At 41.5% G+C, this 72,089-nt stretch overlaps 1 protein-coding gene across 1 annotated transcript; it reads left to right on the plus strand.

Annotated features, from left to right (window-relative positions):
• The first annotated feature begins 3,848 nt into the window (after window positions 1–3,848).
• Window positions 3,849–49,117, plus strand: col5a3a (collagen, type V, alpha 3a). The gene is made up of 67 exons (XM_080511964.1): window positions 3,849–4,091; window positions 12,643–12,807; window positions 13,224–13,437; window positions 13,937–14,099; window positions 19,063–19,182; window positions 20,471–20,887; window positions 21,514–21,633; window positions 21,744–21,854; window positions 21,963–22,016; window positions 22,127–22,168; window positions 22,792–22,854; window positions 24,133–24,207; window positions 24,338–24,421; window positions 25,353–25,409; window positions 25,720–25,773; window positions 25,912–25,965; window positions 26,087–26,140; window positions 26,735–26,788; window positions 26,984–27,037; window positions 27,594–27,638; window positions 28,865–28,918; window positions 29,097–29,141; window positions 29,292–29,345; window positions 29,849–29,893; window positions 30,249–30,302; window positions 31,067–31,111; window positions 31,489–31,542; window positions 32,156–32,200; window positions 32,334–32,387; window positions 32,499–32,606; window positions 32,964–33,017; window positions 33,361–33,414; window positions 33,540–33,584; window positions 33,774–33,827; window positions 34,144–34,188; window positions 34,286–34,339; window positions 34,451–34,504; window positions 34,699–34,752; window positions 34,861–34,968; window positions 35,286–35,375; window positions 35,554–35,607; window positions 35,802–35,909; window positions 36,219–36,326; window positions 36,514–36,567; window positions 36,781–36,834; window positions 36,932–37,039; window positions 37,158–37,211; window positions 39,918–39,971; window positions 41,424–41,477; window positions 41,608–41,661; window positions 41,761–41,868; window positions 41,969–42,022; window positions 42,112–42,165; window positions 42,410–42,463; window positions 42,592–42,645; window positions 42,746–42,853; window positions 42,945–42,998; window positions 43,112–43,165; window positions 43,239–43,346; window positions 43,442–43,495; window positions 44,184–44,219; window positions 44,639–44,692; window positions 44,799–45,099; window positions 45,388–45,500; window positions 45,647–45,715; window positions 46,382–46,615; window positions 46,813–49,117. Exons 1-67 carry the CDS (start codon window positions 4,007–4,009, stop codon window positions 46,957–46,959), a joined length of 5,613 nt encoding a protein of 1,870 aa, XP_080368090.1. The 5' UTR covers window positions 3,849–4,006; the 3' UTR covers window positions 46,960–49,117.
• The last annotated feature ends 22,972 nt before the right edge of the window (window positions 49,118–72,089 follow it).

The following is a 72,089-nucleotide window of genomic DNA, read 5'->3' on the forward strand; positions in this document are numbered from 1 at the left end:
ACCCTTGGTTGGTAACTTCTTTACAGAAACATTTACTATCCGACTGTGCAGAGTATTAGATGTTAATGCCAGAAAGTTGCTTGTGAGTGCATGCTCTGGCGATGATCATGTTGCTTTAAACCAAGTTTAAGTGCACAAAATGCTAAATGGCAATCATGTGCAGCAAGTGCAGGCATGATGAAACACCATGCAGCCCGTCTTGTCCTGTCCTATGTGCTCACTCAGCTTTGTTATTGCCCTCCTTGGTGGCTAGAGTGGTTGCAAGATAGTGGTTTACTGTAGTGTGAGGTGGTGTCGTTTGGCGAGAGCTCATATATATGAACGTATGCTGAATGATACTACCAGTGGTCAGTGCTTTGACAACATATGATGAACAAACAAACAAACAAACAAACAAACAAACAAACAAACAAATAAATAAATAAATAAATAAATAAACAAACAAACACACATAAATAAATAAATAAATCTACTATTTTAAACTTAAAATGTGATTTTGCTAATTACAGTTTTAGTCGGTTTGTCAGCTTTGCGTTATGAAAAACTTAAATTTAAAGTCTTAAAGGCATAAAAGTGCTCCGAGACCACAGAGCTTCTCTTTCATGTAATATGTACTGAAGAAAGATGGCAGCTTGAAGTCATGTGCAGGAAAAAGAAAAGGCCAATGCTCTTCTAAAGCTGATTCATAATTCTGCTGTAAATGGTGAAGTTAATTGACAGTGGACTAGTTGCCACACTGTAGAATACACATGGCTAATAGAAAGACATCCATCATGCATGAAGTATGACATAAGGTATTATATATATTTTTTTTTAAAGAATCTAAATAAATGAGACAACATCATTTATTCACGCTAGAAAATAGGACTTGAAATGATTAGCCGGTAGCTTTTTGATATCATTATCCTATTTGATAGCTTGAACAACAGCAACAAAAAAAATAAAAAAATAAATACAGTTCTGTCTTTAATCATACTTAAATCAAACATGGAGAGTTGAATAGGGGAGCTGCCTCTTGCCTAATCATTAGCCTGTTATCCTGTTCTGGCATGTTCAGCAACACAAGAAGCTGATTGTCGGGAGACTAAATTAAAAACACATTTTATGCTCTCTATTCCTCACTGTTCATCTGCTTCTCACTGCACTTCAATCTCCCTGTATTTAATCACAAAAAAACATCAGTTATCAGCATAGAAAAATATGGAAGAAAAAATTATTTCATTTTGTGACAAAATCACATGTCAATCATTCTCAGAATTTTTTTTGAAATATTAAATTAAATTTACATGTGAACAGATATAAAACAGAAGATACAAAAACTTTATTTCTTCCCCGATGTCTGGTAGAGATACATATTTACCAATTTATCTGCAAGTACATGCAAAAAAAGTAAAAACTGAGTATTTTGGTGGATTCTTGTTTGAAGTTTTTAAGATTGTGTTGATTGATCATTTGGATAAATGAACTGACCTGGAACAAAAAAGGCCATTCAGCTTCCAGATCAGTTTTTTTGCAATATGTATAAGGTTATTTTTGTTGAAAAATGGTGTCTCTCTAATGTATTCTGTGTCAGGCTGAGTCATCAGACCCTCCAGAGTAATTAAGTTGACAAACCACTGGTCTGAGACAAATGAATTGATTTAATCTTAATTAGATTTTTATATATATATATATATATATATATATATATATATATATATATATATATATACACCTCATCACAGTGTCTTAACATTTGAATGTATGTGTTGGCACGTTCTGGCACACTCAGTGCATGTTTGGTGCACACCATGTGGAAAACTGACGTCTGGAAGTTGTTAATGTCAAATTTACTTCCGTGATAAGGAAATTATTGTATAATGGAAGTATGAGTGGCCGTGGTGTGTGCGTGTGTGCGTGTCTGTGTGTGTCTGTGTGTGTGTGTCTGTAGGCTGTCCAGGTTCAGTGGTTGGACATTTGTACATAGGACACGCTCTGGAAATATTTCTCACCCAGAGCTCAGACTACTCACTGGACTCTTAGTAACTATCTGCTAAAAGCTGCTCGGAATGTGGCCCTGACTCAGGCTGGCTAAGCTGGCACTGAGACGGGAGACGGTGGGAGGTCAGGGGGTCCATTGTTTACCGACCACATCAACTTCACTCTGTCCAGTCATCTTCATGTTCCCATCAAACCTCTTTCGGTCTCCGACTGTCTGTGTTATGTCTCTTCCGAAAGTGTTTTTTTCCTCTCTCTGTGTGGTTATAGACACTTCTCCCTGCAGACATTACGGGTTGGCTCATTTTCTTCAAATATTCTGTGGGATTTAATCTCACAGTTACTTTACAAAAGCCTTCATGGCTTGGACTCCAGAAAAATTATCTTTGGTACTTTTCCAATTAGACAACATCTTCACATGTCTTATCTCCCAGCATGTCTGAACTGAATCCACTTGTCTTAGAGTTAATTAGACTTCTGGTCGACTAAATTCAGCATCCTCGGGTTATCAAAATTACACAGGTTTGAGCTTTGGCAGATCACTGGAACAGATGTTACCTGCAGTATTAAGTGTAGATTACATCACCAAATCATTTATGCAACCACATCCACATCATAAAAACCTCCTGATGTTTTTAGAAAATCTCATTATTATCATATATAGAAATGTGTTGAAATTAAACAATACTCCATGTTTCTCCGCTACTTTCTAGATACCCGTGCATTCCAAACGAATTTTGATCATTTGAGAAGGTGACATCGGGATTAAAAGCACAACCAGCAGGTCAATGGACATTTTTACCTGTTAAACAGTCTGGTTGTAGTTTATATTATTGGCCACATTAGGATATGCGCAACAATAAATTCTAATAGTTTTAAGTCTTGGTCATACTGCCAGCTGTAACTTCCCTTGAACTCACCAAGCTGACCAGTCCCACATTGTCAGCAATTGATAACCTCTGAACGGAAGTCATTCGGCCTCCAGCTTCAGTGTTCAAGCTTCAGCCTGAACTAACATTACAAAAACTCTGCTGCAGATGTTTACAATAACTTGCTAGGGGGGGAAAAACCCACATAATCATTTAACTACTCAGAAGTGTTGCAATGTATTTAGTCAACTCATCACCATGAACTTCTGTCTGGAAACCTCCCCCAACCTTAGACGATTTAACCAGTGAACTGCGAATTTGTTGGAAACAATAGCTAAATAGTAACATATCACATCATAAAATCCATTCTTATTAAGCGTAAAGCCATAATAACAGGCACCCTGTGTCTTGTATTCTTCTTTCTAATCAGATGCTGAAATCGGTACCCTACAATTATGTAATTTCAGAAAACTACATACTTTCAAACTTTATAATCACAGACGATGAAAGCACTTGTGCCAATAACATAAAATTATGCTCTTGTAAAAATGCATAATTCCCATGGATCAAGTTTCCACCAGCCTTCATAATGATTCGTTGGAGGACCCCCCAAACAATATGAGAACTATTAAAAAGGCCCGACCGACACTTGCATGACATTTTCCACCTTGCATGCTACTTTTGTTTCACCTCAGCTTGTTAATACAAGTGGTCTCAATCGGCAAGAACTACAAAAGTCGAGGTTTTGACAGGTTACGAGGTAAGAACTTTGTCCTCTACATCACATCTGCGGGTAACGACAACCCCAAAGAAGCGAGACCTGACAAATTACCGCTGGTAATAAAGGTGATTTACGATGGAGTTTAGACGCACCGCTCATCCGTGCGCCCCAGGACAACAACATCCCGGGGGAGGGAAGGGGCGGAGGAGGAGAACCGAGAGGGAGGGAGTGATGTTGAGAGGGAGAAATTGAATGAGAGGGACAGAGGCGAAAGGCGAGAGGAGTCACCCGGACAAAACTTCTCCAACAATCAAGCAAGTGGAACTACAGAGCGGCGTCTCCCCTCGCCTTTACGCATGGCTGCCTAGTTGCACCGAATTGAAAGTTGCGCAGAGTAAAGTTGTGAGTCCGGGAGCAGACGGGGTGTCCGCTTTGGAAGATGGACCAGTTAATATGGACCTGTTGGCTCAGGACAATATCGCTGTTTGTTTTTCTTCTTCTCCACTTAACGACGGCGCAAGCTGGTAAAGTATTAAAATGAACACCTGCAGATAAATAATAAAGATGGTCACGTGCGGGAGATGACTGAGTGTTGCCTATAGAAAGGACACAGCAGTGCTTTCTATTTGAGACACAAAGTCCCCTTCGTTTTAATACTTAACAGCTTGAACTTTAAGGTACCTTAATTCAACTCTTGGCTCTCAGCCAACGAGAAGCCACGAGCGCTTGGGTGTAATTTTTTTTTTTTTTTCCTGCAGTGGATTTTAAGGTTCATTTTGTGTAACGCTGACATCAAAGCGTTGAATCCGTCTGAGTGTTTTGGTGATGCTGCTCCCTGCCCAAAGGAATCACTCAAGGCTGCGATTAAAATTACGAGCTGCTTCAGATTACTTTGAGAAGTTGTCGGGACGATTCAAGTCTGTACCAGTGATTGCAGTTAAATTTTATTTTATTTTTTTAGTTTGTATAAAGAATTTTAACAAATGCACCCTTCATGAGTTATTCCAGTCAGTTCGCCAAAAGTAAACTTTTGAAGTTTCTTCTCTGAGTCAGGTGAGCTGCAGGACAGGACAGCTATCGAGAATGAATGATGTCATGTTTGAGTTTGCTTGTGACCGGCGTCGGTTTACTGTGAAAAGGTTTAACGTTGGCTTGAGAACGCGGTGAATGGCTGAACACTGAAAGAACTCAGTAGATTAAAATTCCTGTCATGGATCTGTTTAATGTGCCCTCTGCTCACATAGGTCTTAAGTGAAGGCGCTTAGTACTAACACTCTTACTGCCTTGGCCATGATTATTCTGCCACACTTAAATATTTTACTTGTTTTGATGTAAGAAACTGCAAGAATCTCTCATGTCAAATACTGGCTTGTCTGGCTCTGTGTCACCATTTGTATAGATATTACAACTGGACTAATTCTTTCAATGATCCAGCCAAAAATAACACGTCCAGTTTCAATCACAGCTGAATCTGCTTTTATCGGTCTCATGCAATCGACATTTAGTTGACCAGCACGTGCAGCTGGGATTTTGAGACTTAACTCCTGCATACACACTCCATGTCATTTGGTAGCTGTCACCCACACAGGTATCCTTGCCCAGAGGACACGTTGTAGTCTATCTAGCTGGTGCAGACTGCCTCCTTGAAGGTGCTGCAGTTAAGTGACTCCCTGATGGAGTGCACTGCCTCAACGACTGGGGCGAACCCTATGGTCATCGCAAGTACTCAGAGATATTTCCTCCGCTGATGCCTTTCCACACCCATCAACTTTATAGCTGGCAGGATTTCTTGGAGTTCACTTACTGGAGTAAAGTGATGGCAGGAGGAAGTGAGCCAGCCGACCTAATCGCATTCTAGTGGCACAGTGGCTGCGGCGTACGCTGCTCTCTAATGAGGGCCTGTGAAGTGAGAGGCTGAGATGATTCAAAAGTGCATGGGACATATGGTGGTGCCGATATGGCAGCCTCTGACTTGTGCATGTGGTTGATAATGTGTTTGGGTCTCAGTGACTGTGAATGTTTGTGTGCGCGTGTGTGGGTGTGCGTACTACAGTAAAAGAATGTTTTCCCATATGCTTTCTGTGTGTGTTCAAGTGAGATGAGAGAGTACTTTGTAGTCCTGTTTGCTGACAGGAAGTGAGGCATTCTTGCACACGTTCTCATTTAGTTTCTGTTGGAAATCTCTGCTGCCTTGCCTCCCCACATTTTGTTTCATTTTTCTCTCCCTTCTTTTCTTTTTGTGTTCTCATTCATCCATTCTAAGTCTGGGAATGGTGACTGTTTGTTTTTATTTTACATGGTTTATCTCTTCGTTTACATCACCCCTCCCTTCTCCTGCTTATACCCTGCCTCGTCCTTAACTGGTTCTCTGACAGGGGGGAAATTGTGCATAGAGCCCTCTCACTGTGTCCCGTTTGATCCAGTCGTCTTGCCAATCCTACAGCAGACTCCCAAAGGAAAGCAGCAAGCCTTGCTCGCCTTTGATCCAGCAACAAATTAGTGGCAAATGAAAACAAATGGAAAAGGCAGCTGAATTTAGCAGGATGGAGAATAGAGAGTGAGCACTTTTATGAATGTCACAGCTCTGCCGTTTTCGTTTATGCAGGATGGTGTTAGTTTAATGGAAGGTTTAAACATTAGAAGTGCCAGATATGCTGATGTGCGGCCCGAGCTGCTTATACTATTAGATTAGGCAAACTGTCTAGAATACCTTCAAGTCTTTAAGTCGAAACGATGCTTACACAATTTGTGGCACCAGATTACAATCTAGAGTGCTCAACACACATCTGGCTTCCAGAAACTTTGATTCCTTCAGGGTTCTATTGCTTATTGTATCTGATCACAGGATGCTTTAAGCAGGGATGGGCTGGTTGGAGACACATCCTGATACACCCAACTGTAAAGAGCACGCATCATGAACACATCATGTCCACCAGCAGGTTGTCTTTCCTCTTGTTCCACTTTATGAGTCTCAGACCAGTCTCAGCATCCATCACATTCACATCTCAGTAAAAGTCCTGCCAAAGTCACCTGTGGTCACCTTTAAAACAATATGCTACCTAAACTAACAATGTGGCCTGTCTCTGAATATACGTTACACTAATCTCGGTCTGAGATTTACACTCACCCCAGAGATCATTGAGCAACTCCTTAAGTGTCCCTCAGAAGCACAAGTAAAATGACCACACAATCAAACCTGTATGGTGTGTTTTCATATTGTATAATTCCCAGATTTTGGCCACTATGGTTATACGTCATAATAGCTGCCTTAATGTTATGTCTGAGAAAGTAAATGATGGCTTGGGGTTGAATCTTAATTGAACCTGGTCAAGTGTGTCTTTGCATGTTTGTTTTTAGGTTGTTGTCTGTGCATGATGGATGCATGCTGTATGTATTTTCCTACATAACCGTGACTTTACGCTTGTCCATGTATTTACTTTGGCCATACTTATGGTGCATATTTGTGATTACTACTTATTGCACAAGTTCTTCAATGGAGTTGTGTGATTAGAAACCAGGTCAGGCGAGGTTCGGGCCAATGCTCGACAGCAGGGGGACACTATTGTTTTGGACTGGATTTACTGCAACGAAAGTTCTCATAAATATAGAAATACAAATGTGAATATGATTTGTGTGTTTGCCTGAAGCGGCTGTCCAGTCAAGGGCTTGAGGGGCAGGTGTTTTCTCCATGGGCCAAGCAGCTTCTGGCATATTACACTGTGAGCAAACATGAGCAGAGCAAACTGTGGAGATTGGAGAATGTGGTGGTAATGTCAATTGGAAAGAAATGTGGAACCAGATTCCACCAAAATCCTTTGGCTTCAAGACCAGAAAGTGCAACTGATGTCAACAGCATGTAGTTATTGACCCACATTTCAAGAAGAACTCTGGGAAAGCCAGGTCTTTTTCGACTGTTGTTGAAGTCATGACTTTTGATATTCAACGCTCATATGAATATGAATATGAATGTTGCAGAATCACTGTTTATCAAAGGCTCCAGTCTCATGGCCCTCATTTTGAAAAGTGGGTATTGAAGATGGATGGATAGATGTGTTACTTTTTAGAATTACATATTAAATATTTTGACTGGATAAAAGTCTTAATATTTCACCTTATGGTCATCCCTTTGATAACTTTCATCATCTCTTTTGAATATTAATACAACCTCTTAATCCCATCACTCCTAACTGTTAGTGATAACTGAAAGCAGTCGATAATATCTCTGCCTCTCACTTGCTCACTCCACCTGCTGACCAACAAATGCTTCATCTTAAATGTATGATATAAAATATATACTGTGTAATCTAATAAATGTCAATGATATTTCCACCCTGCTTTCCCACATTTGAATAAGATCTATTCAAATGCACGCGTCAAATTGTATGCCACATAAAATAATATAGAGATTCAGAGAGAAATTTAAACTAAGACCAAAGGTCCAAAGTGCTGTTTTTTTTCTTTTCTGATTGCTATAATTGAGCCACACTTAAACCGTTGTTTATTCATTGTGGTGTGGCTACGTGTGAAGAGTCAGTCTATCAATCTTACTTGCCTGCACGTGCTTAAACTTTCATCTGTTCAGCACGTAATAGCAATCCTCAACTCATAGTGTTTTTATCCTTGCACACCACGACCTAAACAACAGGTCACACCCAATCCTAATTGGATTATAGGCTACTCTTCTTCAAGCCTGGGAGAAAATGTGTCTGGATTCAGTCAATTTTCCACTGGATCTGTTATTATTTTTTCAATACAATACTAATCAAAATCTATCCCAGGTTGTCATTCTTTTAGGGGTTGTCTGAAAAAAATGCTCTTTTTGTAGAGTATGGCATTTCACTGCACTGGATTTAAAAGGGGAAAGAGCTATTTAAATAAAATAATATTGCTGGATCTGCACATACTCAACACATGGTCATATATCACCATTTGAATGATTATTTGGTATATGCACGCACACACGCACGCATGCACGCACGCACGTACGCATGCACACACACACACACACACACACACACACACACACACACACACACACACACACACACACACACACACACACACACACACACACACACACACACACACACACACACACACACACACACACACACACACACAAATTTAAAGTTCAGATGTCACTTTATTTCCTTCACTCATCTCAGGGTGTGGTCCAAGATACCATGGGAAGTTGTCAGTTCTTGCTTTTTTGGCTTCATTTCTTGTTAAAATTCCCCAGTTCCCAGATGCAATAGTGTTTGACAGTGTAGTATTGTGTGTGTGTGTGTGAGAGAAAGAGGGGTATTTTCTGGCGGAGCTGTGAGTGTAGGTGGTGTGAGTCATAAAGAATGTCTTCAGAGACATTTTTGCTTTAGAAACACAGAGAAGACCATCCATTATGTCCATGACTGAAATGGTGCTGAGTTGTGTGTGGCCGCAGGGTATGGAGAGACTTTCTCAAGTGTCACACATTCAGAGATGATACACAGATCGAGATTGTTTGGTGGCATTTCCAGGCAATAGAGCCCGATTTGTGAGTTGGAGGACTCAACCCGTTTCTGTCAAGAAGACTGTCTATCACTGTTGCTAGGCAGACATAGTTGTCTTAGATCTGAGAACAGGACATCTGACCTCTGTGTTTATGTACATTATTATGTTGTTAGGTCCTACTTACAAGCTGTTAAGTGCATATTGGTTGTGGAGAAGGCAAATGTAATTGCCGGATGTCTGTGAAATAGCTCCATGTTTCACCTCCCTCCCAAGTACTCTGACCTTTTACTGAGATTGGAAAAATTATTCTGAGTCATCAGTCTTCGGATGTTTTTTTTAATGCTAATTCCAACATGTTGAGACATGTTTGCTAGTGGTGGGGTTAGTTATGTTTGTTAGTAGCCACACTGAGACCTTCCTAAAGGTGCTGTTCTCATTTAAGCTCGTCCACTCTGAGGTTCTCTTGACATAAAACAGTTTGACAGGCGAGCTAAGGACATGCCAACAACAAAGCCAAATGAAATGCAAGCAAAACCTGTTCAGACAGTCAGTGCTGCAGGATAGGCAAAGGGCCTGCAAGAGTAATTGGCATTACTGAAAGTTACATAAAAGAATCCCAAGCAGGGAATAGGTAACATTCTTTCATCGATTGGAGCATGGATCGAGCCTTTGTATGGCAGGTTTCCAAAAATGTGAGCTATCGGGCTTAATGCCAGATCAGGGTGTCGAAACTGTGAAATAGTGAATAAATTCTACAGAAGTGTGATTGTGTTTTATTTGGAACACTTCCGTATCTTGTGTATAGTGTAAAAACTGCACTGTAAAAACCCAATTCGAGGTTTTCTCATTGAATCACCTTACCAAAAACTTATTCTGCAGAATCTTACTTTGCTCACTTGGGTGTGGGATAGCTATTATTGTATGCAAGTTTAACTGCCAGATAATTGTGAAAGCAGTTTCTTTTTTTTTCTTTTTTCTTTTTTTAAGTGTTGCTGCTACCTGACTCAAATTTCTCCCTGTGGCATTGTTTTTGGATTTCGCTCTGTTGGCCTGGGAGGGTCAGAGGTCAAAAGACTCCTGTCAGACGGTTCCTCGGCTATGTTAAAAATTAAGGAGCAGCATGGTAATTGAGGCCAAATAACTTTTTTAAGTGATTCACGTGATACACATGATGCTCATGAAAATGTCGTTGTGGTCAAAAGTTATTTAACGTAACTGATACTAAAGACACCGAACAATACTTTTCTTCATCTTTTAACATTCTGCCTGTTTCAAACAGAGTGGGCGAGTATGTGCGTGTGTGTGTGTGGTTGTATTAGATGCTGACATTTGACCACAAATATACTTTCAACTTTGCTATCCCAGAGGAAATTGATGTGCTGGAACCAAACATGGCCAAAGCAGAGCTCCACAGAGCTCACTTGGGATCGGTCAAAGACTGACATTCCCACTGAAAAATTCACCGAAATGCAAATATTAAAGATTAGATCCCAGATATGCTGTAAAGAGCAAAGTCAACTTTTTCTTAAGAATAAAGCCTTCAGACAGAAATACAGATGCTTCCATGTTGCATTAACTGACCTTCAGCTGCAAAAACAAAGAAGATCCCTGCTCTGCAATTTCCTTAAAAATAATATTAGCCTGTTAACTCATTGTAACTTTAGCCAGCATTTGTTTATCCAGTTTATCTGTCTTCTAGCACAGTGGTGTAGTGGTAAGCACTCTGGTTTGGTGCCAAGATAGTTCCCAGTTTGAGCCCGAGTCTGGCTTTTGCTTTCTCTGTGTGTTTGCCTTCTCTGGACTGGTAGCCAATTTGATTTTGGGCTCCAGCGACCCATGCATTGAAATTGAATTGATAGAAATAGTTGCTTTTCTTGGTTTAATTTTAAACTAAAATATTGGAAATATTATTTCTCCAAAAGAATTTCAAGAATTTGTGCATTTCTGAGTTATTACAGCTTTGAAAACTGAAAATAAAATCAGCACTGATGTCCATATTCCTGATCTGGGTATGCAAGTTTGTCTTTTGAGGATGATCTATGCCTCAGTCCTTCCTACTCAGTTCTTAATCTGCTGTCTAACCTTTAATGAAATAATACAAATGACTATGTGCGGGGACATTTTAAAGGCAGTCTTCATACTTTTAGTACCATTCACACTGTATGACTTCTTTGTTGCTTAGTGAAACTTAGTAACTCGCACTGCATGTTCCTGAATGCTTTTATATATGTGCCTTATATTTTTAGTTGTCGAATTGTGTCGGTAATAAAATGTTTAACCTATTTATAACTCAGTTGCCATGCAGTAGGACTGAGAGGGCTATTGCTCAAAGCTGCTTTGAATAAACGATGCCTGCTTTGCAAATAAATAATGCCATAAAATGTAACATGGGGTTTTTCTTCAAGCAATGTCTGGGTAACTGTAAACTCTCTCCACATGTTTAATTAACAAGGAGAATAAAAGGCGAGCGCTGTATGAGCTGCAAGAGCTACAGGAGGCAATTTGGGTTTAGGATCCTCATTTCGGATGCTTGGAATGCTAAGTGCTGAGTGGCTCTCTCTAGCAGCTGGTGGGAGACCGGCCATGCACAAAGCTCTGATCCTGACTAATGCTCACGGCAGCATTTTATCAGCAGAACATCTAATAACATGAACAGTGGACTGCAAATAAAGCATGGGTTCATTGTAATGAGAAAAAAAAACAAAAAAACTTTACAGTCGGAAAAAAAACCCTCATATCAAGAGGGGCAAAAGCTGCTGTGACATAATTTGACATTGTGTTTGTGCTACCAAAACGCATCAATTTGCTGGATTAGTGAAACTGATTGTGGTTTTCAAAGTTAAGTATTTTCTCCAAAATCAGAAATGATAGGTCGTGTTGTGGCCATGTCTGAAACAAGGGGAATACGCATGGAGATAAAATCGTCTTCAGTTTTGAGCCTGAAAATTGTTTTGATTATTTTATAATAAGCTGACTCACATGTTATGGCTTATTTCATCAGTGGGTATCACAGTCATTCATGCCCGTGTTTTCAGACTGTGACTGTGTAGTTACTGCCTGGTGCAGGGTGAGCGGTGTGCAGGTGTCAGCTGTCAGGTGTGCTGCAGCAGGATTATGGGTTAGGCTGTGCACCACCCCTATCCTCTAATAACACCCACAGAGACCTGGCCACCTGCCGCCACATCTCAGAGGAGCTCGCCTCTTCCGACTCCGAGGAAACAGGAAGACTCTGCACTTTAAAACCAGCTTCCAGTCACACTAAACCCAGCTCTTCAGCTCGCAAACAACCAGCACTTAATAGAGCCGGGTGAAAAAAGAGCACGGCTTGAATTGAAGTGTTAAAATGACACGACCAGAACATGTTTCGACCATCTGCACAAAACGTCCCTTTTTTATACACTACTACAAACAGGAACAAACAGAAAGTAAAAAAGAAGACGCTTAAAGCTTCTTTTACTTTTTATAACACTATCTCTTTAAAGTTATTGAATTAGCTACTATTAGGATGAAAACATATTTTCTTGATATCCTCTTCCGCTAACCAGATGGTTCATTGTCTCTCTCTCTCTTTCATTCTATTGCCAGCTGATCCCGTTGATGTTCTCCGAGTACTGAAGCTTTCAGAGGACATGGAGGGGGTGTCCTTGGAGGCTGGCCTCTGCAGCGACAGGAGGGGCATGAAGGAGGCAGACCTGGCCTATAAGATCAAAAAGATTCAGCTCAGCATTCCCACAAAACAGCTCATCCCTGGTACTGGACTGTCTCCCCTAAACATGACCATGTAAAGAATAGCATCTGAGGAACTTGAAGATTTCCAAAACAGGCAGAAATCTCTATTTTTGTGTGTGAAACATTAAGAAATATGTCTGAAGACCTTTTGTTTTCACATTCTTCAACTCGCAGGTCCCGACTATTTTAATGGGCAATATTTTTCACCATTATTAGCTTTACTCAGGTTTCACTGACAGCAGTTGGTGCCTGGATGTTATAAAAATGTCTGGTCCCTGCTGTGTTTGCTGTTGTACATCTCTCCTCTCCTCTCCTCTCCTCTCCTCTCCTCTCCTCTCCTCTCCTCTCCTCTCCTCTCCTCTCCTCTCCTCTCCTCTCCTCTCCTCTCCTCTCCTCTCCTCTCCTCTCCTCTCCTCTCCTCTCCTCTCCTCTCCTAGCTTCCAGATTTCCAGAGAGTTTCTCCTTGATGGCCACCATGCGAGCGAAGGAGGGCTCTCAGTTCTTCCTGCTTTCATTATATGACGATCAGGGGGTGCAGCAGCTAGGGCTTGAAGTGGGCCAGTCTCCTGTCTTTTTGTATGAAGACCAGCATGGGAAGCCACCTCCAGAATTGTACCCCATCTTCGAGAAGATCAACCTCGCTGATGGAAAGTGGGTGATTTAAAGGCCTTTCCCATCAACACCAGCTATTAATAAAATATCTATCCTTGATTTGATTTGTGTGTAGTCAAGAGATCATATCCCCCATATGTCATTTTTCGATAACATTGGATGAAATAATTTCCCCCAAATCTTCTCAAATATTTCAGCTGTCTGATTTATGGAGATTACTGTTAGTGCGCTTGGCTTCGAGTGTCCTAAAAAGGAATAAGATGGTTGTGTGACACTTTATGCAATGCTTTGACTGATCTGAGAAGTCAAGGAAATCAATGCTGCCTAGTTTCTTGGATTCAAAGGCCCCTCTGCTCTGCTTGACTTGGAAAAGGAATGAAAAACTTTAGTTATTTGCAATTCTATTTCTACTGACACACATATCTTAAAATATATATTAAAAAAAATACATTCATATCCATTGGATTTCCATATATTTCCCTCACAAAGATATACCAACTGTTTTTTTTTTTTTTATTAACACCCATTGTTCTTTCAGATGGCACAGAATAGCCTACAGTGTACAGGACAAGACTGTGACCCTTTACTTGGATTGTCTCAAAGTTGAGACCTTGGATCTGCTACGAGGGGACAATGCTGTTCTCAGCACTGAGGGTGTGACTGTGTTTGGGACACGCCTCCTGGATAAAGATGTTTTCGAGGTACCGTATTTCGTTTCACCTGCTTTCAATTCTCCGTTCTTCCGCATTTTGTCTTGAGCATTTCCGGTTACTGAAAATTACATTGTGGTGGATAGCAGCACAGTGTTTTTATCTGGTCTATAAAACTACCAAAAAACATAAACAATGCTGCTATCAAGATATTAAAGTGGAAACACGTGAAAACTGGCATCATGTGGCTTCATCCTTTCTTAATTTTGACCTGGGAGGAGGACATGAGAAAGTGGACTGTGGTAACTTACGGGGACATCTTCCTTCTGTCATTAGCGGCTCATAGAGCAGTGATGACAAATTTATTATATGTTCTCCATTTTCTTTGTTGTTCTAATTTTCCACACTTAAAAGGTGTTTGTACAAGGTTAAAAAGAGTTTGGATTACCTGTCTCTGAATACCTGATGCAGGATACTGTGGTGGAACTATGCAGTTTATATGAAGCTTGTGGTTTTGCTGACAAAGTAAATGTGAGTATGTATCTTGTGAGCGTTGCGTTAATACATTTATAATTATATAAGTGAGACCGAGTTTCACAGGGGTAATATACAATACATATTAGCTGAATCATCCGACAAGGCTCAGTAGGGGTTATTTCAATGACCCTGTTTTCTCAATATAGCTTTTTGTTTATTATTGTATTTGTCAGCAAAGATTTCTCTCATTTAATGAGAAGACTTGCATTTTACTGACACTTCTGCTGACCTGAACAATTCCACAGTCACATGAGTAAAGCGATTATGATTGAGGCAGGTTTTTGATGTACGATGTACACGCTGACCTAATGGTGATCCAATTATACAGTTATACCTCTATGGAGTTTTAAAATTCAAAGTGTGAAACCAAACCAGGCAGACCTAATTTTACAGACATTTGCAAAAATGTATCTGCAAAGAAATTTAGGATTCTCATTCAACTCCACTGCATTTCTATTGAAGTCAAACTGTTATGTGCATTATTTAATACCACACAGATTAGAAGTGAAAACCTACCATATAGAAAGACTGAAATCTATTTAATATTCTTAATTCGTTTCCTTTGGCTCTAGAACTTTTATGAAGAAATGGCAGAATTACAAAGGTTATAAGTTGACAAGGGTCACTTGTCAATCACAAGCTGCGGGAACAAGGCAGGAGGTGTTTCGGAGAGAGTTGGGCGGAGAGGGCAAGCTGTTAAGACATGTCCAAAAATAACACAATCTCTTTGCTTTTTGGATTTGTCAGTATATATCTGTTGGCTGAAGCTATAGATGTTCAGCTTGGGTGGCCATCTGTGAGTCTCAACAAAAAGGAACATGCCTGACAGTACATGTTTGTATTTCACAGCTTCTTTCTTTCTTTGCAGAAAATGCCTGCTTTCATATGTGGCCTTAAAGAGTAGCGAAGGACATGTGTCACATATTAGAAGGTTCAACTTTTTCAGAAAAATAAAGAAAGTAATATTATATTGAAATCCTTTATTATTGCTATAGTATAATGAAAACAACAGAGTATGCATCCAACTGCAAAAGAAAAAACTAAAAGCAAAAAAGGATTCCAACAAAACTGCAGAAGTGATTCCATTTCCCTTTCTTTTTCACTGTGGTAACCTTTATTCTCATAAGTCATTCTCTGTGCTTTGGAAGACAATGCGCTGCCACTGCTGTATTGTCATTCCCAATGAGGCTCCACTCTAAATCTCTCACCCACAGCATGAAATAAAGTTCAACCCCTTCTGCTTGCAATGTCTTTCAGGCTGTGTTACTGATCAGGAGCAAGAAATGAGAAAAATATCACCGAAATCTGGACACAGGCATAAGATATTTGGGCTTGTGGGGGTAGTAGGTGACACTTAAGTTCAGTGTAATCACCATGTTCTCATCCCCCTGTCTCCTGATACCAACAAAACCCCACAATCTGTAAAATAGGAACACAATGTGTTGAAATGTAAGAAATTATATCTCTGGGCGATGTTATAACTCCTTAATGCTTAACAGAGAGAAACAACAAACACTTTCAACAAGCAGAACAGATGCCCTTGGCCCTAAAAAATGAACACTTACATGACTTTGGTCTTTATATGTGTCGGTTAAACCTACCACCCTGACCTTGTTCACACAGTAACTTCACCTTCCCTGTGCCCCGGCTTAACCTCAGCAGCCCCTCCCATGTCATAAGTCACACTCCACTCCCTCTTTGCCCTTCCCTCTCTTTATTTTCCAGGCTTTTCAGTTTTTAAACAACTTTATATCCCTCCTCAGTTAAAAAATATGTCTCCTTGTGGTCTCTATAAATTTCCTTTTTCAGAAGCAATAGAGACCATTTAATCTCTGGCTCAGCTCCAAAAACACTTCCACACCATTATTTATCATCCTGCGTCAGGAGTTATGACGGTGATACCAAATTTGTGGTGATGACTAATATGTTTTAGATTATGTGTTCATGGGATTCATCTTTTAGATCAGTCCATGCACTTCTTGTTCTCATGTTTGCTCCTAATTTAATCTATTTAATTGAATAATTTTCTGTCAAGCATGAGAAGGGATTCCCAGTTGTTATAGATTTTTTACTTATTCAAGTGATGATAAAATATGAGGTGTGCTCCAATGTATTCCAAGTTGTGTTAGTGTTTGTGATGTACACCTCGGGTGAGGCTGGTATCACAGGGGAGAAATGGGGCAGGGTGACCTCTGGGCCTGTTTTCCCAGGCCCTGGTTCTGGGGGAGGAGGCCAGTGTTCTGGCCCAGTTCTTTCACCATGGGAGCTCAGCGTGGGAGCACAGGGACTGTGGTCAGCCACTAATGCCTCTATTGCTTCCAGATTGCATACAAATGACCAAAACAGTTTGTTGTTCAAACTCAACACTCTCCTTGCATTTGTAGCAAAGTAAACAAGACCAGTTGGGCTCCTGCTTAGCCGCTGTGTGCCGGCTGTATGTGCGTCCAACAGGCTGACTGCTTAGACAAAGTCAAAGCTCGAGATTAAATTGTTGGGAAATTTAGATGAACTCTGTTTCACTTTGCACAAGAAATAGGGAATTGTTTGGCTCAGTGTGACTCAGTATGACAGACATGTTGAAACAATGGTTGCTGACCATATCGTCAAAGCAAAGCTTATTTAGAGTAACAAAGACTTTCTGATGGCAGACAGATAGTTTGGTCATTCCCAAGTGTCTTCAAGCATACAAATAACATTAGAAATGTGCCTTTTTTTGTTCTAAAACTGAAATTGCTCCCTCAGACAGTCAAGATCGCAACTCAGATAAGGACACAAGTATTTTTCTCAGAGATTGAGATCTGATTAAGGGAGGGCAGGAACAATTCTTCAGAGAAGGTAAATTCACTTAAAATGTGTGGAAGTAGTGTAACTTCCGGCGAGGGAACATGCCGTAATGCAAACAGCATGGGAAGCCAGCAACCACTTTCCAAAACATTAATGAGCCTTTACCAGCATGTATGACCTCATGAAAACTGTTTGTGACCCATCAGCAAAAACTGTGGATTCATCTGAGGTGTGTTGGGTAGTTTTTACGCATGTCCTCACATGTCTTCAAACGTCTTGCCCCATCCTAAATGCAGGATGGCAGCCCATGCATAATTCTGGGCAATGCTTTACTCGCTATGTGTCTCCAGTGAGGGCCCCTGCTAGGCAAGAAAAACAGGAAAACTTCTCTTTGAAAGCATTTTCTTTGATCTCAAATTGAGATTGGATTAGATTGGATTACCTCTAACCCCCCTCCCCATATCACCTTCGAGTGCTGTGTTTCCTTTGCTTGACATTGGCTTTTGGCCAAAACAGAAGACAAAAGGATAATTGGATAAATTCTTCATACATTTTTAATATGAATGACTATTTAACACTCATTGAGGCTCAGAGTTTTACTTGCAATTACTTTGCTTGGCGCTGCATTTCTTAACAACAAAAAAAGACAAGTGTTTTTATCTGTATTAGAAGATGCATGAGTTAGTGGTGGGTAATAGAGTAGCTAAAGGGTTGTATTTATTTCACCTCTGGCTGCTAAAGTCTTAATTAAAGTGATTACATTGGGGCTATAATTAACACAGCATCAAACAGTTAATCTAAGTTAATTCACCACAAATGGCTGCCCATCTGTCTTTGGACCGCAGTTCAACAGCAATATGTTTGCTATAGCTCATCAATTACATACATTTGTATCCCTGATTTAAAATCTTGGCCAACATTGTGCTGCAGGGCTACCAGTATTTTGTTAGATTTTTCCCCCCCTAATATTTAATTACTGGAAATGATAAAAAGAAACACCAAACATCAATAAAAAATTCTATAAAATGCATATATAAATATTGGTTTGATAGCATTATTATGGTGTAATATAATTATGTGTTCATGATTTGTGGATAATATTAGATGTTTAATATTTTCTTGTTAAATCGCAAGAATGATCAGGCAACTAATTTTGTTTTGAATATCTGTTAATTTTATGGGAACTATAAATACTGTGTGATAATATGATGTTGACAGAAGACATGAGTGGTGTTGAGTGCAAGGCCATCAAAGCTAAATGAGGCTGTGGGCTCATGGCTGCAGGGTCCAGAAGGGCTGTCTCTGTGCATGTTTGTATGTACACTGCGGCTCTGCCTCCAAGGCAGGATGGGAAGTGAAAGGTCCTGACAGCGAGGTGAGCGAGAGAGCGATTTGACTGTTTTATGTACACAGTCGGGCCCTGCTGGAGTTATGGGAACACAGAGCAGGAAAAGTCACAAGCAATTACAGCAACAGCAATTTGATAATGACTCTATGGTACACTTTGTTATGGTCCCGAACACATGTAGCCAAGCTGCTATAGCTCACAGCACTTGCACTGTTGTAATATGTTGCTACAGGTTCAATCTTCTTGTCATCTTTAGTTGTTTTTCACTGTGCAATGCTACAAAGCAGACTTTGTACGTGTGCCAATGAAGTGATACATCTCTGTCTACGTCCTGGTTTATTTCAGGGAGATATTCAACAACTACTGATTCTGGAAGACCCCCAGGCTGCTGCCAACTATTGCGTTAACTACATGCCAGACTGTGACTCTCCTCTGCCCTACAACAGCCAAAGTCTGGACCTGAAGGTTTGCGAGACGAAGCCTGATCACACACCCAAATGTTTGTACGGTTCTGTGTCTTTGCAGTAAAACACAGTTTTAGGATCTGTCTACTTACGACAGAGACATGGATGGTATTTTAAATTCATTGGTGTTCATTGTTCTGTCTAAGCAATATGAAGGTTTTCTGCTTACATGTATTTTTGGACTTCCGCAGACCTATGGGAGCTCCTGCTTTACAGCCAAACAGTAAAAGGAGCAGCATACCTATTCACATATCTACGTGTCGTACAGGCTCTATGTGTATATCAATAGAAACTTAAGAGATTGGGACAGAATATGCCATCAATCACAGCAGACATGTCTTCTTTTTAAAGCAGCCAGCAGTAAAGCATTTCTAAGGTCAGGTGTTCTTTTTGGAAAGACACTCACACTCAGTTAGAAGCCTATAACTCACATATAATATAACAGCTCTTGCTTTCCTCAAGGCATGTATAAAAATAAATCTCATGGAAATGAATTACCGCATATTTCTCTGGTTGTCTGAAAACTAGAGATCAGAGGAATCATAGCAGCTCTGTATTTGAGTACTTTTACTGAGTTTTTAGGGAAACACAGTTCCAAGATAACTGTTGCGTTTGTGTGTGAGACAGACTAATGTGAGTGCATGCTTGTCAGCAGTAAGGTTGGTGGGCCAAGTCCGGGATGATGCACATGTTGAGTGTTCGTCAGTGCTAGCGTGAGGCCAGCGATAGTCATCCAGCTGGCTTTCACAGAACCACAGCTGAGCAATGAGCTCTGAATCAAGAACATGGTAACATCTGTCACCACGATGACCTACTTCCCATCATTCTCTCTTACACGTTGACCTTGTTTACAACTGAAGTTAATTCAAGTCACTGATGTCTTTTACAGGCTGCACCTTTAGCCTTATTTCCAGTCATGGCCATTCATGTCACTGCCTTACAAGGATCAACATGGGCCACATTTGCAGAGTAAACAAAGAATTAAAAATTCTGTAGGGTCGTCGACAGGGTGATCTCTGACCTTACATGCAAATATATCTTCTACTTTGACTGAGAGAAAGCTGCTCTACATTTGTTTGCTCCTTCCCATTCCGTGTTTGCTTTAGGTTTTACCAGCTCAGTGTGAATCACAGCGGGTGCTTGACCTCTTGAAGGGAGTCGCTGGACCTGTGCACATTTCCTGAAGAAGGCTGTTTCTTTCATTGTGTTTTCATTTACAACAGTGTTTGTTTTCTTCCTCCATCCTCCACCTGTGCCCTCATCCTGCATTTTACTTTCCTCCGTAAAAGAACTCTCCGCTTGGGTCTGATGACTTGATGCAAAGTGACGAACCGGCAGAATCAGAGGTGGTCTCCAAAAAGGACAGGGAAGGCAAAAAGAACAAAAAGAAGAGGGACAAGGGCTCTAAAGGCAAACGCAAAGGCAAGGGCAAGGGCAAGAAGGGTTCCAGGAAGAAAAAGCATGAAGAGGAGGCCATTGATGAGGAATTCATTCAAGTGTCCACAACACTGCCTCAGTATCAAGCACACGGACTGTTTCAATCCATGGTGTTGCCACAAATTGAGAGTACTCTCAGCACGGATTTTTCCACGGGAGCTTTTGACAACACTGTGCAGATGCCCACACGCGAATCTGTCTTCACAACTGACGGCCCCACGGCAGTGCCTAGCATGCTCCGGAGCATGCTAGGCACTGCCGTGGGGGCCGTCAGTTGGTGAAGACAGATTCGCGTCGTGGGCATCCTGCACAGTGTTGTCACAAAGCTCCCGGTGGAAAAAATCCGTAGCTGAGAGTCACCTCTCCACTTCTGTAGGCCAACACCATGGATTCGAAACCGTCCGAGCTGCTTGATACTGAGGCAGTGTTGCCAGAAGATATCATTTTTGGATTCATTCAAGATGAATAATGTCCATGATATACTACCATTGTATTTTGTAGCCTCCTTTCATTTTTTTTTTTTACATCTAACAACAATAAACAAGAAATCTCTGCATATGCCTGCTTCCTATTTGTTTACTAATTAGCCAAGTAAACTAATTTTTGTGCTCATGCTGATATTGTAGCTGTTGCAGTCTCTCTCATGCTGTCATATGAATCGTGATGTAGTCCATCAGCTAATTACATTCCAGCATTGTAATTAACTGCACACCTGTCAGCCTGTATGCTGGATAAGCAACACATTCCCATTAATTCCACCTGTTCTGCAAACATTCATGTTTTACGCTAATAAATATGCCTTTCTTGGCAGTACAGTGCACTGCAGAGAAATGTTCAGTGCCTCGTGTTTTCATCTTTGCCATGACTCATATAAGTGTACGCACTGACCCCCCAGGAGAACACAGCAGTGAAGAAGCCACTGATGGAGGAGCATGGAGATGACCTTTATGAAGACCTCAATGATAATCTGTCAGTTTCCACAGTAACAGTGAGCACCAATGTTACTGATTATGGGGTAGGTTAAATGCAAATTCCAGAAATGACTTCACCTTGTGAAGGAAATACTGAGAGGCAGTTGGATGTTCAGGTCACCTGTTACTAATGGAGCGCCCAATCTCTTAACAGATTCTTGAATATGACGATTTCAAGAATGACACAGAATACGAAGAGTATGACATATATGATGAGGGCTTTGACTTTGCAGAACGGGAGAGAGCCGAGACATGGGCTGGAGAGGTAAGACTCCAAGTGAACTCATACATCAAGTGAGTGGTCATGTTTTCAATTGACTGTGTCAAGTGATTTCTGACAGTCCACATCTATTCATCTGTCTCCCCTCCTCAGGCAACCCTCAGAGCAGAGAAAGGTCAGAAGGGAGAGCCAGCCATTATTGAACCGGTGAGCTGCTAGAAGCATTTAATGAATAGTCTAGGAGCTTGAATTATGAGAACTGGAATGACCGGACACCCTCCTAACGTACACTAAATGCTGTCTGTGCTTGTTACTAGGGTACATTTGTGGAGGGGCCCCCGGGCCCGCCAGGGCCGGAGGTAAGCCAAATCCGTCTGAACTAAAAAGCAGAGGTGCAATCATTTTGGCACTTTGAAAGAGGGACAGACCACTAGGAATAGATCAGATACTAGAATATGATAAGATCTTGTATGTGATGCTAGATAACTTCTCATATTGGAAGTGGGGATGATAAATTTGAAACATTTACAGGTATTAATCACTGAGGCATAAATACATGTTTGCTGCAAGTGACTGATTTGTTATTGTGGTTCAGTCATACTCTTGCAACAGTGATAAAAGAAAATAGTTGGAAATAGTTGGACCAACTTAACCAAATTGCTTCAATTGGTAACATCTAAACGAATCAAGTTCTTTGCACTTCATCTAGTTCATTAATTTACGTTAAGATTCATTTAGATGTCAATTTTTGAAACAATTCAGTTAAGTTGGTCCAACTGTATTCTTTTTTCAGTGTATTTTATGATACTATTACACTTTATATATGCTAATGCCAACACTTTTTTACCATATCGTTTGTTTTTAACTACGGAAAATTAGATTAGCTTGAGGCCTTTGGAAGATCAAGCAGTGTGATTGTGATTTCATTTCAAGCAAAACTGTAACAGTTGTTTGTGTACTGCTGTGATTGTTTCCTCTGTAGGGATTGCATGGCCCAGCTGGACCAACAGGCCCTCCAGGTCCAAGAGGAGATCCTGGTCCAGTGGTGAGCCTAATTTGTCATACTGCTTGAATGTTGACGCCCTTGGTTTGACCTCATTTTGACACTTGACCTTTAGGGACAGAGCAGCAGATCCTAATATGACCTTGAGACATATCCGAGGGATTACAATGCCCTGGCTCACTGAACTGAACCGAGTGGAGATCAGGAACTGTGTTTGCTCACACGTGTGACCTGATTCTTTTTGGGTTTTTTTAAATTTTGTGCCCGTATGGGATTGCTGGAATGACCATTTGTTCTCATGAGTCATCACAGTGGAATACTCTCCCACACACACACACACACACACACACACACACACACACACACACACACACACACACACACACACACACACACACACACACACACACACACACACACACACACACACACACACACACACACACACACACACACACACACACACACACACACCACACACACACACACACACACACACACACACACACACGTTGAACGTTTTCATAGTTTTGCTAATCAAAATAATGTTATCACATTTAAGATTCATTAAGCATGCTTTTTATTACAATTTTCAAAATTGTGTGTTTCAAAATTTTGTGACTTTTTATTTCATATAGCTGTTTTAATGTAAATTGAAATATTTCTGCTGCAGCATAAAACACTTGAGTTGGTTCACGAGCTCAGCTTGATCCAGTAACATGAAATAATGATCACTGACACTTGTTTCCCCCCCCCCCCAAGATACATGGTTATAAACAAAAATGTTTACCTTTGAGGTAACATGGTGTTTTGCGTGTGTCAAAAATGTATATTATTTTGCAGAATGAAAAGTCAGTTGCATGAGAAAAGACAGCACTAAAGAAACTATCAGTTTTGCATAAAAATATTTCAGAGTCGGAAAGCTTTACGACTTTCACTACATGCTACAATAAACGATTTCCTGAGATGGATATGATGGTGTGAAAACAGAAGATAAGCTGGTGTGTAAATGTGTGGGTGACATAATGTGGAAATGTGCCTTTTTTTGTAAGATTAGATTGCACTGTTTTCCCTTCCATTTAGCTTTCAGATCTTTCCGGTTCTCTCCCTCCCACACAAACATCTCAGTCATACTTCCATCACTTCAGAACACACAACATTGATTTGCATTCAATTCCTGAAGGCCTCCTTTACCTTGAAATCACCTTAACATTTTCTGAATTACGCTGCTGTTTTTGTCCCCAGAAGTGCACAGAAAGTGCACACAAAACAACACAGAAAAGCTGAGACTCACATTTTTTTTTATGTTCTTCCTCTCAGGGCCCTCAAGGACGCCCTGGTCTTAATGGTGCTGATGGGATCCCAGGCCCTCCAGGAACCTTGCTCATGCTACCAGTACGACGTTTCAGCACATCATCAGTGTGGTGCAGTGCCCTGACCACAAGGGGGGGCTATGTGATCTGGCTTCATTTGCATTTAGAGAATCCAGCAGTGGGAGGTAACTCCTCTGTTTCTTTTCCAACAGTTTCAGTATGGAGGCGATTCCCAGAAGGGACCAGTGGTCTCTCCCCAACAGGCACAAGCACAGGCTATCCTGCAACAGGCTCAGGTATACTTCTGAGAAAAACACAAAAATGGTGACGTAGTATTTATGTCACCAATACACCACAGTGATGTGTTGTATGCTGCTCTATCGCATTGCATATGTTGGATGCCACATCGTTGTGCCTTAAGATTCATTAGCTATAAGTAACTCACTCGTCACAAGACTCTCTTTGCTAAAGTAGGATGGTCGTCTTTGTCCACTTGTTGGCGCCCCAACTGTTACACCTTCAACACTAAAAGCTATTATTTTACTGCTCCCATCATACCTCTGTTTATACCTCACTGTAAGATCAACTCCATCACACAGCTTGCATCCTTTGGGCCTTCTATACAGTGTGTCTGTTATCAGCAGAACAAGGATTAAGTTTAGGAAGAGAGCGTTCATGTTCTCTGCTCCCTCTGCCTGGAACACTCTTCAAAAATCACTAAACTTATCACCATTAACGATTGTGAAACTTGTGCTACAGACTTTGTGATGGGCAATTGTGGAGCGTATAGATGTTTTATTGAATAGTACCCTCAACTTATTTGTTTTAGTGGTCTTTTAGTGCATGCTATGGTCTTTCTTTCCCTCCCTAGGTTCCCCTGTTACTTCCTTCTCTGCTCCATCTAGCACTCCCCATCCTCTTATACTCCCCCACCTCTCACCGGACTGTGTAACATAACCCACCCGTAGGACTCTGGGACTTTCTCCATTTTTTTGTCTATTTATGATTTCTTCAACTATGTGTGTCTGTCCATCCAGGCCAAGCCAAGCAAGGCCAGGCCTTGCTTGTAAAAGAGGTCGTTTGATCTCAAGCTGTTGCTCTAACATAAAGGTCAAATACCATCAATAAAGCTTACATTAAACCATCACTATATCATTTCATGTGAAAAGTCCTAACGGTACCTTTCCCAATGCCCAAAACACCTCATAGTTGTATATTTTCTTTCAGCTTTCTCTTAAAGGTCCTCCAGGTCCACTTGGTCTTACAGGGCGCCCAGGGCCAGTGGTAAGGTCATCTTCTTTTCTTTGACTAATTTTTCAAATGACCTCAGGGCTCATCCAACCTCAGCTTCACATTGTATAAAACCCTGCTCTCTTATTTCACCTTCATTATTGATCGTGATTATTAGGCTCAAATCACTTGTAAAATCCTAGTTCACCAAAACTAAGAAAATAAGAACAAGATCACCATTTTTAGTTTATTTTTTTCTTTTGTGGTTTGAGCTTATGTGCTTTGGTTCTTCAGTATTGAGTAAAGGGTTTGTTTGTCTGTTGAATCGCGTTACAACCATTTCTATTTGATTTTTACTATTTAGGGTGTTCCAGGGCTCCAAGGATTGAAAGGAGGCGAAGGAGAGAGCGGCTTTCCCGTAAGAGCTGGCGTTATGTCAAACTCATATATTGCCTCCATCATAACAGTTTTTATCATATACCGATTTCCTTTTGTCCTTTCACCTTTCTTTTGACTCCTTTTCCCATTTGTCTTGCTTTTCTAATTTCTCATGTAGGGACAACGTGGTTTGCCAGGCCCTCCTGGAATTAATGGGAAGCTGGGCAAGAGGGTGAGAAATCTTGAGTCATGCAGGTCTCCAAACCTTTGTATCTGCAAGTTGTGTTAAAAGCATACTGTGCCTGATGTACTGTAAAGAGGAAGCTGTGTTAACAGAATTGCATATCTTGTAGGGGCGCGCAGGAGTGGATGGAGGTCGTGGAGCTCCAGGGGAACCGGGCATCAAGGTAAACTCTTAGAGATCCTGCTGTACTAAAATTGACTGATAATGAGCTCTGCAAATAAAGTGCATTTCTATTCCTGTACAGTTTACATGTTTTTGCAATTGTGTTATTTCCACGTGACTATTTATAAGACCATACCATTGCTGCTGCTGCTGTTGTGGCTTCCTGGCCATCTTAAAATGTTGTTTCTTGTTTCCTTGAGCACAATAATATCACTCATGTTTAGGAGGCACTGTTTTATCCAATAACAAACTATCTCCACTTGCAAGTGTAAGCCTTTAGGTATTAGGCAGCCCCCAGACTATTATACATTTGTTATTGACAACGAGGCAACTCAATACATAACAGCTGCAGGAAGAGCTTAGTAAATAAATCAGTCTCCCCTGATGCTGGTTCTGACAGAACAGCACAGTCTTTATCAGTCAAAGCAGCATTTTAGCAGACCTACAGCTAATCTAAGAGCTCCCTCTCCCCAGCCCACACTCGCAGCAGATGGGAGGTTCTTGCCAGGGGAGACTTTCAGTACAATTCTGCTAATGTTTACACATTACAATGTGTTCCAGGGTTTAATGCACTTGCCTCTCTCTCACTTATCAGGGTGACAGGGGTTTTGATGGCCTGCCGGGTCTCCCAGGAGACAAGGGACACAGAGTGAGTTTGTGACTTGACATTGCAACTGTAATTATCCGGTCATTCAGACTTAAACACTCAAACATATCATGCAAGAAAACTTTACACATCACGTAGCAGATGTTTATTTGCATGCATTTATGATGATTTGCTGACAACTGTTTAGCAAAAAAAAGCTTGATGTCGTTCTGCTGTAATTAGAATGTTTTGTTATAGGGGGACAGAGGAAAACCAGGTCCTCCAGGACCATTTGGAGAGCAAGGAGAGAAGGTGAGAGCATAGTAGTAATCAAACTTCATTTCAAAACACGACTAAAAATGACACGGAAAAAAGTAAGCCCACAGCTTTGTGCTTTGTTTCTCACAACACGTCTCTCATGCTGTGTTAAAAGGGAAACCCTTTCAGATCACTGTTTGAACGCTGTAAAATATTTAGATGGTGAAGTACCACAGAAATAATAAACCGCTGCAATGTTAACTTCCCTGTGTGCTAACCGAAGTTCATTCAAGGCACCAAGATTTGCAAAAAAAACAAACAAACATGAAAACTATCTAGCACCCATGAAACAGAATTGAGAAGAAGAGCGAAATGGGTTCTGTCAGTATACTGCCAATCCAAGCAGGTAAACAGGTGAAGTTTATGATGATGGCGCATGAGTGTCTGCCTAAAAATTGGCAGCTCTACCTGTCAGGAAGTGAATTGTTTTAATGAGGGTTTTTTTTCACAGGATATGTCTGTAGGGGTGAAAATGTTTGGAATGTTTCCAGACTTGAGACTGAATAATAGATCTATGTGTTGAATCTGTTTCCTACTAATTTGTTTTTAGGGAGGCGATGGACCTGTTGGGCCAAGTGGGTCACCAGGTGAACCTGTGAGTATCTATATTTTAGACTATATGATCTCTTCTCACCCTGGAGCAGCAGCAGCAGAAATACAAAACATTTGTTGTTGCTTGTTTCCCCACATGTACAATGATTTTCACAATCCACGAGGGGATTGCAGGTGATTACAGTACTCCTGAAGTAATCAGCCACAATTATACATGAGGACAATAAAAACAAAGCTGCTCAATACAATCATACAATAAGAAAACTGCACAGCATTCCACATCCCTACCTCCCTCTGCTCTTTCACACACAGTCACACACTCGAACAAAACTAGGACGGTCACACCTTATTAAAACAATGCTGCCACAGTGTTCACCCTAGCATTAAGAGAGAAAAGGTCACTGGGAAAAGGCTTGCATCTTGATTTGCATTGTAGTGTATTCAAATTCTGCCATAGAGACTCTGTCTGGAAAACACTTTTGAATCGCTTCGAGACAAAGACTTTAACAGCCCCACTGAAGAAGCTGTCATTGTTCCTGTGTAAGTGCAGTGAGCACTGGTTAATTGGTTATGACTCACACTCCATCTTTCCCCCAGTAGGTGAGGTGAGGGCTCAGCAGGACTCTGTCCTTCCAAATAGATTACCTAGTGCAGGAAGAAATAGAGTTGCCACAAGACATATTAGGAAAACAGAGTTAAACCCTGAAGACACAGGGAGGCAGAGGAGTGAGCTTTTCTGATGAGAGAGCAGGAGTGATGGGAAAAGTGGGGCTGCAAGAGACAAACGCGACAGAAATTTGGTTTGGTGCTGAATGAGATAAGAGAGCTGGAGTAAGGAAAAAGGAAAAAGCGAGCCGGAGAGGGAAGAGATAAAATCCCGGCCTGAATGATTATATTTCCATATCAATCACTTCCCAGGAGATCACAGATGTGGCTTTGGAACAGGTGGCTTGGCCAGCCTACAAAGAGGGAGGCTGACAAAAACAGCGCGCACACACACACACACACACACACACACACACACACACACACACACACACACACACACACACACACACACACACACACACACACACACACACACACACACACACACACACACACACACACACACACACACACACACACACACACGAATATAAAAGTCTCTCCGTGCTTTTCACTTTCTCGTGCTCCTTAGTGTTGATTTGTGATTTTGTATTCCAGGCTCATTCAGTCTCATCATGAATGCAGGTTGGCTGCTGACTATTTGCTGTGTTTTCTCTCCAGGGTCCTCGAGGTCTTGTTGGGCCAAGGGGACCACCTGGTCCACCTGGCCCACCGGTAAGTCAGCATCACTTTGATTACAAGATCAGAGCTATTCAGTACCTTCAGCTCTATAAAAGGTTTTCCAGTGCACAAGCTCATTAATATGCTTCTGTAGACAAACCCCACAAGTCCATTGAACTGCCTCTCTTGTTTTAGAAAACCATTTTACTAACTTGCCTGCATTTTTTGTCAGGGACTTCATGGCATTGATGGCGTACAAGGGGCTAAGGGCAACCTGGTCAGTGGTATTATACTTATTACTGTATTTAATCAAAAAACACGTTGTTTTGTCCTTTTGGTGAACCTGATAACCAGTCACGTGTTCTAAGTTTATGACAGAAATCATTTGGTAACAAACTGAGTGACTAGCCATGCTGCTTGTTCTCAGGGTCTGTCTGGTGAGATAGGGCCTCCAGGTCAACAGGGAAATCCAGGAGTGCAGGTAATGTCCTGATGCAAAGAAACTGTCCCCCAGCCATGACAGTTAATGAACTTATTGTACAATTTACAATTCAGACATGAACATTTCATGCAAAACATAGAATTCAGACACAGGAACAATTACCAGTGTGTTGATACGTCTACCTCAGTTGAAGGTTTCTGACATTATCTGTGCTTTTGTGCATTTACAGTATTATTAAGCCATATGAAGTGAATATAAAGACTTTGCTTCATGAGCTCCTGAGCGGGCCTTCATGAAGATACATGGTTATTTGTTCATCAATTCATAGAAATTAAATACTACTTACTGTTGTAAGAAAATGTAATTTGAATGAACAGCAAACTGTGCTTTAAATCAAAGCAAAAAAAAAAATACATTGATAATGCCTTCATGATGTGAAAATACACATACATTAATAATGCTAAAAGCAAACAAAACATACTCTGAGGTTTTTTGTTTCTTCTCATCTTTTGACTGCTGATTGATGCTTTGTTGTGGCCTAGGGCTTGCCTGGTCCTCAAGGTTCTATTGGATTGCCAGGAGAGAAGGTAGGTGGCATGTCTTTCACTTAATTTTAGAATTAAAGATGTGACCTTGTGAACCTTGTCATCACGTACCCAGGAGATGCAGTCTGAACAGGACAGTATACCCCAGCCACTTCTGGCTCACATTCAGACAAGACAGGGCTAGACAGGAAATCAATACTCGGGAAAGACACACAGACACTCGGGGCGGCCTCAGTTGGTGCACATCGGGAGGGCAGATTAAAGAAATAAAAAAATGGACTCAGTCATAAATACAGTATGTAGCGGTAAAGTGGGAAATGTGGCCTCTTAGGGATAACCTGAGGTGTGATGTATTTTAAGCTCAGCTCAACTATTCATACCTTTTCATATCCGACAGGGTCCCCGGGGGAAAGCAGGCATGCTGGGACTTCCCGGCATTGATGGTCCACCTGTAAGTAAGCACAAATGCAAAACTGAATGCATAAGCACATACACAGATAACTTGGGATTTCTGTGTCAATGCCTTCACACGTCAAGCTAAATCGGCAATTGTCATCTGATTTTCTGTATTTTATTCAGACAATATTGTCAGTCTTAATCAACATCCATGAAATAAATAGACTCAGACACACCAGTCGAATGTAAAATCTGAAGTACTGGAGTTTATTCAATGCATTGCCATATAGACTTTTCAAAAAGTAAGCTTATGCATACAGTACTGTACAGTATGTATTGATAGACAGACAGACAGACAGACAGACACAGACAGACAGACAGATTGATAGATAGACATGTATACGTGTAATCTAATGTATTCAAGAGAATCAAATATACAAATGTTTTTGCCATCATGAGGAAGAAATACACAAATGCCAGTTCATTTCTAGATTGGATTTGAAGCTGCATGACATTTAGGAAAAAAAAAAAAAATTCTTATCCACAACAAATTATTTTAGACCATAGGTAAACACATGAGAACGAGTCTCTTTGGTTCCATTCTGAAATAAAAAGTGACTTTATTATTGTTATATATGCAACAATTTTAAGATTTGAGACAATGCATGATCATTTAAATAATCAATGTCATGTCTGTCTGTATGTAAGTGCACTACCGTATTTATATTTTTATACTTTGCCACTACACCAAGTGCCCTACGGGGACACAAATAAAACTGAACTGAACTAATATATATGTTGGTTGTACTTCTCTTTTAGGGCCACCCAGGAAGAGAGGGCCCTGCAGGAGAAAAAGGCATCCAAGTGGGTGACACGCATGTCTGAGGCTTGTCTAATATAAGATATAGAATAATATTAAACTGGTGATTTCATGCTGTTTCTTTCAATCATTTTTAACTCTGCATTCAACCCCCATTAAGGTTCATTATTATGGACATTGTGTTCCAACGTTGTCATCAGCTTTGTTATACAAGAGTATTAGCCCATTAGAGTCAGCGGCATGCACTCATCAGAGTCAACTGGTTCATATGCCTCTTTTTTTCTGATAATAAAGAACGGGACACAGTGACGATCTGATGATCATTCAAATGTGATCAGAGACAATTGCTTTTGCTGGCTGCTTTAGTACCAGCAAAGCACAGCCACTGCTCCAGTTTACTACTTTTGTCTTTGTCATGTAGGGTTTACCAGGTGCTCAGGGGCCTATCGGGTACCCAGGGACACGTGGAGTGAAGGTGAGACATAAATGCATCGTGATCTCTGGTGCGATGTTCACTGATATATTTATTTCCTCTCACATTTCATTCCATGCTTATGTCAGCCTGTGACGGACAAGCTGTTATAACTGACAGGCAACAGGTGGACAGAGAGCACCTCGGCTCTCAAGGGGACTACTAACAACAGAGTGTGGAGCGTTTGACGGATAGGAGAAATGTCAGAGCCAGATTGAGCTGAGCTGCGTGTGTGGGAGGAGAGCAGTCCATCTTGCCTGAGAGTGCTTTCAAAAATGTGGAATAGATGGCATTCTGCATGGTGTTTGTTTTCATTAGATCCACAGGTTTGGTATTTTATTTGGTAGTTTAGCTCATCATCGTTTATGGGAAACAAGACCTTGCTGGTAATTATGAGCGTGAAATGAATGCGAGGTCAATAACTGCTCAACAGTGAAGCCAAGTTACTTGAAAAGAAGATCAATACATGTTTAAAGATGAGTTCAGTGTTTTAGAATGAATTATTTCTGGGAATACGGGTGAGGTGAAACACAGACTAAACACTGTCCAGGAAGTTGAGGGTAGGTTTCTTTGTTGGCCTCGTTTTAAATTAAATGTTTTTCCTTCTTTTTCACAGGGAGCGGATGGACTCAGAGGTCTAAAGGGGAGCAAAGGAGAGAAGGTTAGTCAAACTGTTATGTGGTTGCTTGTTGTCAAACTCCGATGTGTGACTGGAAGAACGCTTTGCAAATTATATAGAGGTCTTTCCATTTAAAAGAGATCACTTGACTTCATCTCCTCTCAATGCTTTGAAGGGAGAAGACGGCTTTCCAGGATTCAAGGGTGACATGGGTCTCATGGGGGATAGGGTGAGTGGGTGTGCCTTCTTAGTAGTAGTCGCAATATCATCTCTGTAAGGTTCTTGTCTTTGGGAAGAGATAAAACAGCCAATTCCTTTGTATACTTGTTCATGATTTTAGGGTGATAATGGAAGTCCTGGCCCTCGCGGAGAAGATGGGCAAGAGGGGCTAAAGGGACAAGTAGGACCCTTGGGAGATGTTGGGCCTCTTGGGATCGCTGGTGAGAAGGTAAAAAATTTACATTTTAGTTGAAAGAGGCTGCAAACATAAACGCTTCATTATCTTTCTGTTGTGCTGCTAAATTTGCAGTATTTGCTTGTGTTGTTTTATCTTTTTCTCAGGTTTAAAATATGATTCGATCTTCATATTAAATTAATGTTTGATTACTCAGGAAAAATTGTCACAAGTGTGCATGATTGACATTTAATCTTTGAGTCATTTATGCAAGCATTAATTTTAAAAGATTTAACTCACTTAGCAGATATCCAATACAATGTGTGCCATAAAATGTTAAATGAATGACAATGCATTTTTTTTTTTTTTTTTTAATTTGTCTTCCCCCTTTCTGTGCCTTTCTCTCCGCAGGGTAAACTTGGTGTGCCAGGTTTGCCAGGATACCCAGGAAGACAAGGTCCTAAGGTGATTTTTACATTGACGGGATATTATGATCAGTTAATGTGTCCTCTGGTTCCTTTATCATCACGTTAAGCAGCAAGATGTGTGTCTTTGGCTGCACAGTTTCCTGTCTAATTAAAAATAAAGGAAGATAAATTACACATAAAAAAGGCTATTTTATTTATAGTTCATTAATGACATCAATTCATTACATGTTGATGAATGGCGTATTTAAGGCTGTGTTAGGCTTGTGGATTAGATTTTGCTTTAATTTGATACAGTAGTTAATTATGAGTTAATGAGACATTGGAGGTGATGTGTGATAAATGGAGGGCTGACGTTGATTAACCTCTACTTATATCTCCAGGGATCACTTGGCTTCCCCGGTGCAGCCGGGGTCTCAGGAGAGAAAGGACGAAGGGTGAGGACTGTGCCTGACATTTAAATCCACACCACATTCAGACTTCTTCGGGAATATGCATGTTTGTGTCTCACGGGGAGTATCGTGAAGCAAATCATTAGTAATTGTTGACCTTTACAACGTAGGGTCCAGCTGGTCAGCAGGGACCTGGAGGTCAAAGAGGTTCTAATGTGAGTATTACTACAGCAGCCATGCCTCCGCGCTATACTGACTTTAATTAGATACCATCAATTTTCCATAACTTGAGGGAGTGACTCACTCATACATCATTGCAATGTTTTCATAACACTACATATTTATCCTCCACCTCCAAATGAGTTATATATGTGCTAATCAGACTGTTGTTTGTTTACCAACAGGGAGCTCGGGGGGGAAGAGGAGCAAAGGGGCCCACTGGAAAGCCTGGAGAAAAGGTAAGCCTCACGACATTGGTAAAGACATATGCACCTGCAGTTTTACATACATAAACACACATCTGGCCATCTCATAAAGTATGGATGAATGCTTCAGCCGAGTTAGAAACTGGTTGTTGCTATTCACTTCGAGATGACAGGCCATCTGGTGCAGCGAGAAGCTGCTGTCTGGCAGGGGATGCTTCAGTTTACACTTTCACCCTCAAATACCAACTTGGGAAAGCTAAAGCCTCGTTGGCAGGCTGGAAATGTTTTGAGGGGCTGATGTTTAACTGTGTTTTTATTTGTTGGGTTTTTTTCTTTTCCCACATGGCAGGGCTCTGCCGGACAAGATGGTCCTCCAGGATCCCCTGGAGAGCAGGTAATATATCCATTGTTGCACGATGCATACACAAACCAAAATAATGCCTTCCTAGAATCACTGGTGCATTTGGTCTACATGTGTTATTATCTTAAAGGGTCCCCCAGGGCCACAGGGAAGACATGGTGAACCAGGACCGAAAGGGCCTAATGTGAGTGGCCTCGACATTTTATATTATATATACAATTATTTTCACTTTCCCTGTTCACTTTTTTGTCATTTGGAGTTCGTCACAGTGACGGAGAGGAATGTTTTCTTTCAGGGTCCACCTGGAAAAGATGGAATACCAGGCCATCCAGGCCAGAGAGGAGAACCAGTGAGTCACCGCGAATCTAAAACAAGTTTAATTTATTTTGTTTTTGCTTAATAAATAAGATACTTAATGTTATTGTTAGAGTTACACAGAAAGCACACTTGCTTTCCTGTGGTCTCCAGATAAGGCGATCTTTGGGCATAGCATATCTCACCTCGTAATCGAGGGTCACCAGACTCATTTATCTTTTTCTTTAGGGCTTCCAAGGCAAGAATGGACCACCAGGCCCCCCTGGAGTTGTTGGACCACAGGTAAAAAAAAAAGAAGAAAAAAAGAAATCGGCCTGTAGTTTTTTAATTTTGATTTCTTTAGTATGTGGTTGTCGTATTTCAATAGTTTCTCACTGTGGTTGTTTTCAGGGTAAAACTGGTGATACAGGGCCAACCGGAGATAGAGGCCATCCAGGTTCACCAGGACCACCAGGCGAGCACGGTTTACCAGGAAGTGCCGGAAAGGAGGGGGCCAAAGTGAGTGCTTTTCATCATAATGTCAGGATCATTATCACCTGCTACTAACACCGTATTACCGTTATATTAGATAAAGCCCAAGGACTCTCTCAGCTCTGCCTAAATATCTTATCTCCTGGGTCACATCCTATCCGTTAATTTGCTAATAAATAACAGAGGAAACCTCATAGTGTTGAGTGTATTATGGCTCATAAAAGATAAATGTTCTTTCGTGGTGTGACTTGCTGGTTGGTGTGATTTATTACTGTGTAAGGGCCCCACTATCAGCTGGCTACTTGCCTTTTATCTGATCATGTTTGTGCATCTGTGGTTCCTAGGGAGATCCGGGTCCACCCGGCACCTCAGGGAAGAGCGGTCCTGTCGGGCTCCAGGGCTTCAGAGGGATGAGAGGGACTCCAGGAACAACGGTAAATTCCACACCATCACCGTTCCCGACAGATTCTCTCCAACTGTATAGCTTTGAAACAGTAACGACCATGAGAAGTCTGAACCAAAGTAATTGAAAACTATTGCAGTTCTCAATTGGTGGTAAATGATGCAGTTGCTGCTTGATTATGGAGGCTGTTTGTTCTGGTGCTTGTCCAGGGTCCTGCAGGTTTGAAGGGAGGAGAAGGCCTACCTGGAGTTGCAGGATCTCTTGTAAGTCTGATTTTGTGAAATTGCTTTCCATCCCATTCTCTCATCGCGTTCAGCCACTATGTAATATAGAATGCTAGGACATATGAACCAGGAGGCTGTTTCCATGGTAACCAGTCATTGGGCTCACAGCATTAAATAAGCGAGTGAATCATGTGATGCACTCAACTCACCTCTCTATCTCCTTTTATTCCCAGGGTGCCACAGGAGAGAGGGGCCCCGCTGGGCCGGCTGGTGCTATTGGACAGCCCGGACGATCCGGTGGTGTGGGTCCTGCTGGGCCGATGGGAGAGAAAGGCGAGCCAGTAAGATTTGGAACATTGTTAATTTTGTTTCTTGGGCAACATTGTCCATCGACACATAAGGCACCGTCACCTCCCACCACTGGGTGATAAACAACATGTGCTCCCGCTTTGGAATGTGTCATTACGAGACAGAAAGCAGGAGAGAGGTAAACAAAATACAACAAACATTGGCTGTGATCAAGCCTGTTTTCTTGGGAATGAGTTTCCTTCCTGGTATGATACATTAATCAATGTGTCATGCTGCTATATCAGAATATTAAGTATCCTAGAACGTGCAAGATGTATGCTGTTTTTCCATCTGTTCCCTAGGGAGAGAAGGGGCCCCCGGGGCCGGCTGGGCGTGATGGGGAGCTGGGACCTACAGGACTTCCAGGAGTTGCAGGACCTCCCGGACCTCCAGGGGAGGACGGAGATAAGGTACAGTAGTGGCTAGAACGCACTGCAGTATTACTGTAGGTTTCTTGCTGATTTTTGGACTCATTTGTGTGTGTGTGTGTGTGTGTGTGTGTGTGTGTGTGTGTGTGTGTGTGTGTGTGTGTGTGTGTGTGTGTGTGTGTGTGTGTGTGCGTGTGCGTGTGCGTGTGCGTGTGTGCTATCACCACAGGGAGAAACAGGAGGACCTGGCCAGAAGGGCAGCAAAGGAGACAAAGGAGAAGCTGTGAGTATAATTTCTATGTGAACAGTTGCAACACGACATCATTACTTTGCATCACCAGGAGGTAGAGGACAAACTGTTTTATAATTGGTTCGAGGTAATTCATTGTAATAATGTGTTGCCTGGACAGTGCATCCTCTCGTGCCATGACCAGATGGCTTTAATCATGTACTTTCCTCAGTGAATGTGTACTGAACTGTGCTGTTGTTTCTTCAGGGACCCCCAGGACCTGTAGGAATGCAAGGACCTGTGGGCCAACCCGGACCATCTGTATGGCCACCACAGATTACATGATAATATATCATCGATATCATCAATGTGTTTGTCTATTGTTAGCCGTTTGTAATCTTTTTTGTGTTTGTTTCAGGGTGCCGATGGCGAGCCTGGTCCCCGTGGGCAGCAGGGCATGAACGGGGCCAAAGGAGATGAAGGACACAGAGGCTTTAAGGGGGCATCTGGTCCTACTGGACTACAGGTAAAAAAAACACTTTCAGGAATCACTGTGACTCAGTTTGTTCTTTGATTTGACATTTATATCTGAGCGTTTTCTTTTCCATTTCATTCTTGTCACTATATCTGCATTTGGCATTTAGGGAATGCCAGGACCTTCGGGGGAAAAAGGAGAGAGTGGACATGTGGGCTCCATGGTGAGTAGACCTCAGCCATCTTCCAAAGACTACTGTCATCTGAAGTCCAGTGCTGTGGGGCACTGCTCATTTCATGTATGCTCTTCACTTTACCGACACCTTCTATTATGATGACTTTTCTTCACACTAGACTTGAAGGTTTCTCAAATGTTTGAAGTATAATGAAAAACATTATAAAACAGCTCATTAAAACTTAATTCTCTTCACATAACTTATTTTGGGAAAAACAATGAATTCTTCACCTGAAAGATCTTGAGGATGCTTGTGTTGACCATATTTACATTTCCCTTTATGTTACAAAGACGTGCTGCACATGAGAGGATTGCATTTGTTTCTACTTTTACTACTTTCAATATTTTTTCTTTGTAAAGTTTCATTGGAATGACATCGAATGACATCATGTGTGAAGCCTCTAATTATCATCATAGGAGTTACGCTTTATATTGTCTATGGACCCCAAAGTAATATATCATAATTTGAAAAACATATGCAGGGGCATTGTTTACCTATGCTTGTGAGTAGATATAAAAGGATCCAAAATAACTTATTCAGTTGTTACTGAGAGACAGTAATAAGAGAATGAATGACAAAGGGAGAACCGTGTCCTTAGATACCAGATGCGTACGGCTATAAATGTACAGTAATCAAAAAGGGTAGAAGTTATGAAACAATTAATGTGCAAGAGAAAGTTGTTCCAAATACCCTTGCTGACCTGCTGTTTATATTATTAAGTTTTACCGTACCTGCGCTCTATGATCTGCGGTTTCCTGGTTCACAGACAACAAACTTGAGCTTATTAAACTTTAATTAGTAGCACACATTAAGTTCATTAGCACCAGCTGTGCTGATTCTGCTGATGTGTGTCAAAGTTGTGAGCCAACACTTTTCTCTGCTGATAATCATTAACACTTACTGCCCCCAAACTGCAGGTAGCGATTTGAGAGGGACAGAGTTTGCTGAAGTTAGTGATGAGTTTTAACATTGTTTTGAAGCCAGTTGTCTAAAAAAGTAATATCATGATCAAGAAATATGGCTGTTTATCTATCATTTGCATGTCCTGGAATTCCACACTGAACCTTAGGATTAAGCTCAAATTAAGAAACGAGCTCAATCCAGAAATTAAGCAGTGCCTTCAGCATCTAACGAGTTTAGAATTGAGTTTTCTGATGCAACAACCTCGACAGCACAGAACGGGCATGCGGTTACACCTTTCATAAAATGAAGCAAACCAAAGCTACTGTGGAATTTTCCTAAACGCAAACATTTATCAGAGTAGACTTTTTGATCTGTCGTTAAAAATTAAGGTAGAAAATTAACCATTATTGTTCATTATGTTCCTACTTTTTTTTTTTTTTTTTTTTAGAATGATAAGAAATTGCTGCATGTTCATAATAACTATTTCTGTAGTTTTGGAGAACAACTTAATGGTTAACAGTATCAGAATAGCTGTTAAATGTCTATTAATGCGCAAATGTATGCATTTTGGTAGTACCTCATGAGAATATATTCACGGGGAAATTGTGATAAGAAAGAAAGTGATTCTAAATTTTAAACTTTGAATATTCTTCTCAAGGTCTGATAGATCCTGTGATAAGTCTAAGATTTATCAAAGACGAAAATGATACAAGCACCCGCGAATGAAGAGGTGGTCATGTAGAGAAAAAAGAGGGGGAAAAATAGAATAAAACAGAAAAAGAAACAAAGTGACAGAAAGGAGGCAGTAGAGCAATGGAGTGGAAAGAAGAGGCGGGGCAGTCATTGTGAGCAGGAAGACGGTGTGACAGCTGCTAATCAGATTAGCCTCAGCCTTGGCTGTCTAATGAGCATCCTCCTTTGTGACAGTCATCTCACAACGCTGTCAGCCATGAACACACGCTCAACAAGATTCTTTATAGCCCCTCTCCACCACAGCCAGATTAGGGAGGGAATGCATTAAAATTGAACCAAAACAAGAGAGAGAGAGAGAGAAGAGATGCAGAGGACTCAGTGGGAAAGTTTCATTCATGTGTTAGTGTTGCGGATCACAGAATTCCTCCCACTAGTACAGAAGTATCTCTTCACCAAAAAAATATCTGTTCCTCTCGCCCCACATGGTCTCTCTCTCTCTCTCTCTTGCTTGGCCGGTTGTCTGTCTCTCTGTTTCAGTGTCTTGACAACACACGGGTCCCTCCAAGACTTAGGAGTGATTCAGAGCACAGCTCAGCATCTACTCAACTGAAACTGAAGCAGAGCACAGTTAGGATTAATTGCTTGGTGCTCTCTTGAGCTACACGGAAAAGTAAAATCACATGCTGTCACTGGCTGAGAGAATATGGTCTTGCACATCACAGCCAAGAGGTTTCTTATTAATAAGAGGGAATAAGATAGAGGGAGTGGGTGGGGAAAATGAGAAAGAATCAGAGCCGGTGTCATATTGAGGGTAATGACCTGTCCGGATGTCTTCATCATGTCACCATGATAATAATCATAGCAACTGGGGCCAATGCATAAGCAATCTGCCATAGGCTGACGTGCACCTGATGTAGGACACGCCAGCTAACTCCCAGCCCGCATTCAAACTCAGTGTGTGTGTGTGTGTGTGTGTGTGTGTGTGTGTGTGTGTGTGTGTGTGTGTGTGTGTGTGTGTGTGTGTGTGTGTGTGTGTGTGTGTGTGTGTGTGTGTGTGCGGTGCAGTTCTAACTAAACAACTCATTTCTCTTTGCACAGGGCCCTCCAGGACAGCATGGCCCTCGAGGTCCTCAGGGGCCTATTGGTGCAGAGGTAAAGAGGAGCGTTTGATTCATACATATTTGTAATCACTCATTTATATTTTGAATTAGTCATGACTTGTTGTATAAAAATGTTAACATGTACAGGCCCTCAGGAGTGTGTAAAAGCTGAAATAATAATTTGCTTCTCCATGGGTGTAAATATGCTTTGCTTCAAATCATATTTAAATAAAAAAGAATCCAATGGAACAAAAAGTCATGAAATTACTTGATACAATAAGTGTACAAGCATAGTCAATTAACTCTGGCAAAGTTAATCAGTATAATCAGCATTACCAAAAGTAATATTCTGGCCTCTCCTAATGAATAATGTGCATATATTTTCATAATCTCTATCACATTTCTGTCTGATACCCTTGCATTACAGGATAATTTGATGATGTTTAAACAAGTTCATCTGTTGTTATTAATCATGCCCTTTTTGAAAATGACAATTCACACATTAGGAAAAACCCTTCTGTGCTATTTTTGGTAGCTGAACATACCAGATGGATAGCAGGGAGAGGTCTTTGTGAATCAAAAAGAAACATCCGAGTGAACACAGTTTTGGGGATTAAAGGCGCTCACAGTGATTTTCAAATAAGACTACAATAGCTTAGACCTTACATGTAACAAACGATTTGTGTTTCTCAGCTCCTCATCTCTACACGCACAGCCTTTATTTCAATAGTCCTTCCCAGAGACTCTCTGCTGCTTTTGAAATTTGAATTATTAAATAGTAATAGGATATAATCCCAGGGAGAGAGTTATATTTACAGCTCTATGAATCATTAAGAACTATTAGACTATTATCCCTGAGAGGCAGTTATATTTACCTCTAGTAATGGCCGTCCCTCCGCAGCCTCTCGTAGCGGTCAATTATTCAGCAGAGAGCCGCAGAAAGCTGTGTGACATGCGAGCGCTTCATCGCAGGAAGCATGGCAATACGGCAGTGCCGAGATAGTGTGATCCATAAATGGATTGGTGCAGGGATCGTGGAGAAGAGTGAAATGGGGGGGAAAGATGAAGGAAGCGGCCGACGGCGGGAGGTCTGTAGTCGTGTGCAGCCCTAATGTTTGTGCACTCTGCCGACGATACACATTGATGGGTCTCATCTCAAGACGCAGAGTGCAATACATTGACATGCATGTACTTTAAGACACATGTCAATGCACATGGACAAACAAACAAACTGATGAAGAGGGGGGGGGGGGGGAGGAAAAAAAAAAGAATCCGCTTCACTGCGAATAAACAAAATCCACACAGCAGAAGAGACTGTGCTTCACTAGCCTTGCGATCACTCTGCAGTCGGGTTGTGTGAGCAGAACCGCTGACAGGCAGACCGAAAATACTGCAGCAAACTGCAGCTTTAGATTTTTTTTTTTTCAAAAATCAACTGAATATTTCAAACCCGCCCTTGTTTTATGACGCTGTAGTTCCAGCTGTTCTTTCTCCTCCACCTCAGGGCGCAGCTGGACTGCCGGGTGGGGTTGGTCAGCCTGGACTTGTTGGAGAGAAGGTCAGCGTTTCCCATTAGCAACTACTGCCTGTGCCACTTGTACATATAAATACAAACTACAGTGTGTGGGGTATGTTTGTTTTGTTTATGTTTGTTTTTTTTAATCGAGGAACTCTTCCTTCCATATCAGGGTGAAGACGGAGAAGCAGGGAACCCGGGGACAGCTGGAGAGCTCGGTGCAGCTGTGAGTCGTATTGTGTGTTCGTCTCAGTCATGCGCCGTATTTAATTGCTTACCGCCTTTGACCTTTTAATGATTCTTGACTGAATTGTGGGTGTCTCAGGGTGCCAAAGGCGATCTGGGGGAAAAGGGTGATTCTGGCCTTCCCGGTGCAGCGGGGCCTCCTGGGCCCCGAGGAACTCCAGGAGAAGATGGATCCAAAGGCAGCCTTGTGAGTCTCTGTGGATCACTGACATTTTCTCATTCTGCCTTTCAGGTCAGGCCGTCTCTTAATGCCATGATGGTTTTTGACTTGCTGTTTTTGCCAACAGGGTCCTATTGGATTTCCAGGAGATTCGGGGCCCCCTGGAGAGCCTGGTGTCAGTGTGAGTCTCTTTGGTTTATGTTAATTTATTTGTTTTGTTTGTCATGACTGTATCTTTCTGGTATTTAACTGACATGTTTCTTCATTCAGGGTGTAGATGGTGGATCAGGACCTAAAGGTGACAGCGGAGAAATTGGCAAAGCAGTAAGCAGAATTTATTTATTTGCAATCACCACAAATATTATTTTAAAATACCGTCACCGTTATTATCTTGTTTCTATATTATTGTTACCGTTACTATGTTTTTTTTAATGTTTATTATTATTGGTTATCTAATGTAATTATCTGATATAATGATATATTGACATGATGTTCAGTCATCTCTCCTCACTGCTTTTATAACTAGATGAACATTAATTTTTTTTTATTCAACCTATGCTTCTGTCAGGGACCGCCAGGTGCCTCTGGAGAGCCCGGTCCTCCAGGACCTCCTGGGCGGAGGGTGAGTTATATATTGTAGATTGTTGTTACTGTTTGCAAGTAATCATATGTCGTTTTTTTTGTACATGATTATTTGTTGTTACCAACTCATGGCGTTTCCCCAACACAACCGTCTGTTATTTCTACCAGGGTCATGTCGGTGCCGTGGGGAAAGAAGGGAAGCAAGGTGCGAAGGGAACCAAGGTGAGGGTTAGAACGTTGAGTCGAATGCACGTCAACAATGCACTTTGATCCAGTTTGCTCAAAATATCCTGCTATCTGTATCCGTCCTTTTGACATACAGGGGACGACAGGAACTCAAGGTCCAGTGGGGAAGACCGGTCCTGTTGGACCCCAAGGCCAACCAGGGAGGTCTGGCCCAGAAGGGTTTCGAGGAATTCCAGGTCCCGGGGTCAGTATGCAGAGAGTCTTGAATACCGATTGCTTTTTTTTTAACGAAAAATTTACATAATAACCACGATCGATTGTGGTCATAACCTCAGGGTGAACATGGGCTAAATGGACCACCGGGACAGACTGGACCTTCCGGACCAATAGTAAGCAGCGTACATGTAGCCGACAAGGCTATGTGCCAAATACATGTGATATTTACTGTAGAAAGCAATTTTTCAACACATGAAATGCATGTTTTATATGATTTTCTTAATAGGGTCCACCAGGACTTCTCGGATTAAAAGGAGACTCTGGGAGCAAGGGCGATAAAGTGAGTGTTTAGTCCTTGATGTGCCATTCTCAGCATACAGGAAAATACTAATGATCCACGTCTCTCGCTGCAGGGTCACGGTGGGCTGATTGGTCTTATTGGCCTCCCTGGAGAACTGGGTGAAAAAGGAGACAGAGGCCTGCCAGGAATCCAGGGCACACAAGGACCTAAAGGAGATGAGGTATACATGGTTGTGACACGATGGGCCTGATAGACATCCGCACAAAGAAAGTTCAGTCCAATGACCAGATATGGATGAATGTGCTGATATCCTAGGGTGTGACTGGTCCACGTGGCCCGCCGGGCCCTCCAGGATCAACTGGACTCATGGTAAGACACAAAGCTCACACAACAAGGTGCTTTACTTTCTCTAAACAGAACAATTCTCTTTCCAGCTATTGTGCTTGATGAGCCATTTCATTTAGAGTGCAATCAGTTGTTCAATCAGCATATGCAGATGTATGAGTAAACAATTGCAATTTTGCTCTTTTTTTTTTTTAACATGTTTTAATCATTTATCTCTCACCATAAACGTGCTCCTCTGCTAATATAGAATGTAAAAATGAGCAGCGGTAATTATCAACAACAGGAATAGTTGCAGACTTGCTGCTGCTGCAAAACTGTTGCCCGGTTTAATATCCCACCATCTGCTATCCTGCTTGAATCAACTCAGAGTCGTGTGGAGTTCTGGTCAATCCCGGCTGACTGCTGGTGAAGGCAGGGTACAACCTGGTCAATCACAGGGGCAAACACAGAGCGAGACCATCAGAAACACTTAGTTACTTCTACAAGCAGCTTTATTGGTCAGTAACAAAGCCTAAATGCAAGGTTGTGAATTGTTGGAGCATACTGGAGTTCCCAGAGGGAAAACCCATGCACAGGGAGGGCCTTAAAAAGCTCAAAGTGGAGATATTCTTGCTGTGAGATGAGCAAACGACTACGTCACCATGCAGCCTTCATTTGATCTCAGTTAATTATTTTCTTAACTGTTTGTTTGCATGTTTTGCTTCCACTATAGGGTGCAGGTGGTGAGAAAGGCTCCAGGGGTGAAATGGTGAGTTGATTTATATGTTGGGTTTTTTTTATCTTTGTGTTCACACCTCTGCGTAGTAAGCAGCTGCTGAAAACATATGCTGTGAAGGAAAGATTGAGTGCATTTGTTACTCCACTGTGTTTAGCGCATGTCTTTGGAACTAAAAGCCTGCCATACAGCCACGCTTGCCTTGTGTGTAATTTCTCCATTGGGCCCTTTTAATAGGATTTGGTTCTGGTGTATGTGATGTTATGAAAGCCACTATAGAGTGTCTTGAGAGCCAAGGCTTTGACCACAGAGTGCTGATGCACACAGATGGATAATCCTATAAAGCTGCAGCCATATCTGTCTGGACGAAGTCAGACTTTGGCCAAAGGGTGTGAGAGAAGCTCTAGGTGAGACATGATTGACACATGGTTGTGTTCTCTGTCGTACTCCAGGGTGCCGCTGGTCCAAGAGGAGATCGTGGCCCTGCTGGCCCCCCAGGACCCCGGGTGAGTACTTACAAAAATGATTCACTTTTTGACCTTCTTTTTGTGCCAGCTTTATCCTCTTACTTTCTTTTTTGACCTCTTGTTCACATGTCTGTGCTCCCTTCAGGGACTCCCGGCAACAATGGTTGAACCCCTGCCTATTAGGGAGGGCAAGCGAAAAAGACGAAGGCACTCAGATCGGGCAGGAGAAACAGCTCAATCAAGGGAGACGGCTGTAGATTTGGAAATGGAGGAGCCCCTCCAAGGAGATCAGCCTCTGGAGGATGCAGAAGGAATGGAAGAAGTCTTTGCTACACTCTCTTCAATGAAAAATGAAGTGGAGCTCATGAGGAGGCCTCTTGGAACTTTTGAGAGCCCTGCCCGGACTTGCAAAGAGCTCATGATGGTTCAACCGAAGTATAAAGATGGTGAGCAAAAACATTGGCACATATTTTGTGTACCACCAAGTCGTAGGGGTTTCAAGATGCCGTGACCTTCCAAAGCAAATGTTAGAAATGCTAAAAACAAACAACAAAAAAGAAACACCTGAGCAGAGTCCATGAGGAAAAGCCTTTTCACTGGAGTCAACCTATAAGCTTCACTGCAATATAACTAACATTTCAGGGCTCTGACACAGTTATGTGTTAAACTATTAAGTGGAATTTATGTTTTACATCTTATTTTAGTTCATTAGTGTGTATTCCTGGGATTTGTAGGAGAGTACTGGATAGATCCGAACCAAGGCTGCAACCGAGACTCCATCAAGGTCTTCTGTAACTTCACAGCTGACGGAGAGACTTGTCTCTACCCTGACTCAAGAGCTGAGATGGTGAGCCTGCAAACTCTTGTTGTCATGTTTTAGAAAGCTGACCATGTCACATTACATTGCAGCGCAACTCAGTCCTTGTTGTTCTCGACCCTGAAATTTGAGTCATCCTCCTCCGCCGACTACATCTCTCCCCTCGTGTGCTTTAGGTGAAATTAGCAGCATGGAGCAAAGAAAAACCAGGAAGCTGGTTCAGTCAGTACAGAAAAGGCAAGCAGGTGAGAAAAATATAAATGAATTTGAACTTCTATGATTAATCTCAGCCTGCTCTAAATGCCAGGCAATCTTTTTTTGGTAAATTGCTCATCACAGCTGAGAGTGTCTGACTAATATCCATGCATGAGATGGGGATGTGGGCGTCCCTCATGAATGTTTGCATGAAGACATGTATGTGCGTCCATCTGTGTGCAAGAGACTGCCGATACCAGTCACTGTTTATTCAAAGGTCTGCTCAGTGTATAATCTGATATTAATTCATGGCATTGTGTGCAGTGAGACAGCTGATTTGATATTGCAGTTGATGTGAGCAGACAGAATGAGTCACTGGCAGCTGTGACTGGCGATCATTCATGTCCTTTCCTGTGCACCTGATCCGAGGTCTCATAGCCCTCTGAGTTAATCACAGAGCTGCCATCTTGGTAATTCACTGGCCGTCTCACACCAGGTCCTTGGCGCAACTTGAGTTTTGCCCCACAATTCTTGTTATCAATTATTTTTTTCTTTTTCACACAAAATCAGGATAAGATGGAATGATCATAATAATGGTCATATATTTGAATCATTTTATGACGATGAAGTATAAATATCTGTTTTGAACAGATGTTGCTGAAATTATTTTATTTCCCTATATTGTACATTAAATCATGCGCATCTGTGTCGCCCAGTTCTCCTACAATGACAGGGATGGGAACCCTGTGCATGTAGTTCAGCTGACCTTCCTGAAACTACTCAGTGCAACGGCCAAGCAGAGCTTCACCTTCACCTGCCAGAACTCTGCTGGCTGGTTTGACAGCACCTCCCGTTCCTATCAGCATGCCCTCCGCTTCCGGGGCAGCAACGATGAGGAGCTGACACAATCCAAGAGCCCCTTCATCAGTGCACTGCATGATGGATGCCAGGTCAGTGCTCCGACAGTCCAGAGGAAGAAAAAAAAAGAAAAGGAGATTAGCCCTCATGAAACTAATGTTTTGTCAGTTCTGTTGCTGTTCCCAGCTGGTAATTGATTCAATATGTAGGCAACCATCAAGTCACTGATTTAAGTTAATCAATTTGCAACGAGAAGATTCTAATGATGGGTTTAATTTTTCTCTTTCAGTTCCGCAAAGGTCAGGAAAGGACTGTTTTAGAAATTGACTCGCCCTCAGCAGAGCTGCTCCCTATAATAGATGTTGCTCCGGCAGACTTTGGCGGCAATAATCAGAAGTTTGGATTTCAAGTTGGACGAGTATGCTTCAATGGTTAACATGCTGGCATCAAAAAAGACATGAGAAGACCTGCGTAACCCGTATTCACTAAAAAACAGGACTTGAACCACTGCCCAAAACAATATTTATTATATTATGCATCTGTCTGTGGTGGGTTTGTGGTATGGTAATTCAAGCTCTTCAACAGCCAATGAAATCCTGGCATCCAAACAGTAAGAACAGCAGCAAGAAAGAGGATTGCCACTGAGGAGCCAAAGCACATTGACCAAAGGGAATTATTTGAATTGTATTTAATTTTTACTGTCTTTTCAGTTGTTTTGTGTTTTGTGTTTTGTTTATATCTCACTGAAAAAGTGAGCCGTGTTTGAGCCTCCAGAATTCTGAGGACTGCATCACTTGACGATGACCACTCATAAAGAAGGCGTGTCTCTCATATTATGAAGAGGAAAAGTCCGTCCTACCGTATGGCTCAACAGCGGAGAAACGTCGCAGACAAGGATGAACTAGTCACTACCTATTGTTACACAAAGACTTGACAATGAATAAATCTGAAATGTCATCATACTCATTTGCTTGCTTGAATTTCCCCATTAATGACAGTTGCATTGTGGTTGTAAACCAGCCCAGCATATTAATTCCACTCAAGCCCGTGATAATTAATTTCCTGTGTGCGGGAATGATAAATTGTCCTTTTTACCCTTCAACTGCAGTTTGCTCAGTGAATTACTTTGTTTTGTATTCCATGGGTGTAGAAAGTTATTGAACCCAACATTTACTTGAACGAATAAGGTTGTTTCCTCTATTGGATTTCCTCCCTCCATGGGCTGGATCACAAGTATTCTGAGCTATTCTTGTTTCCACACCCTACAGTTATGTACATGTCAGAATCTTCCTATAATAGGATGTGTAGGGTGTACAACATACCCCAGCACCTCGGGTGGAGATATTTCAAAGCATCAATAAAGAGCAGGTTGATTCCAATATTCTTTCGTCTAAACTACAGACTTTTAAATGGATATTTTTTGTATCTGTTGAAAGCTCTGTATTATTGATAACACTGTCAGTTTTCTTTTTTTGCCTCACTTAGACATTTTTCTGTCTGTTTTGTTCATATATTGGAATTTAAACATATCACATTGTTGTTTCTTTGGTATGATTTGCTCAAGTGGTGCTAAAGATGATTCAATTGTGTTTTTTGTGTATGTGTATGTGTCACTATGTCTGTGTGTCTCTGTGGGCCGGATTATAGGACTAGAGAGAGAGTAAGGGTTATTGCTCTTTCAGCACCACAACACAACCTCAAAGGCCAGGGACTTGTCTTCTGTTTTTTGCACATCTTCTGGCTGACTGTGCCAATTTCACACTGGCCAGAGAAAAGAGGTTAGGAACAGTTCAGAGCAACATGATTGATCCATTTAAAGGGAAGAGCCACTCACAAACCACATTTGCATTCCGCAATTCCAGTTTTATTGGATTGTAAATTTGATATATTCAAACACAGACACTCAACCCCCCACCAAAAAAACAAAAACAAACAAAAATAAAACAATATTATGACATCAAGACTGGAGTGAATCATATGAGAGTTTGAGAAGTTGATTCATTATAATATGTTCTTTCCCTGCTATGGGATTCTTTTTGAAAAATTCCTTTTTTTCCGTAGAGCTGTGAAAAAGAAATCACATTCCAATAAAAAAAAAAAAAAGACTATGGGTGCTATTACAGTGTCAAGAGTGTAATTCCATTATTCACTGTCTGTCGAGCAGCTCCAGGATTTGTTTGTAGAAGACATTCTCACTACAGTCTGTCTATGCACATTGGCTTAGACTGTCTTTGAATTAACAAATAGAGCTGTGAAATGTCACAGAAATGACACATGCATGTGAATTCTATTTTATGGTTGAATTTCCTTCAAACAAAGGAAATATCTTAATGCGCCAACTACCTCCTGAGACTCAGATAGTAGACTGTAATTTTGCAATTCATTCCCTCCGTTGTATTTGCCTAATGGCGTTGGAACAGTACAGTTAATAACTGCTGCCCTCCTGGCCCATTATCCACTGCTCTTCCTATGTATAATGTTTGATGAGCTCAATTTATATACTGTACAAGTTACTCTGAGGACTTTAACAGCAATAACCCGTCGTCTGAATGAAAATAAAACGGCATTTGTAAAAAGTTGATGTGCAAATAAAGATAAACAAGAAGAATTGTGCTCCTTGTTTTCATCTCTTGGTGCTTCAGGCATGTTAAATGAATGCATGAGGGCATGTAGCCGTCTCCATTGTCCAGTCAGAGTGTAATCAACAAACAAGATCTTTCATTATCAACTAGTTCTGCAACATTCACTCAACAAGCATGCAATCAGGACCCCCATGCAGTCGATGTAATCAACTTTGATTTGCACCCCAGTTAATTTATTTCAATTAGTTGTGTTTCAGTTCCCGAGGGGGAAGGAGGTGAAGAAAGCAGAGGCGAGGAAAGGAATGGTGGAACGATGGATGATGTGAACACAAGAAGAGGTCAGTAACAATATTCAGGCTGTGACATTTTGGTCATTACCTTGACAATAGTGAGCTATCTGGGTGACGATTTATGCAATAAGGAAAAAGTAATGCATCTTCACAGAGTCATGCAGAGACGTGTCACATGCGTGCACACAGGCATCCACACTTGAAAGATCCTTTTATTGCACATATCAAAGTACAAGGCTTCCATTCCCTTTGGGGCCCATTGTTCAAGGTTAGCATCAGTGGTAGAATAAAGGTTAACTTTTTCTCCCCCTTTCTTTTCCACGCAATTGAATTTTAACCACACTAAGCTCTAGACCAGGAAAGGTCACCTGCTGCCACACTACCTCAGAATAATGATCAAGCAGACGAGGTGTGTGACTGTCAATGGTCCTTCCACAGTACTTTGCCCTTTTCCATTGTCCACATCCCACTCCGCAGTTCCCATCACATCTGTGACATTGCACCTTCTGAGAGGTCTACTGTTTTCTGTTTTGTATTGAACCTGTGCTCAAAACTGTCGTGCAAGTGTGATCAAAGTTAAACGATTTTCCCAAAGACTGACCAAAAAGAAAAGAAAAACCCCAACAATTTAGAATTGAGTTGTCAAACATGATAACTATTTGAAAAACCACCGAAGAGCAATTTCTTCTATGACGCAGAGATAAACTATTGTGAGCAAAGCGATGAGTGCAACTCTTCATCCAACTGATCCTAGAGCTCAGCTCGGAGAAAGCTTGTGGGAGTCGCGTGAAATTGCTCTCCCATGTGTGGAAATTGGTAGTTTATGCTTACAACCAAAAACACACTGAAGACAAATAGTGATGCTTAAGTGTGGATGAATTATGTTTTTATCTATATTAAATGATGTGGCTCTATAAGAAAACATTCTAAAATGATCTATTGATATTTACTTTTTAAGGTGACTGGAATACAGGAAATGGATAACTTGTCATGTGTGTGTCTGTCTTTGTGTGCAATCACAACTTAGCTTGTCATATGTTAATGACCTGTTTCTGAACAATATGTCAGAGAATGAGCCACGTTTTGAACAGGAGTTTGTGACTTTTTGATGTGATATAATTCCATGACATCATTAATTGTGCAACTGATTGCAATACATCAGGGAAACGAGACTGTGGGAGAAACCACTGCAGTGTGGCAAGCCAGGACTTCTGTGACGTGTTTGGCTTCAAGCATTATCTACACGGTGACACATTAAACCGGTCTGTGTTTTACATAGAGAATATCTACACTCATCAATGCATTTAATCTTTATCATACTTAACTGAAAATGTCAGTCATACATCAGACAGCTAATCTCTTGGCCAACTCTTCAATGATGTTCACTGCTCTCTCAAAGCACATAAGCACATCTCTGATATATAGTTTGCATTGATGAGCTGTTTCAGACTTAGTTGTATATCAGTGTAACCTAGAGGCAGTAGGGTCCTTAGTTTCTGCATATTGGAATAAGAAAGATTGAGGGGTTTTTCTCTCTTTTTCTTTCTCTCATATCTTACACTCTTTCTACCCTCTTCTCCCTTGTGCCCACATCTCTATCTCATTATTGTGGATCTGAGAATGTTAGAGATGTTTCTTTATTGTTTGTTAGACTGTCTGGTCGCCCCAGTCTCTCTCGCTCTAGTTTTCCCTGCCTACAGCTCTGCTCCTGTGACATTGATTTTAACTAAGCCGAACATGTCGCAAAGTCACGGAGAGAAATGAACAAATTAAACAGATGTTCCGATTAATTAGAAAGAGTCAGCGGGAACATCTACTTTTGCGAGTGAAGCATGGCACATTCTGTAGGTCTCAACATGTCTTCCTGAATCCGGATTTCGTGTCCCAGTGGATAATAGCTAACTTGATTTTCCACACTACTGATGTGGGTATGAGTGTGCATGCTGTTCTCACTTTAACATCCTGCACTGTACATGTGGTGGGCAATAACTGGCATCATCTCTGGCTTCTGCTCAACATGTTTCTTGATGCGTAGGACTGGATTTGTATTTGTGTGTGCATGTGAAATCACGAGCATTTGCTGCGGAGCAGAGGGGGTTCTCTTATTAGTGTGCATGCAAGTGCCTCTCCTGCCAGGTCCCATCTACAGTTCCTTTATCTCACGAAGGGTGGGGCAATCATTTCCACACATGCTTCTTTCATCAAAAGCTCTTATCAACAAAGCCAACATTAGTAAAACTGTTTTTTGTTTTTTTGTTTTTTTAAGAAAAAAGAGACAGAGAGAGAGAGTTGAAGGCGAGGGATGGGAACAGAAATCCCTGAGCGAGTGGACAAACAGCTCGGTGATGATTCGGAAGCCCAAGGCCCCATGTGACTGAAAGAGTGTCAGATGATTATCTGGCATACGGAGAGCCGAGGTTTAAACACGCAGCTTGAGAACCCCCCCCCACACACCACACACACCATCAGCATCCACCACCACAGCCACGACCACTATCCACTATGACTGTCATGCCATCCTCACTTAATGTCCTCAGGAAAAAGAGAACTGAGTTGTCTCCGAGATTCCCCAGACAGCCAAAGTAATCAGCGGTGTCTTATTTACCAGAATGGGAGAGGGAGGGAGAGAGACGTAGAGGGATGAGGGTGAATTGGCAAGCAGAGAGAGAGAGAGAGAGCGAGAGAGAGAGAGAGAGAGAGAGAGAGAGAGAGAGAGTGAGAGAGAGCGAGAGAGAGCGAGAGAGAGAGAGCGAGAGAGAGAGAGAGAGCGAGAGAGAGCGAGAGAGAGCGAGAGAGAGAGAGAGAGAGAGAGAGAGAGAGAGAGAGAGAGAGAGAGAGAGAGAGCGAGAGAGAGCGAGAGAGAGCGAGAGAGAGAGAGAGAGAGAGAGAGAGAGAGAGTCATCCATTGGATATGAACTGTCTTATATGAATCACTCAGACCAATTTGCACATGAAAAGATCTGCATCAATTCAAGGCAGGCGTTAATGATCAAGCTTCACCCTGATCAGGAAAAAAAAACCCCAAAAAAACATAAGGAATAATCACAAGAGAACTGTATTTAGCTTTTTGCATTAGTGAGACAGAGAGAGGGAGGGAGAGAGAGAGAGAGAGAGAGAGAGAGAGAGACCCAATCACTCGATAGAAATGATTTTTCCCATAAATCAGACAAGGCAGTGAGAAAAGAGCAAAAGTGAAAGACAGAGACTGAGTGATTCAGCTGTGGGAGTACATTTGCTCAGATCTCAGTTGAAAAGCCAAGGAAACTAATCGTTTCCATTCACCTCAATAAGTCTGACTGTTCTTGTCTGTGGTACTGCATGCAAAAAATAAAAATCCTCATCTTCCTTCCTCCACCTCTCCCTCTGTCACGCATTTGCCTCATCTGTATCCCCCCTTTTCTCCTCGCTCACTCTCCAAATGATCAATGCATGCTGTCCTTTATCTCTGGCGGCACTGACACGGTTGTTATTTTATCACAGAGAATCAGAAGTGGCAGCATTTCATGGGCACCTGGACATTTTTCATAAATCTTGCAAAGCAGAGGGTGAGCGAGATAGAGAAAATATCACGAAATGCAATGGTGTTCAGCATCAAATGGTGGTAAGAAAACACAATACATTTTCCACAAATTTGTTTTGCACAAAATTAACAATGTCATGTAATTTCCTGTGTTTATACCAGCAAAGAGATAAAGCATAGCAATCAATACACTTTCAGATGAGACCGAATTCATTCCTTACTCTGAGCATGTCAGTGCGATGAGCAGCGTTTGAATAATGCTTTCATATGTTTCACGGTAATGAGTACAATTGGGCCTGACTCTGCTGCTCTTCAATATTTTACAGCCAACCTGAGACATGAAGCAATAATGTGGATCTGCAATTGGGAAATACTCTTGCAGTCACTCACTTTCCTATTTCTGTCAAATGTTTCCTTTTTCATTACGCACTATATAATCAAACATTCATAGCTTTAAAAAAAAAAAAAATCCACATCCTTCATCTTATCCACGCAGACACATGTAGTACCCACAGTGTGACCACAAAAACATGCATTTGGGGCTCTTGATTGGTGCAAGGAGGGATTTTCTATAACTGAAGCAATTGGAAAGAGTTAGAAATGCTGGGGCGACAACCCTTGCAGAATGTGCCAATTCCCTTTGTATGAAAGGAACAGTTTCTGTTATGATTATTATTTCACTGTTAAAAGAAAACATTTTCTATGGGAAGGGTAGAAGCTCTTTGTTGAGGGATTCTCACTTTCTCTAGAAGTTTCTTAAACACTGTGTACCACTATAGAGAGATAGAAGAATCAGTCTCACTGCTCTGACCTGTTTCTATGGCAGTGAGTAAACTAGTATAAAGGTAGAAAAAGCAAGCCAATGTCAACATGAAGCCTCCATCATTTAAAGAAAAAGGGTTTATGCCGGTGTTTCATTTTCTTTGACAGTTCCACACACTCTGCTGCACAAACAGAGGTCTTTAGTTAAACCCCAGCTCTCTACCCATTTCCTCTAGGACACATGAAACGGCCATTTCTAGTTAGGTCCCATATGTATGCGTGTTTCAGGATCAGATGAAAGTGCAGTGATGTGCTGATTGAATGCTTTGCCGCCTGAATAAACCAGAACCTACTCGGTTTAAACCACAACGTTTCAATTTGAATTCTATTGAAGATTCAGGCTCCACTGGTGCTCTGTGTGCTGTATATTTTTTGCTACGTCTTTACACACCCGTACGGGTTTATGGTCATGTTGTAGAACGAATGTATGCTTGTGATGGAGAGGCGTGTGCTGCAGTGCTAATGAGAGACTAGGGGTTTCAGGTGCTGGTGCTTTGAGAGAGAAGGTGAGTGACAGGGCTCATGAATAGTGATGGTCGACAGCTGCTCATTAACCAAGAGACTGTCTGTCAGCGAGCAGACTGGAACAGCAGCCCTTCCCCTATGTTTATACACACTTTCTCATAAACACACGGGTATGAAAATACATACACATATGCAAGAGCCCGTGCTGATTTTGCCCACAAGAACACGCTTTCTCACACACACACAATCTCTGTGTCTTGTCTTCAATCATACTCGACACACAACTACACACATACACAAGCAAACACACACACACACACACACACAGGTCCTGTCCTCGCTGTCGAATGGAGGCCACTCATACGTCCCCCCCTTGACAGCATGAACACAGTGTGCCTATTACCTGTGAGCTCCCACCACTCCCACAGGGGCAAGACCCTCACTGAATATGAAAACACCTGCTGGATGTAAATTGTGAATGAGACTCAGAGTGCAAAAAGTACAAAACATTAAGGCTCTGTGCTGTTAAAAGAAGCTACATCCACTTTTTAAGTACTTTCAGTCTGCTGTGTTGGAGGAATGTCCGCCACCTTCAGATTCTGCCTATCTCTCATTTTGACAGCCTTAAAAGAAAGTTAAAACTCTGATGCAAGGTGACCTAGATACTGGACCTACATGTCTTTTGTTACTTTTACAGTTTTCCAAGTCTCTCTACGGTAATGAAATGGGGGGGGGGGGGGTAATTCTAATAATAATTTACCAGCAACTTATGGCTGCAGAGTCACAATGTGGGGCTTCTTTATATTGCAATCCCAACTGTGGTAGATTGTGTGGACAAATAGACAGTTTAAAGAAAAAAACATGTTTCTGTTTGACTTAAAACATGATTTTGTATGTTTACATGAAAAGACACATGCGCATTCAGCTGTAACTATCAACCCATTTCTCCACCTTCTATGTTACCTCATCAAAGTTGCAGGGGGGGGTTGGGAAAATCCCAGCTCACGATGAGTCTTCACTCATTGTAGGGTACACCCATTCCAATGCAGGCAAACAGGAAACAAATACCCAAATAATTCATGAACCTATGGGCAATTTTAGAATCACTGATTAAATCTTGAATGCATTTTACAAGAGTGTGGGACGTAACCAGAGTGGCCAGAAAACACAAAGTAAAGCTACAAGCCCAGACTTGAACACTGGCTATTCACAATATGAGACAGGACACCACACCACTGTGCCACCCCAGCTATAGCTATCAATTGACATCAAAGATAGCAAAAGATCCTGCAAATTGCAAGTGCAAATCATAAAACACAAAACAATTCCCACTTACACAGAAGCAAAATACAAAGCCGTGCCTTACTACAATTCATACAACTACAACAGTGGTAATGCGAAAAGTCCTTTCTTTACTCCACGGTCTTCTCAAGGGTCGCAGCTCTTCCAAAGCCTTCTTCCTCCCACTCTTTTAATTCAGGCAACATAAAGTCACTGCTCACTGAGACATTCCCACCCACACAATCTTGCTAAACAGCTTTCTCCGTGTTAGTAGTCCATTATTGATCCCTTTGCAAACACTGCCAAGAGTCTTTTACACCCCTTTGCCTATGACTCCAGTTCAACCCCTCACACCCCTACCCATCTTTTCCATCAACTAATGTGGGGATCTGCATTACTGCAATGTCCAATTGGGAATTGAAGCTCAGATCAGTGGCTTGTCATCATCCCAATGATCCACAGTGAAAATGGCAGGGTTGTACAGTATAGTGCTTATTCAGTCGCTGCATTACACTGTGTGATGCTGGGCTTATGCTTGAAGCTTGACTGAGTTTGATGGCTGATGTGTGGAAAAACAAATACTGTCTGTAAAGCATTGCTTTTATCCTTCAGGCTACAGGTTTTAATTCTATTTTTTTTTTTTTTGAGACAGTTACTTTGCTTTCTCCAGAAAAACAATCAAGCGAAATGTCCAAAGTAAGCATGTAATCAGTGAACTGCTGACAGATCAATCTGCCACTTACAAAATAACTGAGGCACACAGCCATTTGAGTGCACCCATGCCACTAATATTGCCTTTCAGAAACAACTACAGATAGAACTTCAATAGGGTTCCCGTGATGCACTCTTACATGGATGTCTCCATCCCACGGGCAAAAGGACGTGCCCAGTACTCAAGCTGCTCGCTGTAGAATTGGCAGCATTGATTTAGCAGGTAGTCTACAACGATCAAACCACTTTTTAAATTTGCCTTACAGACAAACTAAAAACATAAAAGGGCTGAGCTTGACATTAAACACCAACTTTCACACAGATCACAAAATGTTGACTGCTGATGAAGTTTTAAACTGTGTTTCAATCATCTTCATAAGGTTTCCACTTGTAATACTGCATTAAAAACCAGTAGATGTCACATTTCCTTCTGAATATATTGTTACATTTTTGCTAAAAATGATTTTAAATGAACAAATATCTGTCATTAAAATATTTTCAGACCCTGAATTCAATATTTTGAAGTAGCCCCTGTAGCGGCTGCTGCTACTATGAGCATTCTTGGATAAGTCATGAAAGTCTTTGCACACCTGGATTTGGGCAGTTTGTCCCATTCTTACGGGCATACCCTGTTAAGCTTCAGCAGTCTGTGTTCAAAGCATATGTGGAAAGCCATCTACTGATTTATCCACAGATGCTAAGTGAGTTTAAGCTTGGGCTTTAGCTTGGCAAGAATAGAGAATTTAAACTTGTGATGAAGCCACTACAAGATTATGTCCACTTTGTGTATGTACTGGGTCCTTGTGGTGCTGAACTCTTTGGTTCTGCACATTTTGGAGCAAATTTTCTTGCTTAATTGCAAGAATTTTCACTTCCCTTCAGTCATCCCATCACTGTCAACTTAAAGTATTAACAACAGTAATAATCACAACTGACCTCAGGGATGATTTCAGATGAGTTTACAGCTCTTGCTGTCTTCCATGCATTCAGCATAAAAATGCTGTATTTCTTTACTTATGCATGGAAATCATCTCCACCTATTCATACGTACCTTTAAATGTTGATCATCAAAAATACAAAAAGGGCTTTTTCCTCTGCTCGACTTGCAGAGGCTGATTTCAGAAGTGCTGCTGAGATGATCGTCTGTCTGAAGAACCTGCCAGAGGGACAGGATGAGACAATTGTCCTTCTGTCAGGCTCTATCAGCTCCAGGGGTGTTGGTTTCTTCTTTCCTAGGACCTCAGTTTGTAACCAACTGTAAGAGCTTTTACTTCTTCCGGTTTTTAGTGGGCAGTGCTCATACAGCAAACACTCAAAGCCTTAATGTATTCATGCATTTCTCTGATCAGTGCATAACCACAATTTAACTGTGCTGATCAACAAACAGATCATTGAAGCAAATGGCTCACCTTTCTGTCCAGGCATGCACAGTTAATTATGAGACGTGCTACACATGTATAAGCCTTTTTGAAATGTCGCCACACAATTCAGTTGCGCGGTGAATTCGTGAACAATGGCAGATGTGGTTTCAAACTATTGAGAGTAATTATCTACTTGAACTAAATTGCAAGAATGTATAAAACTGTTTCGGTATGGAATAAGTTATTGCCAGTAGGAGATCAGTAGGAAAAACCAAATAATTGTGTACTAAATCAAGGGATCCATAATTCATCAACAGAGCCCACAAAACACATCTACTGTGTATCTTAAATGTAAGAAGGGCTGTGTTGCCAACTATTGCACATTGCAAGTGAAACACACTCTGAACACAAACTCTCAAGTAATGAAATTTAGCTCATTGCCAGACAGGATGCATTTTTATAAATAAAAAAACAAAAAAGAATGTATCAGTGTGAATGAACTGAAGATAAAAGGCATCATGCAAGGAACATAAATAAATGTACAGAAACATCCCTTGTTTGTTAAAAAAAAATTGCAGCATGCATACAGCTGCAATACTTAAGGACCAACCACAAAATATCAGAAAACAGGTTTCGACCTTCAGAGAAACCTGCACACACCCCATTCTCTGGCAGAAATAGCACTTTAATTCCCCTTAGATAAATTATATTGGGGAGGGGGGGGCAGCTTTCTCTCTATTCCTACTGCCAACACATTCAAAGGAACAATGAAGGAGTAAGGTATAGATGGTATGCATGGAGCAGCAACTCTGGTTAAAAGCCTCTGATGGAATGCTCCTTTTGTTTGTAATCAATTCAAAGAGAAAGGCATCCACTGTGTAATTGTAGCCTCATTTGATCTCAAATAAACCATGCTGTCCTACACAAGGGAGAGAGCAGGGCAAGGATAAGTTGGAAACACCTTCATTACACTGAACTCACAAAGCACACTCACTTCCTTCGCCTCAATCTTGCATGGCGTCTCACACGCGCACCTTTTAAATTATCTTGCCCTCCCTTTGCTGGTCGGTCTTTCTCGCCAATCTCTGTGTCTTGTCTTCAATCATACTCGACACACAACTACACACGCACGCGCGCGCGCGCACGCACGCACGCACGCACGCACGCACGCACGCACGCACGCACACACACACACACACACACACACACACACACACACACACACACACACACACACACACACACACACACACACACACACACACACACACACACACACACACACACAGTGCCTATCTCTGAATGGGCTTGGGATTGATTCTAGTCACACTAGAGTGAGGCGAAATGAGTAGTCAGTCTGAATAGGCATAGACGTCAAATAATACGGATATGAACGTCAGAGGAATAATTGAAGAAAGTGTTTTATATGTAAAAGACAGAGCCGGATGAAGTGGAATTGAATCTCAGCGAAAATGAGGAGTGGGTTCTGGTCCCGAGGGACCAAATCACAATAACTCCAGCGGTTTTTGAAAAACAAAGAGGATAATTAGACTGGACAGTGGGTTTCACGGGGCTCCGACGACGCTCACATTCGCTCTTGTTTTAATCTGTCCTTCATTCACACTCTCTCTCTCTTCGTTAGCCTCTTTATAGCATCTCAAAGTCAATTGTCAGTCTATGTCCATGTATGCTTAAGCTCTCTCCTTTCTCTTTGTCACTTGTTCTTCCTTTGTTCGCTCCTTTATCTGATCGTTGCGTTTCTACGCTCAATCTTTTTCACTCGCTCCCTCTTCCTGCCTCTCTCTATCCATCTATTGCTCTATCCATCCCCCAGCCGACGTGAAGCTACATCAGTAGAATTTATCAGATATTCCAGGCACACATGGACGGAGCTGACAGGCATAAAACATGAGATTTTTAAAGTGCCCGTGCAGGGTTCTTCAGATTTCTCATAAAGAGAGGGGGAAAAAAACTGTGAAACCAACGATGAAATTATTATTGCCTACATCCTGTTTGAGGGTAAATCTCTTTCACCTATACTTTGTTTAACACATGTGTAACTTTCACCTCTACAATATCTCCTATTCATGTTTTTTTCCCTGACTTTTAGATCATGAGTGACCCAATAAGTGTGGATACTAAAGCAGCCTCTAAACCCTCCATGTGCGCTCACAGCCTGAGAGGTGGTAGATTTCAAAGAAGCCGTCACCTCACCACTCCACAGGAAAGCTGTGAGCTACAAGTCATCCTGTCACCTTGTCCCTTGTTTTTCCAAATAGTATACCAGCTAGCTTATTGGCATGACTTAACATGTTTCTATGGCAACAGTCTGGCCCCTTTATGTTTGGGCTGTTGCTTAAAGCGCCTCCGTCATCCCAGGGTGGTGGGACAGACGATTGCAATCGATCGGACCTGAAGGCATGAAACAATGCCCTTCCCTTTCACAAACACAATCAGTACCAGACTAACATTTGGCCATTATACAGTCTCTATGTTACTTTCCTCATCACATTACAATGAATAGCACTCAAAGACACAATAAGAGATGAAGGATCTCAATAATTGGCCAGCGTTCATTGTTCAGTTCCCCGATTTCACTCAGTTGCAAGTGTCATCATAAACTAAGAAGACTTTGAACTAATATACAGCTCGTCGATATTGTACGTAGATGAAAATCATTACAAAATCAATTGACGTGCACCATAATCGCATAGGAGATTCCTGAAGCTTCCCATAAGCATTTGTCTTTCTCACTCACCGGTCATAAATGTACAGGGAGCACAAATAAATCTTTATGCTTTGCTCCGTCCTTGCACTTTCTATTTCTCTCACTACCTCACTCCATATGACTCTCCTGCTGTCTTCCTCTCCCACTCCAAGTCCCTGATTATTGATTGGGACCCTACTGGAGGGTGCAGGGATAAGATATATAAGGAGTCAGTGGCCATGAACAGCTCTCTCACTCACCCTAACATGAAGGAAAGGATAATCATCTGTCAAATTTGAGGAAGGGCCCATGTATTTCTCAAGCCACTTTCATACAAATGTTCTCACCGTTTACCTTGGTCCAAATGATCTGCCAGTTTGAAGCCGTTCAAAGCTCCTACAATCAAAGTGACTTTGATAGTTTTGGCTGAAAGGTGTTTTTACACCTTCAGCAGAACTTGTAAGAGGTTTCTTTTCATACCAAATATATAGAGTTCTCCTGTGAAAGTAATATAAAGCTTACAAATGAGTGAACAAATTAAATTAAATCCAACTAATAAACATTCAACTGAAACCTAGTGGGTCCTCAACTGCAAAGTGGAAACATGCACAATTTGAAGACACTCAAGCGTTTTTTTTCACAGTGATAATTATCATAGTGGAGCGCAGTGTATAAAGTTCTTCTACACGGACCATAACATATCGCATCACGCATTTCCCCCATTAATCATGCAATTTTCACAAGAAATACTGTAGCGCAGAACACAGGTGTCTTCACCCAAATACACAGCATACAGGCATGTATGAATTCATCTATAAACATGAACACACAGTTGGGTAAATAACTGTTGGTATCTCCTGCAGCATCGAGAGCAGTGACGCGAAGCTTCCCCTCAGATTTTGAAAGCCCTATCTGTATCAGGAACAGCAAACCGAAAAAGCAATTTGCTTTGTCACACAGAGACATGCTTGACTACACTGAATAATTGCACTGCAGTTCTGGAAAGAGCTGTTTTCCTTTTATCTAATGAAGGCCTTCAGGGAAATGAGCACGGGTCTGTGCGTGAGTATCTGCATGTGTGTTTTGTGTGTGTATGAATATGTGATATATGTCTTAGGTCTTGGGTATGAAAGATACTGTGTGTATGCGCCGTCGTATAGAATTGTGCAATGGAAGATAAGTGGTATAGGCATAAAGAGAATATTCATTGCTTTGAGACGATCTGATTCAATTTTTCAGTGTTGCTTTCCTGTCTGATTTTCTTTCACATTGTTCCACCAAAATATATTGATGCATCAAATCTGCATATTGGCTCTGTCCATTTGAAGGCTTCAGGCAGTCCCCTGATTCAATAATGCAGAAGCAGACCAGAGAGTAAAACCCCAGTACCTAGCTTCAGAAACTAACGGGTGAGAAGTGCTGAGTCCACACTCCTTCCTGCTGGCCTGTCTCTGTGGAGCTTGGCAAAGCAGTCTTGGAGCAGAAGGGATAGCTTCAAACTCCAACCACTATACAACTGAGTGTCGCGAGAAGCTCTGGTGAACATTTGGTGAGTTGAGACTCAAGACAGTCTATTCAAAAAAGGTAAATGTTTTGAAAATGTTTCTCCTTCCTCCTCTCCACTCAGATTTATTGGTCACAACAGAAACAGAGTCAAATGTCAAAACCACAATATTAGGAAGAGAATACAGCGGCATTAAAAGAAAGAAAGTGGGATGAGATGCAAAGATAAAACAAAACATCTCTTATGACCGTATTCAGGAAAAGGGGCTTGTGAATTGCCATAATAGCTCTGAAACATTTGTTCCACTGTGGAACTGTAATTAAGTCATCAGCGACAGTTTGGAGTCTTTGACTTCATAATGAAGCTGAATGTGCGCAGTTCGTGCTCTCTGGATAAGCTGCTGTAATCACTTCTATCGGCTTAATTATGTAAAACCATTCTTTTATCTGACTAGTGTCTACCTCTTTATCTCTTACTCTCTCACTCTCAGACTGCCATGCCTCATATTTTGAAAGTGGAAAATCACAGGGACAGAGCAGGTATGAACATGGGCCATGTGATATCAACGTGAGACAGGTAGTCTGGGAATTGTAAAGCTAGATGACTTCTGGAAGATAATGTACAACAAGAACTGTGTAACAACGGACTCTGTATAAGGGATGAGGAGTGTCAGCTGCAGGTAACTATCAAATAAGCACAAAGCTTTCACTACTGAACAGCCTTTTCTTACCTTTTCCTATACTTGCCTTAGCACTGGTCAAAAGAACATCGTAGAAGAAAAATTTCTGCTTTCTTCTCTCTTCAAAGATCATTTGAGATGTTAAAAATATACCTTCTCATGTACATATTTCTCGAATTACAATCAGACACTTCTGTGGTGTGAAGAAAGTAAAGGTGTGTGCTGCAGGTTATTTGCAAAGGAAGTAAACATCTATCCCCGTGTCTCTAATGGACGCGACCTGACTGTACCTGTCTGAGATGGACCGACATCAAAGCTCACATTCTACAGTGCTTCAGCTAGCACTACACCACAGTGTGCATGCTGCACACACACAAAGACAGACAGACACACACACACACGCACACACACACACACAGACGCACACACATACACGAGCAGTCGCCCCCGGAGTGTGGCAGTGGAGAGTGAAATCTTGTGATGCTCAGGAACTTTACAACACAGACAGGCTGCAATGGAGGAAAAAACCCTGAATGCATGAAAAAACAGGAAACTGCCACCGTTCCAATGGAGCAGAAAAAAACTGTGGCGAAAAATGTCAACAACAAATAGCTGCTGGTTTCTATTGCTGCAGGCGACGTGGACTTTGGTTCCCTCATGTTTCTTTCCTCCCACATTATGCATAGTCTTTTCATCCAATTAAACACAAACACAGGGTACAGAGTACAACTCAGGGAGCATCTTATAGCTGTTCATTCTGGGATAAAGAGAAAAGAAAAGAGAGACCTATCAGTGAGAAAAAGATGAGAAGAGACTCTTTCAAGATAAAGCAATGGTCAGTTGTGGCTGTATGTGCATGGCTTCACTTAAAAAAAGGAATTTCTTGGCACACCATTCTCATGTAGCTGCGATTTTGAGTCTTCCCTCACTTTTTCATGTTTTTGTGAGTCGATGGAGGGCAGCGATCCACTGTTTTCACTTGGCGACATGAGCAGACTGCTGTGCACTCCTTCTAGAGAATGATTGATGATGTTTGTGGAATTATGGCAAGGTGCAGATGTGAAGCACAACAGGGCCTTTTTGCAGAAAATACAACTGAACATGAGCTGTCCTTGTCCTGGTTGTCTTGGTTGTGTGTGCAGGTAGTAAAGTGAGGCGAACCGAGATGGATGTGAAAAGTGATGTTTAATTCCATCTTCAGGCAGCCGGTGAAAGTTTCACACCTTTTCTCATGGGCACTCAAGCGCAGATTGCTATGGCAACGGAGCACTCTTAACCCTCTGACCCAGCAGCTGGTAGAGTGTCACCACCACTAACTAGTATTAACTCCTTCAAATTCAAAATATTTATCCTTGCAAGAGAAAGGAATGAGAAAATTGAATTAGCTTTCTGTGTCTCAACACAGATATGATGGCATAATCGTCTTAAAACTGACATTTCAACTGTCAGAATAAGAACTAGTATTCAGATTTTCACCTGTATTTTGTGGATTTCCTATGACTCACTGTGCAGGTGAGTAGAAGCTGTGGCCTCTATTTGGATGCACAAAGATACTGTATGTTTGGGGCTGCTGAATAAGGTGTTTCCTGATGTTTACACAGACGTGGCTTGATTAGACATTCATTAGAAAATCTGAATGCAAGATGCATGTGGTTGTAACATTTTCAGAAGGCTGTTTTTGGCATAGCTGTCTGTGTTGTTTGCAGGAGTGTCAGGGTTAACACTTCCCCATCTGTGTGTTTATTGACATGTTGGTATCGCAGCAAAGTGTGTTACTGTGCGAGAGATTGTCTGTGAGTCTATTGAGTATTAATTTTGAGCTGACGACTGGGAACTGTAAGCTTCACACTATCCCATGCGCTCACTGAACAACCCGATCTAGATTTAACATTCTGGATACCTTCAGGAAGCATATGGTCTTTCACTTCTATTGCATAATAACTCTGCAGCACAGGCAGCAGTAGTAACATTACAAAGATCAATAATAACCACAATGTTTGTTATAAAACAGACTCCAATGTTCACGAGATGGATAGCACAGTTCACGTACTTCAACTTCACAAAATCCAATTAGACTGTGCATCTTTGTGATGATTCACAATCCCACCAGTCATAGAGCATGTGCACCTGTCTGAAATTCACATTAACCATGAACAAAATACAAAGCATCTGTTTTCCCTTGCCATTGTTGCCGCAGTTCACTCTCAGTGCATGTTTAATATGCTTCCTGCTTTGTGATTGTTTGAAAACAGTCAAATCTGGGAAAATTGAAAATCTATATAATGATAGGCTTGGCAATGGTGGCACAATACAAATAGCCACATCTAATCAGCTGTGTTTTCAATGCTTACTTTTTGACAAGCTTGGTGCCCGTAGGCAGTCAAAGGCAAACAATCATGCACGCACATGCAAGCAGGACGAGCACACAGGCAGACACACAAACACATGCATACAAGCAAAAACAGAATCACACACACAGCCAGTGAAGCACAGAAAATCTAGTGGTTGTTAAATATAATCCTCTGGCTACTTCAAAACAGTAGGTGTGTTGCATGGTTTCAAATATTTTAGTGACACACATGCACTCACTCGGGGAAAAGCACAGAGTAAGGGCAGATTAAATCACAGTGCATGAAATATAATCAAACATCCACAAGCCAATAACTAACTTAAACAGTCACGATAACTAGGAGAAGATGAGTGAAAGTGAGAGAGAATTTAAATAGGCTGGAAAAAAATGCTGGTCTTGGTACATCAGTCGAAGACTGCGTGGTTGCATGTGAGGTGACAGAAAGAGAGACATGCCTGGTTGCCTGAGAGGACACACAGTCGCCCTGAAGGTCTATTTTCTTATCTGCCTTGTTGGACAGACTTGGGGATAAAAAGGGGGAAATGCTGCATCTTTAACAAATAGGTCATGCTTTGTTTGCGTTTACCTTAGAAGCATTCCCCGAGCTTCCCCAGTGCCTTAGGTCTTTTAAATGTAACAAGGGAAAGAGATGAAGGACAAGATGGAGCGAAGCAACCAGGAGAAGGGAGGAGTCTGTTAGTACACAGTATTTCCTCAGCATGACCATTAAATACCGGGGCACTCTAGCCCCATGCAATGACTCAACATCACTTTTACACACCCTGGCAGCCTTGGGCCTCTCTATTATTCTCAGTCTCATGCTTTACTGTATACATAAGCAGAGGCACCATCCAAGATGGTATGCTATAATACAATAACATTGGTGAAAACAACATCACAGGAAAATAGGAACAATTCCTGCATTCTTTTTTCCAGTCTTCTCATTGCCCCCATCACTGTTTTGCCACCTCTCACCAGCTCATTGCACCTCCTCATGGTTTCTCCTGCTGGGAAAATAGTGGGTTGTACACTGTGGCTGTGAGGGCAGCAGCAGGGGTGGAAAAAGCCAACCCTCTGCTGAACTATACAGGGCAAAGGGACGGGAGGGAAAAAAAAGCCATCACACTGATATCTTTTAGATCATGTTATGTACTAATCACACTGTTTTTGGTCTTAAACCCATGATAAATTGAAGTCACAGGGCATTTGCAGCCATTATTTCATTAAATACATTGGAAAATTCAAGAAATATTAAAAGTGGTGGCACATTTTCAACACACTCATAGAAAGGTCACCATGAAACACCAAGAAAGCTATTTACCAACTACCAGCTCGGATTCAAACCTGGATCTCGTCAGTGTGTCTTAGTGTCAACCACTGCAGCATCACCCCCCCCCCCCCCCCCCCCCCCCGTGAACAAAACAGAATAGATGAAGGAAACTATTGTTTAGTGTTGTGTGCAACGACTGTAATAAATGAAGACCATCTGTTCAGCCATTTCTTATTTTAATGATATACAGTACTTATGTGAAAGTCCTTCTATACTTTGTTACTGTAGAAGCCCTCCAGCCCAGCACACCTTTGTGTAAAATACATTTGTTAGCGTTTATGTTTACTTTTATACTGCAATATAACAACTAATAAAGCTATCTTAGTCTCTGCAATGGATTAATGATACCAAGTGTTTCTTACATGTTGATAAATGAACTGACGGACAATATTAGACTTATATGGGCATAGGGCTTGTCTCATTTGTTATTTCAGCAGGAGAAAAAAACCTGTGTGTGTGGTGGTTTATCTCTATACATAGTATAATGTTCTAGTTCCCTTTTAATGTAACTAGTACATTAAAAAGAAAGTGGCAGGAGCTGAACACACTAGTCAGAGATCCATGTGATGTGTAAATGCATTTACTTCTATGTTTTTCAGCCAAGCAATTCATAAGGGCATGGACAGCATGCGTTGTAGAGATTTATATATTTCTTTTTCCAGAAAGTCAACTTCCAAATCTGTAGAAGCTCCAAACATACAGGCACATGTTGTCAGAAGCAGTGCATCACAGCCCTTCTCTATAAATTCCCGTGACACAGCTGACAGAGCACAAAGAGGCAAACATAGAAGCATGTGTACTCAAGCAGAGACATCATCACCTGGCCTGGACAAGACTTAATTAGAATGCAAACCCATCATTCAATTACCCACATAACCTAACAACATTCATTATCTTCATTGTAAGTGAGGCTACCATATTTTTTTCCTAATTTCTGTAAACCCCAGATAAATGCAGTTTTGACATTATAATTTGATACTGTATATGTCAGCGGTGAATTGATGGTATTATAGATCTGATCGTCAACCATCCCGATCACTCATGTTGAGTAGAAAGGCATACTCGTTTTTTATGGCAGGTCTTTCTTGAGGTGTGACTGAAACATATTCAGAGCAAACGCCATCTATCAAAATATATTTAAGACTATAGCTTTCAATCCACCAACAAACCTTTCCATCCATCTCTCTCTCTCTCTCTCTCTCCCTCTCTCCCTCTCTCTCTCTCTGTCACTCTCACGCGTGCGCGCACGCGCTTCCAGGCTTGTCTGCATGTGCTACTTGTTTGACTGGGCTCCTCTCACACAGACGTGCTGCTCCTAGCGTCAGCACCTTGCAAGCACAGCAGTCACCTTCCAACCTCTGCGACTCTCCACCGCTCCCCTCGCTCAGTCGCAGTTCTGGTTTGGTTTTTTTTGTTTTTTGTTTTTTTTGTTTTTTTTTGTTTGTTAGTTTTTGTTTTTTTCATTTCTTTTTGCAGGACGGAGAGGGGCCGCTGTCTGTGCGCTCAGCCCGGATACAGTCCCCCTCCCTACAGACACACGCACACACTCACAAGTCGGAGCTTTTGCTCTCACCACCCGCAGAAGAGTCTATGCAACACAAAAGACACACGGCTGGTCGCGTTCCCGAGCCAGAGAGGGTTGCCGTGCGTCTTGGTGATGAGGCTGGTGGCGCACAGCCGACACAGCGTTGAAGGAATCCCTCTGTGTCCGAAGAAACCGCCCCAGTGAGGGAGAAGAAACGGGGGGAGAGCTGCAGGAAGTGGGGTCGGCTGGGACGCGATCATTCCGACAAGAATGCATCTCTTCAGTGCCATTTTCCTACTTGTGATGTTAGCTGTCGTGCCCACTGAGGTAAGGACGCTTGCTCTATGAATAAGCATTGCTTGAAAAGTTCTTAAAGCGCCGTTTACTGCCTGAATATGAATTACCCATTATGGTGATGATTAAGTAGGAACCAACGCCTTGATAGGAATTGTACCACAGTTTAAAACAAGTGGCACAGACGTGAAGACCCGGTGCGATATCTCACAGGCAAATTGCTATTGTTCAGAAGGTGCATCCATTCAGTGTGTGATGTGCTCTTGGAGCAGAAAACAGCGTAGGAGGAAAGTTCAGACACACTAATAAACACAGCAGCAGAGCAGACTGTAAATCCACTTCAACTCTCACATTTAAGACGTACGTCTTGATGCTGTTTGCAATTGAAGTGAGGGCGCTGTGTTAAAGAGGGAAAAGAAAAACAAACAATGAGCATTTAGTTCTAGATGGAATACTAATTGATCTGCAGGCGCTTGGGATGCCTGTGATGCCCTGGAGGTCGTTGTTTACAGAGCTCCACTTCCACCTATCCATCACTGACAGAGAGACCCACCAGCTCCAAACTGAGAGCGCTGACCAGGCTGAAAGAGCTGAGAGAGCCAGGTAGCGATGTGTGATTTGTGGCCGTTAATACAAGCTACGGGTGATTGGTGTAGTGTACCAGGAAAAAAAAAGAAAAAAAAAAAAGGTTGTAGATCCCTGGAGATGCGGGGCGTGTGTCTGCGCATGTGGCGTGAGCCAGTGTATGACACTGGAGAGGAGATGCCGCGTCCGTTTGCTGTAAAATGACGAGCTGTGATGTGACAGTTGTGAATTGAAGTGAAGGACGGTAAATTATTTGACCCAGAAAAGCTTTCCGTCAAGGCAGGAGCGTTTGAACTTGCAACTGGGGGTTTCAGCCGGTTATTGGGCATAACTCACGACAGACCATAAAGTGTATCGGTTTCCTGGCAAAGCGGCCACAACGTACCTGTTACTCAGATTTGCATAAACGAGGCAGGTTTGTGAGTCGGACAGGTTATGGCACCTTGAGTGTGATGCGACACAAGATTCAGGACTATGGACAGCTCCCCGTCGCACCCTTGGTGTAAAGCAGTCAGAGTCAATTTAGCACCATGGACAGCGCCTCCTCGTATGTTGGCAGTGAGTGTCACCATTTGGCAAAGGCCACAGACAGACTGCAGGCCTTTGCCAAATGGGTACAAAACTAACAATGAAATGTGGTTTTATATATAGCAATTCACACAATTTTGCTGTTTATGCAACAATCTGTTTATGCAGCATCACACTGAACAAAACTGACAGGTGTTTTTGTCTTCCGACTTCCTAAGCATCATGTTGGGAAAAGGGACACTTTCGCTGGCATTATGTGTTAGGGAAATAATTTTTGATATTGTTTTTCAGTTTCATGCATCAATTAAGTACTTCAGTCCAAACATAATAGCAGCACCTATCATCACATATCACTTATCACCAAGCATGGATATTCTATCAATTTTCCATGACTGCCATGTACATACATATATTAAATTGGAAGAAAACAAATAAACAAAAGAAAAACTATGCAAAGTGAACACATTTGATCATTTGCTTGATAAAGCCTTCAGGATTTAGTGGGTATGGGGGAGCTGGTTCTCTCCAAACAAATTGATGTGTTTCCTTAGGTTTGGTCCAGCATTTGAACATGCTGATGTTCTCTAATACACAGAAACATTTGCCTAGACGTCATTGTTTTATGCACCGTGTCCACAGCGCGAGTAAACACTGCAGCTGACCTTTAATGGAGAAGAAACTACAGTTTTTTGTTCCGTCTACAGGAGGTGCATTGGTGAACAGGTTGCGTTTTATATGTCTTAGTTTCCAAGTATAGCAGGTTCAGCACAGATGGCATTCCAGGAGAGTCAACTGATTTTACTGATTTGTATGAAACACAGTGAAATAGTTTCCACCACAAAAATCCCTTGAAACACATCTCCATCCTCTTCAACCTCTGAATGTAATCTAAATCTAAATTCTGAGTTATTTAATGACAAACTGAAAACAAACCGACAATCTAATAAATCAAATAGCTAAATCCAGCTTTTTAAACTAAATAATAAATTACAAACTGCCTCTGTCTATCCGACAGACCTTGACAGCACTATGAATAATCTTCAGTGAGTCAAAGTGAGTAACTATAAATGAAGTGTGGAATCAATGCACAACTGAGGCAAATTTGACAGTTGAAGTGTAGCTTATGATTTGCTATCTTATTTCAATTCCTTCTTTACTGGGTTCATACAGTAATTGGCCCTGGGGGGCAATTTGCAGTAAGTGTTTACATTAAATATTGAAAGGTCTGAAAGAAAATATGACACCACCCATCTTTTCAAGATTGCGCTACAAGCATAAAGAATTGATGACTTCGTGTGTATCTACAGCAATGAGGTTAATACTCCCAAACAGCACAGTTGAGATATAAAAAAAAAAAAAATTTAATCACAGTTTCAGCACAAGCCTCTATGAAATATTTAAATGGCTTTAATGAGACAGATGCACTTGTTCGTACGCTGCATGTATTTTGCTAAGTACCCATGAAACCCAGGGGTCCTTGGCGCTACTGATACAGATGGGCACCTGCTTGACCTTGGCACGGATGCGTTGTAATGGTGCACACATCAAGTCATGCGTGACAGCGTCACTGACACAATCCATGACCATAAGTGCCTGTATGCACATGTGTGGATTTGTACACAACATTTCCAGTTTATTCAATCACTGCATAACAAATTGCACCCACAATACATTTGATTTTGAGTCACCTTTAACAGGGTTAGTATGAGGGTGCACATTAAAGATGTTAATGTGTGTTATTTGGGCTACAATTTTGATGTGATTTCTTTGCAAATAGCAAATAATACGGATGTCGTATATACTGAAATACATACAGATAAATTAAGATTAGGTTCTTTGTTAGAATGCTTGTGGAGTTTTTCTATTTTCACTCATCATGTTTCTTTGAATTCAGATGGTGACTGTCCATGAATAAATATGATTTCTTTGTTGACACCAAAGCCTTGGGAACAAGATCAGTCAGAGGCTTACAGATCACAAAGATAGGGCTTCGCTAATATTTTTGTCAAACAATCATGATGGGGTTGGATAATGTGCTGAATCTTTACTGATATGTGAGAAGCCATTGTTGAAGGACACAAAGGTTTTCTTTTTTTAATTCTCCATAGCAATACAATTAAGAAGCTGGTTTAATGAACTCTTTTATATACTTGAAAGATTAAATTGCATGTTTGGAGGCAAACATTTTTTTCTTGTGATCCCAGTGGAGCAAAACGGTGCCAGGGTGCCACAATTGTTACTATTGGTTTGAGATGCCTGGCCTCAGAGTCTTCCAACATTATGGTTGAGAGTGATGGAAATGGATGGAAACACTTGCTTTGGTGTTTTTCTGTTCAAACATCCAGTGCAGTGGGGAAGAAAACCTAATTGCTTGTCATTCTCAAGAGCAGAGACAAAACCCGGAAAAAGCAATTGGCTAGATTTTCCAGTAATTTATTTTATCCCTCCACTCAACAGGGACTCCGATAAACAATCTGTTTGAAAAGACGACCATTTAGGATCTTGTTAAGTTTAGTTTCTTTATTCTAGGATTGTGTGATGAATGTTGCAGATTTTCAGCTAAACAGCAAGTGGCTGTTGAGTGTCGAGCACTTATAAATCACAGTGATCTTTAAAGTGTTATTTGGCTCAATCATTTAGTTTATTTACATTGAACTACTTGTACAGTAAAGTGCTGTGATTTAGCAGTCACTTAGATAAATTGTTTATTTGTAACAAACAGAATGTTATCTATCGTAATGATGCATGCAGAGGATGTTCTTGGCCTTCCTCAGAACCAACTCCACATAGAAGCAAAGACAAACAATGGAATACAGTGCTTCCACGTGTGAGGACAGCCAGGACAGACCTTGGGCACATTCGGGCAGGTCAAACAGCTGGGTTGGCTAATGTCCAACTGAGACAGCTTTAAACAGTCCGCCATCCAGGCTGTGACCCACTGGCCAAAAAAACCAAAAAAAAAACCAACCCAACTCTCTTTGGCTGGTGCCAGCCCAATGAGAGCAAAGCAGTGTGATCAAAACGAGAGCCCT

This window comes from Blennius ocellaris (genome assembly GCF_963422515.1).
Source record: "Blennius ocellaris genome assembly, chromosome: 16".
Lineage (NCBI taxonomy): Eukaryota > Metazoa > Chordata > Actinopteri > Blenniiformes > Blenniidae > Blennius > Blennius ocellaris.

Excerpts from the sequence above, each read along its gene's own strand:
- col5a3a (XM_080511964.1), top strand. The coding sequence starts at position 4,007 with ATGGACCAGTTAATATGGACCTGTTGGCTCAGGACAATATCGCTGTTT. Across the intron at positions 22,169-22,791 it reads CGGGCCCGCCAGGGCCGGAG|GGATTGCATGGCCCAGCTGG; the intron begins GTAAGCCAAATC and ends TTTCCTCTGTAG. Across the intron at positions 33,828-34,143 it reads CTGGAAAGCCTGGAGAAAAG|GGCTCTGCCGGACAAGATGG; the intron begins GTAAGCCTCACG and ends CCCACATGGCAG.